Source organism: Chrysoperla carnea, chromosome X (assembly GCF_905475395.1).
Source record: "Chrysoperla carnea chromosome X, inChrCarn1.1, whole genome shotgun sequence".
Taxonomy (NCBI): Eukaryota; Metazoa; Arthropoda; class Insecta; order Neuroptera; family Chrysopidae; genus Chrysoperla; species Chrysoperla carnea.
The window spans coordinates 11,842,578-11,914,666 of NC_058342.1; the positions used below are offsets into that span (position 1 = coordinate 11,842,578).

The following is a 72,089-nucleotide window of genomic DNA, read 5'->3' on the forward strand; positions in this document are numbered from 1 at the left end:
ATTTAAAAAAAAAAAAATAATACTAAATAAATTATGGATATTTTTGTAAAAAATGGTGTTTATTTTAATTCATTACAATTATGGGGTACAATGTCGTTACAAAATCATATTGATCTGTTTCAAAATTTGGAGATGATTTACCCAGAATATTTTAATGTGAGTATTGTTTGATAAGATCTGTTTAGAAAATTGTAGCCAAATATTTTTATAGATGGAATTTTATCAACTTATGGAGGCATGTCGTTGGAGTACACCTACAAAGTTAATCGACACATTACGGTATTCTTATTTAGAAGTTGATGATTGCTTTCATATTGCTGCATTTATAGTAAGAAATTGTTTGGATGCAATCTTATTTGTAAATTATGCGAAAAAGTTCAACTACTTTAAAAGAGATTTCAATCAGTTTGAAATATTACTAAATGAATGTTGTGATGATCTTACCCATGGAAGTAACTTGAGAAAAAATTGGGGTACATACGATATCCGCCGAAAACAATGGATTGGTGATAGTGCTAGACATGATGAGAGAATGTTTTTATGGTATGAACAAATAGATCCTAAAATTCTCTGTAGAATGCTATACCAACAAATGGATGGTGGAAATATACCGAAATGGTTCGAGCCATGGATATGTGCTACAAATTGTAATGAAATAGACAGATGTGATTGTGGAAGAAATAGTGATGATCATGATTGTATATAGAAATAAAAACATGAATATAATTGTCTATGATAAGTTTTTTTTTAAAAATGTGTTTGTATTTACAATAAAAAACACCTATAATTTAATTAATCATCGTTTTGTTTTATCTATGAAATGACCTCACCACCTTATTTTCAGGTTATAAATACACCTTGTTTGTGATAATTATATTCGCACCATCAAGTAATTTTGAGTAATAAACATGAATCAAAAAACATTTGTATTACAACAATATTTTTATATTGTTTTGTGTTAGTTAAAAATTGCTTCAATAAAATTTCATGATCATATTAACCTAGTCTAATATATATTCATATTAAAAAATACATCTCCTTTTTTAAAACACAAATATGTTCACAAAAGCGGTCCACTATGACAAATTTTTGTTTGTTACAAGTATGTTCGCAAAAACGTTCCACTATAAAAGGAGACTTTTTTGTCAATATATGAATCATATAAAGAGTCGAACCCTAACCACCGGACTTTAAATTTGGAGCTAAGACCTTTTCCACTAAATAAATGTTTGGATTGTAAACTTTTTGTAATTCTTCAGCATAGAAACCACCCTTTATATCATCGTTGTGACCTCACCACCTTATTTTCAGGTTATAAATACACCTTATTTGTGACAATTATATTCACACCATCAAGTAATTTGTTTTGTGTTAGTTAAAAATTGCTTCAATAAAATTTCATGATCATATTAACCTAGTCTAATATATATTCATATTAAAAAATACATCTCCTTTTTTAAAACGCAAATATGTTCACAAAAGCGGTCCACTTTGGATTGTGAACTTTTTGTAATTCATAGCAACCGCATAGAAACCGCCCTTTATATCATCGTTGTTGTAGTCATTCAGTAAACATGTTCTTGGGTTTGTAATTGGGATGTTTCACCTCGCGATTGGTGAATATTTCCGGTGTCCATGATGAATGAAAACCATGAGCAAACGCTGTTCTAAATTTACATATCCTAGATACAGACCTGTTTAACCCAATGTTGAACAAATAGAGTCTGATCAACCAAGCGAATTAATCTCATGGGATAATTCTAATACAACAGACGGTAACTTCTTGTAATTATGTATGCAACAGATTCAGAATATGGATTCTTTTTCTTGTGAATATTTGCAAAATGCAGAAATATTGTAAATAATAACCCAATATTTTAAATGTAATGTAATGTAAGAAGGTTTTATTTTAATAAAAAAATTTAAAATTTTTTTCATGTATTTAATATATCAAAATAATAATATTAATAATAATAATAATAATAAAAAATAAAAATAAAAATATATCATAAATTATAACCTGAAAAATAAAAATAAAAAAAACATTAGAAATCATACAAAAAAGAAAAAAGCATACAAATAACTCACTTTCAAGCTCTTGTTGAAGTTTACCTTCAACTAATTGTTGAGCAATTTCTAATGCTCTAAACAGATAATTATCCGGCGCTAAAAATAATAAAAAACCTTTAATAAATTATTCTAAAAAAAAAAATAAAAAAAAAAAAAAAAAAAAAAAATGAGACTTACTGAACGTTAGTAAATAGGTCATCTCATACAACCTATAATCATGTTGATCTCCCTCGATCATCCATATTAGGGCGTCTCTTGCCTCTCCTATTTGCACTTAAAAACAAAAAATTATAATTAATAATTTATTAGTTAACAATAAAATTTTAAACATACTTTTTGACACTAAATAATATAGATACAAACATAGTGGTGTTGACATTTTTTTTTTTTACTTTTTTTATTACTTATCAAAATTATAAAACAAAAATTATCAAGTTCACTTGAATGAAAGACTAACTCAAGCTAGAAAAAATAATTCTATTTATATTAAAATAAATACAATTATGCAAAAAATCATACTCAGAAAGAATTTATTAAAAATGAATTTATTCGGGATATTATTAAGAGAATTTGATTAGTTGGCAATTCACAAATAATTCAGTTCAGGGAATCTGCGTTAGAAATTCGATATACCGAATATTTTTTTTTTTTTTTTTTTTTTTGCAAGATTGCAGTTTATAAATAAAGAAAATAATTAGCTTAAATCATAGAAACTTTTAAAAAATATTTATTCACATAAAGTATTGGGTGACACTACAGTTCAATAAATTAATCAAATCCATTCCTATAACGACCTACATTCATAGAGAAATTTTTCATTATTACAGCAAATCCATTTGGTGAACTCCAACAATGTCGACATAAATCATGAAATTTTTGAAAATTCATATCAGAGCCAACATGATCGTAGAATATGTGTTTTAGATTCATTTCGTCCGTTTTGAATAACACCAAGCAATTAACATTGTCCCTTATGTTATGCTTTGGAACACGTGCGTAGCTCTGACATAGGTAGAAACAATCAATTTTTCGATGACGACCCATACTAAAGTATTCTCTAATTATCTGTTGTGAATGACAGCTCACATCATCAAAAATGAAAAGACTTTTTTCTCGAGCTTCATTCGGACTAGGAATTTCACTAGTATCACTAAATGGAAAATAGCCAACCCCTTCCACTAATTTTAAAGTCTCTTCTAGTAATTGATATTTCGGTTGGTAAAGAGATTTACTGTACACATAAATGTTTTCAAAGCGTAAACCGTTTTCATCATAAATTAAATTCAACATAACATTGGTTTTACCGCAACCACAGGGCCACATATTATTATTCATAGTGAATCTGAAAATAGACGACCATGATATGTTTGTGTGTCTGTATTTTCTGGTTTTAAATTTTCAATACTCGGAGCGGGTTGTTGTTTATGAAAATGCATTTTTAATGTAACTAAGACTAAAATTTCAATACAACCCAGAGCACTTTACGATACAGAGCTACATGCGTATGCTAAACAATTTAAAATTCTGTATTTTCGCGGTGTTTTTATGCATGACCCCCTACCTAAAAGACCATATAAATATGAAACAGGAATTATCAACCATGATGTATCCAAAAATAGTGTTACACACTGTACGGTATATAAAAAGTATAAACTGCAAGCTTTGGTAACTTAAAGCCATCATAGGAAATAATTAAATATTTTAACTGATGTGACATTCAATATTATTTTGCAATCACAGTTTTAATATTACGATTTGTGGACATCTATGTATACAATTTTTACTAAATAAATAAACCAACAAGTCTTGTATTCATATCATTCAAAATCAAGATGTCATACTCTTAGATGGGATAGCTCTTTTATATATTTTATCAAAAAATTATCAAGATTCATATACATCATATAATGAATCAATACTTCGATGTAATGACGGAATTGTTGTCGTTCATAATGTTATATACTACAAAGGTGAAGAAAAGAAAATTTGGATTAAAAAATTAATTCAAAATTCTGTAAAGGTAGTCCACATCGAAAATTTGGTGTAAAACTGCTCTATAAGAATGACAGTGTATCAAAAGCTCCATGCATCTATCAACATTAACATTGCACTACAAATATTATTATGTATTTATTACTTTATTTTTTAATAGATCTTTATACGGAGGTGTTTGTTGTGTATTAAACAATAAATAATATTAAAAAATTAGATGATTATGTATTTTGTTTTTAATATAAAATTATAATTTTTTTTCTCTTTCTAAACAGATCTGTATCTAAACAGGTCTGTTTCAAGGCCGTGCCTGGGTATATGGCCGCCTGCGTGCCAGTCTGTATGGCCGCCAATTATTAAATAAAGTACATATTAAAAGTTAATCCTACGGGATTTTTTACTGACAAAATCGTCAATTGCTTCGTGAATATTTAAAGATTCAGCAATTTCACTTTCAATCGCGATAATTGAAAGATTGCTCATACGTTCTTGCGTCATGGAAGTACGTAGGTAATTTTTTATGATTTTCAATTTAGAAAAACTACGTTCTCCAGACGCAACTGATACAGGCATGGTCAATAATAGTTTTAAGCTTGTAGATACATTTGGAAATGAATTTTGTAAATTGTGTTTGTACAAATACTTTAGGAGTTCTTCGGGTTGTTTCCTATCTTTTATAATTATTTTCAATGAAATTAACTCTTCGTATAATTCTGCTCCGTTTATGTCGCACGATTCGCCATCCTTGAATTTATTATGAAAGTCGAAGCAACTTTTTTTTATGTCGTCCTCTCCTATTTCAACAAATTTATATAAAAATCCGAAAGACTGTTCGAAATTGGATAATGTTTCAAATCGGGTAGTAACAGATGAAATGGCTGTATCCAATATTACATAGAAAAAATTAATTTTGAAATTTTCTTTAGCAGTTAACTGAATATCCTCATCTCCTTCATAGTCAAATTGTTTTCGCTTATGGCGTCGACGTAGATTAATTTCAACAGGAAATTCCGGTTGTATTTCAAGTGATACACATAATTCATCAGCAATTTTCAAATACTTTTCGAAATTTTCATCATTTCTAATACTTTGGAAAAAAATATTATTAATAGATTCAGCACATGAAGTAAGATTCCAAGAAACGGTCTGCATCATTTTACTAATAATATTTACTTTTTCTAAGATTTCGTACCATATTACTGTGGAACAAATAAATTTGTACGATTTAATTTTCATTGCCAAACATTTAGCTTCATGTTGACCTATTGGTGTTGAACATTCTTCCGCTAGTTCTATTAGGCTGTCATAAATTTCACCTAATTCATGACGCAGTGGTCTAATCGCCTTAATCCTTGATTCCCACCGGGTTACGCTAACTTGTTTTACTGTTAACGATTTTACATGTTTTTTTAAAATTTGCCATCGAAAAGGTGATCCGGAAAAGTAATTGTATATTGCTGACACATTACTAAAAAAATCCACAGTTGAAAAAGAAACTTTCGCTGCATCATTGACGACCAAATTTAATGTATGCGCGTTGCATGGCATAAACAAAGCTCGTGGATAATTGTCCAAAATTCGTTTCTGCAATTTTAAGATTTTAAGTAATTTAATATTAAATTCCACTATTTTATTATTTATTTTAATTATTATTTAATTTTTTTTTAAATTTTTTTTAATATTATTAAATATTTTTTAATATTTATTTAAGAATTTCATATCAAAAGGCCTTTTCCCTCCAAAAACACCCGCCAAAATTTCCCGGGCCCAAAAAGTGAAAGTCTACCCAAATTTTACATTTTTTGTGTATTACCTTTTTCAGTCTTTGTCGAGTAAATAAACTTTTTATTAAATTTCACCACACGAACACACAACTAAAAGTTTTCAGGAATTAAGCAATTTATTTTTATTCGTTAAATTAAAGACTTTAATAATATCGGATCACACACAGGACACAAATAACGATTTATCCTCGCTAGTCTATAGACTAATACGACTAATAAGACGAATAAGACCGCTTACGCGACGCCGGTCAATTGAAAAAACTATTTCGGCTCGTCGCTCGTGCAATGTTCGAAAAAATTCGGATTCGCTGCATGACTAGGTATATAAATACTACAACGAGTCAACGACCTAATCAGTTTTTATACATACAGTTATATGTATATAATATATACATATAACTGTATGTATAATACAGTTTTTACTTCGTATCTTAATGAAAACAAACCGATTGTATTTTTGCCCAGTAAACAACTTGTAACGATTTGGCCGCCTCTTAATTTCGGCCGCCTGCGTGCGGTGCACGCAATGAACGCCCGTCAGGCACGGCCCTGGTCTGTTTAATAAGGTTTTGATTAACCGATATCTCTTTAAAGTTCTCCAAACATTCAACATAATCTTCAAATGTTGCTTTCGTACTAAGAACCGACCTTTTAACTCCCTTAGCCTCTTTTGTTAACCCAATATTATTAGATTCTTGTACAATATTCCCATGTTCAAATGCGGCATCATCATGTGAGTCATGGTTGAAAACGAGGTGTATTTTGCTATATAAAATTCATTAGATCTACATACATCACGGACGTATATATATGGACAAGTAATACCATTATAAAAAATGCATACCGTATGTAAGCTGACATGTTGTGACTAAATTTCATTGGCTGTCTTGAAATCCAATCATATTGTATGATTTTAATGTGGGAAGTTTTAAATATAAATTATTTACATTTGAAATTGTATGTACTATACACTAAAAAGTGAAATAAAGGAAACAAAAAAAATGATACTAAGAAACAAATTTAATTGATCTAACTTTTTATTAATTATAAAATTGGAACATTTTTATTAATTTAAATGGAAAAATAATGAATTTTGGCGAAACACAAAATTAAAAAACTAATTATTTGAAACTAAAATAAAAAATTTTATTGATGTTTGAATAAAATTAATTTATTTAATTTTTTTCTTATTTTCTCTCCTGAGATAGTTTCATTAATTTGATTTGCTAAATTATGTATTCGAATCGAAGAATATGCCTTTACTATTTCTAAAATAAGTGTTTTCTTATGTAGTGATTCAAATATATTTGAGTCATACACATGGTCATTTAAAACTGCAAATATATTGTCGTTGAGTGTTAAACTATCGACTTGCCTTAACAATAAATTTATTAAAATGGATTTTTGTGGAATTTGACGTTCTACCTTCCACACTATTTGAATTTTCTTTTCCACTACTTTGCAAACGTCCCTTAAACTTTTAGATGGTAATAAAAGTCCTCCGTTTGACTTCCTATTTATCAATTTCAATTCTCTGTCTGCATAGTCGTAATCCTCCGTAAATCTTAAGGCTTCCAGGCACACCGGGCATTTAATTTTTCTTTCGACCACTCTAATTACAAATCCGCTAATATAAGCGATGATATTTTCTGCGAATTCACTTAAATTGATTGGCAGAAAAATGTCAATTTTTTTTTCAAGTTGTTTGGCACCTCGTTCTTCAAATATTTTGTTTAAATTAACATCTGTAATATTTAAAGGTACGTGTGTATTAGAAATGGTTAGTATTTGCGTTTGATCTTGCGCAATACAATTCCCAGTGTCGTTTTTTGTCGTTTGATGCATTAATAATCTTTTATATGTATGCATAAATTGCAAACAATTTGGATTGTTATTCCAACCATTCCTGGATCTGAAAAGTAAGTAAAAAAAATGAATTTCAATTTAAAAGAATAACAAGAAGGTGCAATTTAAGGAAGAAATTATAGCAAGTATTCCATGATTGGATTCAATTTAAGTATCATCATCGCTTAAATGTATTAAATAATATTTTTTTATATATTTACCTTATACTACAAAAAAATAATTCCAAATGATCTTGGCTGAATTTATATGTCAAAACATAATTTAATGTTTTATTTTCCAGTACTTGCTCGTTAAATATGTTTAGTAAGGAAATTGCGGACACAGCGAAGCCAATAAAAGGTACTTTTCTTACAGTACTGCATAATAAATTTCCATTCATATTTTTGCAAGATAATATGTAATTAATCGATTCTGTAATGAAAGGTTTCCAGGACGCTTCGTTTTCAGGTCGCAATGGGGCTTTCATGTTTTTTCCCCAAGGATTTCTTGAATTTAAAATGTCAAATAACTTATTAAAAGTTCTTATAAATTTTACGGTCGGTTTGACATCCTTAAATTCTTCCAATTCCATATCTACGCATAAAAATTCTAAAGCGTCGGCAATACTACTACTTAGCGTTTGGGCAGCTAAATTAACCTAGAAATTAAAATCATAGAGGTTAAAATATGGAAAATATGTATTAAATAGCAAATTTTCAATTTTATGTTACCTTCATGATTGCCTTTCTCCATTCTATGTGCTTTGCTCGTAATTTATTTCCTAAGAATAACCCTTCATTTTCTTGAATCCTATGCAGTTTTAAAATAAATTCCCAATTAATTATATTATTTTCGGGATCTAAAAATTTGCCCGCATTTGCCCAATTATTTCTTACTAATTTTAGCATATGACACACGTCAAAAATTGCATAAACTTTTTGTCCATCAACTGGATGAGGGAAATGCGTTTGCAATTTAATTGGGTTGACCACTTTGCATCCTAATTCTTCCATCATTTTAAAATGAATATGAGGTCCGTCGCAAGTAATGGACAATATTTTAATTCCAGTCGAATGTAATAGACGAAGAGCTTCACGAATTATATTAGCTTTTTCTATCCCAGTTATTTTATTTGTAAAGAAATAAGCTATTGGCAATTTAAAATGGTCGTTTACTGCCACTACCATCAAAACTGTTGCCTCAGTTGCTAGTTCTAAATCATTAGAAAATTGTATCCCTGTCCCATAATCAATATAGCCCCAAATTTTTTGGCTATATTTTTCGTTAACAATTTCTTTTTTAATAGCCATTTCATCTACCATTAAAGAACATAATAATTGTCTGTTGTTCTTCTTGAAATATTCTTCAGCTTTAATCTTAAGAGCATCTAAGCTAGGTTTCGAATATCCGGGACTACAGTCTACTTTTGACAACCATTTTGATATTGTTGAAGGGGCTGGTAACGATAAATCAAAAGTTTTTCTCACAAACTCATAAGCTTTATAGCTATAAAATTGCAGCGTCATGGCAAAAGCTTTTAATTCCTTCGAATTTTTTTTTCTTGTCAATTTCCCTTTATTGTCAATCATCCTTCTCATTAATGCCAATGGTACTCCTTCAAACGTACTTTCAAGGGTAGCAATCGCATTTGACGATAGATCGCCATTTTTCCTCAATGTGTTGACAATTGTTTTTAAGGTCGTGATTTTCCTTTTTCGTCTAGTGTTGGTTTGTAACGCATTGAAGTACTTGGTTTTATAATAAGCGGTTTTTCGTGTTTTTTTATTTAGTTCTTTTAAGTAATGCGTTGGACTGAGACTAAAAATTAAAAAAAAAAATTATTAAAATATTTTTTACTTAAATATACAGAGGTTATTTTGTATTAAAAAAAAAAAAATTATGATCGATTTAACAAAAAGGTAATATAAGGTTTTATATTTGTAAAGAAAATTAAAAGTTATTAATTTTAGTATATCTAATTACAGGGGGTGTCCATCAATAAGTAGTAAAATTTAGTTTTTACTGAATTCGAATAGACCACTGATTATACAAAGTGCAAATTCTTTATTTTAGCTTTGTTTTGTCTTCTTAACGATCAAATAACATCGTCACATTAAAGAATACAAAATTATTTTATAGAGAAATTTTTGTTTGTAGATAAACCCGAACTCACGTTTGAAATGTTTTATATTATATATAACGCTAATCGGATACATACCTATAATTATGAATTTGTTTAACTTTTCTTCTTTTGGTAGATGAACTATCCGATGATGGCGATTTTAAAAATTTTTTACTCGGACTTGAACTGTCAGATGATTCTAAATTTCTTTTAAGAGCTTTTCTTAAAATTTCGTTTGGTTTGCCAAATGTAACTCTTTTTTTAGACTTCTTACTGGAAAAAAAACCATTTACTTAAAATTGTAAATAATTATTTTAATATGAAAATGTAAGAAATACTTACACCAACATTTCGCTTTCAGATTCTCTATCAGTACTCGATTCAGACATTTGTACTGGACTTGTTGTAGGTGTCTTTAAAATAATCTCAGTTGATGTTGAAGGTATGGCTACTGTGTCTGTTATTTCATCTAATTCTTTAACTGATAAATTATGCTCAGAAATTAATTATGTTTCATGTTTTTTATCCGTATTTGATTCAAGTATTTGTACTGAACTCTCTGTAGGTATCCTTGAAACTATCTCAATTGATGTTGATGGTCTGGCTACTATTTCTGTTGTTTCATTTAAATCATAATGAAGAGGTAAATTTAGCATCGGAATCACATTTGGTTTCAATTTCTTACGACTACCAAATTGTTCAAAATCATCATTTCGAAAATGTTCTGAACAAACACGTTGTTGAATAATCAGCAAATTTGGATCACGACTTATTGCATTAAGCCATTCAAATTTTAATGTTTTTGGAATACTGCAATAAAGTAAAAATGTCTACTTGGTATAAAATAATAATTTTTTACTTACGAATGAAAAGAAACGCCGAATTTTTTTTTCGATGAACTATTTCCACAGCCCGGTACAAAACACGTAGGCATTTCATTATTAATTAATAAATAATTAATAGATACTAATTTTATATTAAATATAAATTATTTTTATATTTAAAATATATAACACGTGCAACACGAACCAATAATTTATTTAAAAAATATTAAAAGCGTCAACAGCTATTTGGTTAGGATATCCGTAAACAAACAAGGTATTAGATAAACTGTACAAACCAGTACAAACTATGAACCAATCAGATAATAATAAATTCATAATACCAACTTAAAATTCTTATGTTACCACCTAATAAAATCCAAACATATCTAAATTTGACCTTGAAAGGTACATCGTGGCGACTTACATACAGTTTGTATTTTTGTATAAAACGCCTACTTATATTACTTGTCCATCTATATATACGTCCGTGACATACATGTATTCATTTTATCAATTTTATTCCGATTTTGCTCCGACTTTCGCCGATTTTACTCCGGTTTTCACCGATTTTACTCCGACTTTCGCCGATTTTACTCCGGTTTTACTCCGGTTTTTCACCGATTTTGCTCCGACTTTCGCCGATTTTACTCCGGTTTTACTCCGGTTTTCACCGATTTTGCTCCGACTTTCGCCGATTTTACTCCGGTTTTACTCCGGTTTTCACCGATTTTGCTCCGACTTTCGCCGATTTTACTCCGGTTTTACTCCGGCTTTTTAATTTTTGATAAAGTTATTATAAACTTGTTATTTAATTATATTTGTTTTCCTCAAGTAATGGATTATAGATAGTATTTCTCTTCCGATGTTTGTAGAATGTAGCCTTCTTAATTTATCAATTAATATATTAGGATCACTATTGAAATCAATATTTTTTTTTCATAAGTTTTCAATACTAGGTTGAAAAAAACTGTTTAATACTGGTTTTGACCTGTTTAATACTGGTTTTGACCTGTTTAGAAAGAGACCTGTTTAGAAAGAGACCTGTTTAGAAACAGACCTGTTTAGAAAGAGACCTGTTTAGAAACAGACCTGTTTAGAAAGAGACCTGTTTAGAAAGAGACCTGTTTAGATACAGACCTGTTTACATACAGACCTGTTTAGATACAGACCTGTTTAGATACAGACCTGTTTAGATACAGGCCTGTTTAGATACAGACCTGTTTAGATACAGACCTGTTTAGATACAGACCTGTTTAGATACAGACCTGTTTAGAAACAGACCTGTTTAGAAAGAGACCTGTTTAGAAAGAGACCTGTTTAGATACAGACCTGTTTAGATACAGACCTGTTTAGATACAGACCTGTTTAGAAAGAGACCTGTTTAGATACAGGCCTGTTTAGATACAGACCTGTTTAGATACAGACCTGTTTAGAAACAGACCTGTTTAGAACGAGACCTGTTTAGAAAGAGACCTGTTTAGATACAGACCTGTTTAGAAACAGACCTGTTTAGAAACAGACCTGTTTAGAACGAGACCTGTTTAGAAAGAGACCTGTTTAGATACAGACCTGTTTAGATACAGACCTGTTTAGATACAGACCTGTTTAGAAACAGACCTGTTTAGAAAGAGACCTGTTTAGAAAGAGACCTGTTTAGATACAGACCTGTTTAGATACAGACCTGTTTAGATACAGACCTGTTTAGAAAGAGACCTGTTTAGATACAGGCCTGTTTAGATACAGACCTGTTTAGATACAGACCTGTTTAGATACAGACCTGTTTAGAAACAGACCTGTTTAGAACGAGACCTGTTTAGAAAGAGACCTGTTTAGATACAGACCTGTTTAGAAACAGACCTGTTTAGAAACAGACCTGTTTAGAACGAGACCTGTTTAGAAAGAGACCTGTTTAGATACAGACCTGTTTAGAAACAGACCTGTTTAGAAAGAGACCTGTTTAGAAACAGACCTGTTTAGAAAGAGACCTGTTTAGAAAGAGACCTGTTTAGATACAGACCTGTTTACATACAGACCTGTTTAGATACAGACCTGTTTAGAAAGAGACCTGTTTAGAAAAACGTAGGCATCGTTAGCACTATAAAAAACTATCTATCCCTAAACGAAAATCAAAGTAAAGCTTTAGAGAATGCTGGCTTTGGTGAAAATTTTAAAAAGGATGCTGCTGGTTATTTCAATGTTCGTATTCCATTGAAAATGTATATGGGTTTTTTTGAAGATTATCCTAAAATTCTCGTAAACATGAAGCAAGAAATCGTTATTGTTCGTGCAAATGATGATATTAATTGTACAGGTCTGTATCTGTTTAGATACAGACCTGTTTAGAAACAGACCTGTTTAGAAAGAGACCTGTTTAGAAAGAGACCTGTTTAGATACAGACCTGTTTAGAAAGAGACCTGTTTAGAAACAGACCTGTTTAGAAACAGACCTGTTTAGAAAGAGACCTGTTTAGATACAGGCCTGTTTAGATACAGACCTGTTTAGATACAGACCTGTTTAGATACAGACCTGTTTAGAAACAGACCTGTTTAGAACGAGACCTGTTTAGAAAGAGACCTGTTTAGATACAGACCTGTTTAGATACAGACCTGTTTAGATACAGACCTGTTTAGATACAGACCTGTTTAGAAAGAGACCTGTTTAGAAAGAGACCTGTTTAGATACAGACCTGTTTAGATACAGACCTGTTTAGATACAGACCTGTTTAGAAAGAGACCTGTTTAGATACAGACCTGTTTAGAAACAGACCTGTTTAGAAACAGACCTGTTTAGAAACAGACCTGTTTAGAAAGAGACCTGTTTAGATACAGACCTGTATATTTATTGAAGGATAACAGCAACGAAGATATAAAGGGTGGTTTCTATGCCGAAGAATTATAAAAAGTTCACGATCCAAACATTTATTTAGTGGAAAAGGTCTTAGCTCCAACGTTAAAGTCAGGTGGTTAGTGTTCGACTCTTTACACGATTCATATATTGACAAAAAAAGTCTTATTTTATAGTGGACCGTTTTTATGAACATACTTGTAACAATAAAAAATTTGTCATAGTGGACCGTTTTTGCGAACATATTTGTGTTTTATAAAAAAAAAAAATAAAAAATATCACATTGTAAAAATATTATTTTTATTGTAAAATTTTATCTATAACATATAAAAACAGAGTTGTATTATAATAATATTTAAAAAATATATATATTTATAAATTATCGAAAATACATTATAATTATTATTCTGAAAAGTATAAAAACAGAGTTGTATTATAATAATATTTAAAAAATATATATTTATAAATTATCGAAAATACATTATAATTATTATTCCAAAAAGAAAAGTGTCCATTGTCATCATCATCATCATCATCATCATCATTATCTTTCTTCATAAGATAATTTTCAATTATTTCTTTCACTTGAACATAGTCGGATAACTCGTCTGATGTAAATACACTGTAGTAAGATTGTTCAAAAATGGATAGTCCTACAATTCCATCTTTTTGTCCAGAGTGGATATTTTTTAAAATCCAGTTCCAAATTTGTTTGTCTTCATCGTCTGACGATGGGGAAAATTTCACTTCTAAGCCCATTTGTTCTACCTTATCAATAAGGTAGTTTAAAGTTTCCGGTCGACCACATTTAATTGCCATATTAACCAATGTTTTAAAATACTTTGTTAACACATTGTTTATAGTACTTAAACTACAATTATCTTTAATCATATTAACAATACAGTTGTTATCACTATTATGATTACCAAAGTCTTGCATTTTGTATGTTTAAACTAACACTAAATTGTTTTCTACAATAATTCTACCTAACTATCAATTTTTTGACACCCCCCACCACTACTCTATCAATTGTTCATGCGCACTACTATATCAATTGTTTGTACACCTATCACAATACCGAACCACTTTGAGGATCATCACAACAACAACAGCAGGACACATTTCTGAAACAACAGCAAAAATTAGCTAAATATTAAAAACATAAAATATAAAATACTTACACTCAACAAATAATGCTATAGTGGCCCCATGGTTTTGTTTCAAATGAATTGTGAGTAATGTATCGTTTTTGGTCAAATGGTGATAAGCCCACTTTCTGCTGTTTGATGGTATGTTTTTTGTGGCGCTTGGATCGAATGCTTTGTTGATGATTATATGATTTCCGATTCTCTATCAAACATTTTTTATAATCATCAAAAGTAAGCTTTCGAATTGCTGACTTCTTGAGACCTTTTGATTTTTTCGTCTCTGTCTTGTTTTGCACCCGAACTGTATACATCTTACTTCGCAATCCAACAAATTCCAACATTACTTCACCGTTGTTTTCATCAGACATTAAACCTTTTACTTTCTTATTACGAAGCGGTATTTTATAGATGTTATCAGGTGCGAAGTCAGCAGTATCAAAGCGATCAATATCCTGCCTCATGACGTCATAGACGGAAATATTTGATATATCATAAACTAAACTGTCGGTATCTGTGTATAAAAGCTTAACATTTTCACGACCGTATCGAGGGTACATGTAATTATAATGAAAATCATACACATACGTCTTCGATACATCCAAATAGTGAAGCCTACATAGATTGGTTTGTTTAAAAATATTTCAGTCTTTTTCAACTCTACAATACTGACGTCATTATCGAGCACTGTCATACTATGAGAATTGGGCTTAGCAATCAATTTTTTTACTCCATGCTTTCCATCCCAATTTTTTCGTATGTAAACAACCCGGTGTTTTCTAATATTCTCCATGGTTTTACCGAATATTGCATTGATAATCAATTTGAACAATGATTTTTCAAAATCATTCGTTGCGTTCTTACGCATTTCGGTATTGAAATCAATGTATGATTTCAACCATGGAGATTGATCAAACTGTAACACACGATGGTATTTTGTTACTTTCACACCAAGTTGTATATATAATTTTAAAATTCTATAGTGCACGATATATCTGGTCTTGTTGTACAGAGTTGTAAGCAGGTATTTTTGTTTTGAGCCTGGTGGTTTTGCTATCTCCGGCATTGGTGGTAGATCGCTAAAGTAATCATGCAGATTTTGGGGTATTTCCAGATCCACTTCTAAAATGAAACCGACTGGTGAATCGTCTGCAATTTCCATGACGTCTGGTGTGTCAACCCACTCGAAATTTCCAGTGGGTAAAGACGTAGACATTGCTGCTCCATATTCATTCACCACATCGTAATACATCAAATAATGTTGTGTTTCATTTGGATTATACCCCTCTGTCATGTACTTATTATTAGCTTTTGCACCACCTCTGATTCCTCTCTCGATAAACAGAAACTTATCTACATCAGTGAACAATTCCAGTTTCTTATCGGTGTATTTCAACATGGCTTCCCATGTGTAGCCAGCTAGTGTATAAGAGTGAGCTGGATCAAGGCCATATTTAAGCAAACAAGTTTTACGGAAATTTTCAAAAATGTCCGCAAGTAGAAACACATCAGTTTTCATATACAGGTCAGAGTGTTCACCTAGTGTATGTAAACCAAATGTATTCCATACTTGTATAGCATGATTATAATCCTGATCCGTTATGTGCTCATCTGTTAATGCACTGTAGAACGCCTCTTTTGTGGGTAAGCTTACCTCATCAAGACGTTCCCAACTAGACATGTATTCATAAGGAAATACACCTTTTCTTGTTAACAATTGAAATTGATCATCATCACTGACCTGTAAATAAAAAAGATACGGGTCTGTATAAAGTATTTATTTATTTATATTTTTTTTTTATGACTTACCTCTCTATGTAAAATAGTTTTTTTATCATTATCTAAATAGGAAGCCAGATTATCTAATTTTTCAGAGAGAAACTTAAAGGAATCAATGAATCGTAATTGAATGTCCGAGACGTGTTTGGTAAAACTGATGTACTTTTCTTTGTTGATGGGCAACACATCAACATGACCATCGAATTCTGTTAGCAGAGGTTCTATTATAAAATGTGCATCATATCCGCTTAAATTATGCATCACAACAGGTATCACCTTTGAAGTTTGTTAATTTAAGTTACAAATTTGGTGTGCTGGACCTCTGTAATAACCTGTAAAATAAATATTTAAATTAGATAAAATTTTAACAGTAATAAATATTAATACATACCTGTGATGTGTGAATGGTCACTCACACGGATACTATTTGTTGGTGTAAAAGATTTTTTACAAATATGACACTTTTCTGCACACAGAAACTCCATTTCTTGTTCGATGGTGAGCGGTATCATTGGTTCAATGTATACGCAACCTGTTCCAGTTCTTTAACAAACCATTTTGCGCAATCAGTACCACGGTATGCCTTATAAAACGATTGGTTGGGATCATGGGTACAATGAACATAGTAACCTACACTGTAGGGTACATGTTTTTGAATATTTTGTGTATAAGACCCATGATCCATTTCCATGTCTTCATGATGTTGTGGTACCAATAACGCCTCAAAATCTGCATATACAATATATGGAATTGGTTCTTGATGAGAAAATTTCTGAAACTCAACGAACCGCTCGTCATCAGTTTCAGGCATTCGTACCCGCACCGCTTCTTTTTCACCACAATTTACTGAATGCTGTTGGAGTTTGACTTCTGTAGCAAAATAGTTGAGGCATCGGTCACATAAATAAATTTTATGCCTATTACTCTTTACACTCGATCGACTCAACTTTGCTAAATTTTTTATCCAGCAAAAGTGGTGACTGTTCCCATTCTCCACAGCCAATAGATGAATTTTCTCCCCCGCAGTGTTCGAGCTAACGCGTACCGGAAAAATTTCCAAACCACGTAGAAACGTATCTTTGTAGCCGTATACGTTAATCGATAGCTGCGGGTTCATCTTTTCAAATTTATTAATTTGATCTAGAGACATGGGAAACTTTAATCCATCATATTTCAAATAATGACTATAGTGCGGGTACTTATTCAAGCGTTGAGGATCCTTTTCAACTGGGTAAAGTGCTGACATTATCGACCATAGAAAACAATGTTGGTCTTTATTCTGGACATTGATCACAGCCAATTTATTTTTGATGACTGGTGGTAGTTCACAAAAAGTCCCAGCTGTGATCGGAGAGTACTTATTCATGTGAACTCGAATATTTATGATCATGTCAAGAGCCCAACCGCTATCGCGTTCCTCGAATTCTTCCAATTTTTAATAATAATAATGTTTCCGATATTAATTTCCGTGGATATCGTTTTGAACATTTACCATCCATCATACACGGTGAATTTTGATTAAGAGTTCCACAGGGACCATGTATCATGTTTTTGATAACTACCTCATGCAATCCAGGATCTACTTGTACATTAGGGATTTCAGCTGATATCACTGCATCAACTTCATTTGGCCTTATCTTTTCAACCAACCAAATCAAAATGTGTGCATGTGGCAATCCTCGTTTCTGCCACTCCACAGAATACATCCAGTAGCGTGTCTCACCAAACACATTATGTTTGACGATGAAATCCACTAAAGATTTCAACTTTTGTCTAAAGACTCTGGCTGTAATATCATGACGATCAATGGGTGATTGCCCAGAGAATAACTCCTGCTTGATTTCTATCCATTGCGGATTGCATGTAAATGTGATGAACAAATCTGCTGTACCATAATGACGAACATACGACATGGCATCTTGAGCATATTCGTGCATATGCCGAGGGCTTCCGATATATGTTGTTGGAAGAATAGTCATCCGACCGACATTCTGTGCATTTCCATCAGTATTAATCGCATCTCGAAGGTGAATATACTCTTCAGATCGGAGTTTGGTTTGATTCAACCTGATGAATGTTAATCTCTCCGTTTCAATTTTAACATACATGTCAACAACATATTTGTGATATAATCGCCGACATTTCAATATGTGATTATCTTCATTTTCCCGAATCATTAGGCGGTATGAATAATAGTTCATTGAACTGACTTTTTTGTTGGTTTCAGAACCTGTAAATAGATTTTGTTTTAATAACATTCAAATATAAAATTAAAATACATAAGATAATGACTGAGATATTATCGCCATAGCTAAACTAATATTTTAGTTACCTGTAATGGGATTTATCATTTTTATTGAGAAATCGTAGCCATCTTCACCTTGCCAAAATATAATGGGATATTGCAGTGCATCATATGAGCGGTGTGTTTCCTTTATACGTTGTAATTGATCATTCCGACGATGTAAAACAATATCACGGGATTCCAAGTTTTCTCCAACTACAACGATAGCAACTTCATCAATAGTTGGTGCAATAAAACGTCTTGTATGTTGACCTGCAGGTGTTTTATCTGCTCTGATTACAATTTTGTGATTATCGGATGGCATCAGATCCAGGGCAGTTTTAAACAATATAATCAATTGATTGTGTTGATGAAATAAAGTTTGTAATTGTTCTACAATAGACCTCTTTACTAAATTGTTATGTGCACAACGCAGATCAATTTCTTGTGGTGAATTGCCCATAAAATAAATTTGCAGGAATTTGTTGTCGCTATCTGACACTGGTAACAGTGAACCTGCTCTGTGATATATTTGCCCTTGTATCTGTAAATAAAAAAGAAATATTATGGTGTGGTATAAATTAATGGATTGTCAGTGATCAAACTTAAATAATATTTGATCTTAAAAAGTATATATTTAGTTTTAACAAAAGTGTCACTGAAACTGAATCACCATATAATATGATGACTAAGTGATATATTTCGTAATGATTAAGAAATTGAAGATTAGTGACACATCTTAACTTTGGTGACAGAAAATTTTGTTCGCTAAAATAATTATGAGTAACTGCTATAATACATACCTTGAAAGTTGGCATAAAATTTTCCCGAACTACATTTGTTGCCCCAAATGAAGTCATTTGAAAGCAATTGTTATATTGTTGGATATGTGTCAAAAAGTGTATAGAATCTGTTCCTATTCCTGAAACCAATGAGTACAATGGTTCTGGTGGTGGATCCAATGGTATCAATTTCACTTTACCATTTGCGCAACACAATCCATTGGCTTCGTTTTTGTATTTTAATGCCTTACAGTGTGAGCAAACCGAGTTCATAGAACCAATAACAACACATTGGTAGTTACTGTAGTCAATTGACACATCGTAACTGAAAGCAGCTCGATTCAAACTGGCGCGATTATTAGTTGAATGTCGCGCTCGCGCTTCACGCGTTTGTGATATCCGAATTCTTTCACGTTCATTTCCGTCGTCACGTTCTTGTGCAGTACGATTAGATCGGTAATTAGCTTGGTTTGTAGCATTTCTGGTTCTTCTACCTAAATTGCTTCGTCTTATAGGAGGCATATCAAATATAAATTATTTTTTCACTAATCACGAACTAAACACTAACTAACTAAACACTCTGCACAAAACACGATATACGAATTTGTTTCGTGTATCAGTTGACAAAAGCAAACTCAGTAGACATTAAACTCCTCCAACTATGTATTCTGTGCTCCAACGCACACACGCACATTGTTTTGATAGATATGATCTTTGACGTTAGGAACACACCTACATTGCTTAGACAACAGTGAGTGCTTGTAATTTAATATGAACTTTATACCATAGCAATAAAGCTCAAATTGACTACGTTTGAGTTACAAATCATTTGTATGGGAAAAAGAAAAGGGCTATTTTTAGGGTTTTTCCAGCAATAATTCTAATTTTTCTCGCCGTAAAAACCATCCTTGAACTTCAAAGAACATTTTAAAAAAAGATTTGGCCAAATTGGTCCAGGCGTTGTTGAGTTATGCGCTTACCAACACATTTTGCGATTCATTTTTATATTATAGATATAATGAAAAGTTTTATATCTACTATATAATGAAAAGTTTGTGCTCATTATCCATCATATATTGAGTTATAATTTGAATATTACAACAAATAATAAAATTTTCTCTTGTTTTTCTAAATTCTATAATTTTAAAATTAGCAGATGTATATAAATAATTAAAATCTCTTCTGTAAAATAGAAATACTTATTTAATAAAAATTGATAATGAATTTGACTTGAAAAAAATAAATTTTTTAAAATAATTTGTAATTTTGTCAGTGATTTTTTTTTAATACATCAATATACAGACTATATATTTTAATAATCAGATATAAAAAAATATCTTGATGTTTTCAGTGGTTTTCAGTTTTCAGTTTCAATATCTTGATGGTGCATGAAAGAGGTGCACGCAGCCTTTGAAATTGAGGAGCTGATAAAAATTATCAGCGGATAGGTGGTAAAGCACATAAATGGTATCACAATGGGCTCTATAGCCTAAGTGTGTGTTTCATGGACAGCCAATATAACCTAACCAAACATAACCTAATTTCAATTAATATATATATATATATATATATATATATATATATATATATATAGATATATATAAACTTATTAACTTACGGTGCGGCACGTCTACGGTATATATATATATATATATATATATATATATATATATATATATATATATATATATATATATATATATATATATACCGTAGACGTACCGCACCGTAGCACCGTAGACGAATAGTCTTTGTATGTGGCAATAGGTACAAGATTCCCATTGTGCACTATGGTGGTTGTGAGTCAATATCTCTAAGGGTGTTAAATATACAAGGGTTGAAAAACGCCACCTTTAAAAATATGTAATTATCGTTGGTTTTGAATTATCCGGATCATTAAAGAAATTTCTGGAATCATCTAGATAATTCTACTGCGCCAATGTTTTGATCGTTCACAAATGTTCTAGATAATTCTAGAACAATCTAAAAATTTATTGATCGGTCTGGAATGTTCTCAAATGTACACGTAGATTTTAATCAAATCAGAATGTTCTAAAAAATTCTAAAATGATCTAGAAATTTTTAGATTAATCTGGAATATTCCAGAAAAATTGAGAAACTTCTAAAACGGAATTCAAAGATCTGGTCGATCGAGCATATTTTAAATGTTCGAAAAAATTCTAGATTGATCTCAAATATTTAAGAATGGTCTACAAAGCTCTAAATGCTCTAACATGTATGCCAATTTTCTGATCAATGTAGAATGTTCTAGAAATGTTTCTAATGATCTAAAAGATTCAAAAATGTATGTCAACGATCTAATTCGAAAGGTTTCAAAGATTGTTCTAGAAAATTTTCAAATTATCCTCAAAGATTCCAAAGTGGAAAAAATTAGGAATAATCCAGAAAATTTTGTGAAAAGTGGTGGTGATTCAGATAATTTAGTGAAGACGAAATATGAAACTCATGCTTCAGTTATAAATAGTGTCATTGTAAATTACAGTGTGTAGTACCTTTTCAAGTGAAGAATCAAACGGTTTAACCTGTACGGGTTTTTTTTTAATGCAATGTGAAAAATTAAAATATCGTTAACGATGCCAAAACAAAGAAGTGTATTTTCGCGTTCTCGGATGGTATCGAAAAGGAACAAAATGTCTTACAACTGCACTCTTTAAAATGACCCAGCGAAGCGGGTATTCATAGCTAGTGCTTTTTATATTCGACTTTTAATGCCATTATTAAGAATATTTTGAGTGTATTCAAAATTAATGCATAAATCTAAATATTTTCAGTAGAAAAATTGGAATTCTGTTATTTATACCAATATAGATTAAAATTTACTACTTTACATTAAATACTTTTACAATTTTTTTTTCACTTACCTAGGCTGTTATCGTAATTTATCTTCTCCTTTGGAGCTGACGAACTGGTGTTCATAGCCGCTATTCCACGCAACTCTTTAGTGAAGTTTTTTCTAGAAAAAACTGTTGGCATGGTAACTTGATTATTTTCGTCATCAGTACTTCTAATGTCAGTAGTCTTGAAAGAACGTTTTAAACGTCGTTTTCCTTTTAAGTAACTATCTATTTGACAAATAAAGTGGAATATTATTATCAGTATAGTAAATAACTTGCTTCAAGTATAATAGAAAAACAAATAACTCACTTGCATAAGTAAGAATTTGAACGGAAAACCTCTCCCAGTTTTCATCCGCATCAACTAAATCCTGAGTATATTTGTCTCTTTTGTCATAATCTTCCATCGGCGGATAGTAACAGAGCAACTCACCATTTTCTTCGGTAATCCATTTGGCTGGTATCAGATCTACATCTTTTGCAGAATCTGAACTTCCCAGAAATTCAACCACTGCGTAAATTTTGGTAGCACCAACAGCATTCATTTAATAATATATTCAATGATTACTTAGTTATCGAAAGAAAATTTTTAATTATTTAAAAACTATAAAATATATGTAAATTTAGCTGACATTCATGAAATTTTAGAAGCAAATAAATAATAGATAATTTATGTTAAAAATCATACTTAATTTTAATAAATTAAAAAATAAACAAATGCACATTTAAAATATTAAAAAACTCGAGCATTAGTATGCAGTTTAATTATTTCTATTTGTTAATATTTTATTTGTTGTTAAAATTCTAACTAACGTCGGCTTTATTTACACTTATCGTATCTACACCTATTTATTTTCAACTTACTTTTTTCATCCAATTGTTCCACAAAATAACAAATAGACGAATAACTAATGTGTAGGAACTTAGCAGGGGAATTTTCGAATTTAAAAAAAAGAAAAGTTGTGCTATATTGTGCTAGAGTTGTGCTACAATGTGCCGTCGAGAAAATTCGAAAATTCAAAAAAATAGAGAAATGGCGGCCAAAAATTAAATTTTACCTCAGCAGGGAAATTTTCGAATTTAAAAAAAAGAAAAGTTGTGCTATATTGTGCTAGAGTTGTGCTGCAATGTGCCGTCGAGAAAATTGGAAAATTCGGAAAAATACAGAAATGGGAGCCAAAAATAGTTTTTTTCGTTAGCAGGAACTTAGCAGGGGAATTTTCGAATTTAAAAAAAAGAAAAACTGTGCTAGATTGTGCTAGAGTTGTGCTGCAATGTGCCGTTGAGAAAATTGAAAAATTCGAAAAAATACAGAAATGGCAGCCAAAAATAAAATTTTTGTTTGTATGTATTGTATATAAATATAAATTGATATTGTTCATGTATTATTTTTCTCTGTAGTTGTACACCTATATAACAAATGCCTGTGTGTGTCAATACGTGTACATTGTTAATACAAACATAATTTTAATTGGTTCGCACATACATATGCAATGTATATTTCTTCTATTAGGCAATTTATTATTTACCTTAAATTTATAAATGTATTAACTTTAATTTTAAGTTTAATTAGGAAAATCACATTCTATCAAAATACGATAGTTAAAAGATAGCTCTGATGATATTGTGAAAAATGCTTTAATATTGATTGATGTTTAAGCATAAAATATCTAATTTTTCCGTTTTAGACTTTCAACCCATGTCAAAATGCTTTTCCGGGTAAAATGACCTACCAGAAATCATGTTGAAAAAAAGCTCCTTTATGGTAAAGTTAGTTTCATGTAACTCTAATAGCGTCAGTTTTGTGAGGTACAGGTGAGTACAGTTGATAATATGAATTATACACTTCTTGGTATCTCGCCCTAGCGCTAGAAATTGCCGATGTTGATGGATAATAGATCTTCATAAGTATTCAAAGTTAATTAGACAAAAGTCTTACCGAAATATTTTATCCGCAATTTTTAGCATGGGATTGTAGTCGTTTGATTTATTGAGGATATCTAATTGGAGGTTAATTGGGGTGTATGCTTCGATATATATTTTAAATTGTATATACACAAATATGAATATTAACTTCATGGGAGTCATCGACTTGCGGTATGTTTTTGATTCGGGAAATATCATCATATTTAAGCCATACGTTTCCAGTCCAATAATAGCCAATGTAATGCCCAACAGAATTCACACTAATAGAGCCTTTATACTCAATAACTCCAGCTAGGTTATATTGAGCACCACCTATGGTTACAAATTTTGGAACATTACTTAGGGCTTCTTTTACATTCCTACCAATGTCAACTTCGAAAAATAAATGCGGTCCGTACTTAACATTTTGTAATTGTGATAATTCACAACAGTTTGGGGTATTATATTTACCCATCGATACTGCTTCTTCTAAGGATTTTATTCCATTGGAAAGTAATGGACTATAATTAATGCTTATAAATACGTTAGTTTGGAATGTGCGAGTACCACATTTTGAACATTTACATTCACATGTTCGACTTGGTAGAGAGTAGAACAATTCAGTTATCAAGTTTGCGATGTTGCATTCAGCTTGAAGCGTAATGATATTTTGTGTAATATGGTGGACTAATTGTGAAATATTTAGCAATATTTTTGCACGCTCTTTATAAAATTGTGCGCATAGACCTTTTTTTACCAATGTTTGTATGCATGTATGCATGCCTGCTCTACCTTCTTCTACAATTTTTTGGTAGCTTGGGCTATTGCATGCAGCCATTGCCAAAATCTGACAGACACTATCAAATGCACAAGTATTTTCGACATTGATTAATTTTGATCCATCACGTACAATTTTGCAATTATTACCGTTAAGTATTAAAGGCAAGGAAGTGTATTTCCCAATATTTGATGAATCAAACTGTGGGCATGCTTTTACATATTTAGATTTTTTTGTTGATTTATTTTTATTTCGCCAATTGTGCTGTTCCTTTAATTCCAATATTGCTTCGTTAACATGTTCGTCTTTTAATGTTGTTGATGAAACGGCTCTCGATTTCTGGCTTGGCTCTAAATCGATGTTTTTGGAATATTCATCAGGATATTTTTCTACTTCATTGACATCACTGCCAGAAATTTTTTCATCTGAGCTGCTTAATCGCAATTTGAAGGTTTTCTGGTCTTCAAATTCTTTTTCTTCACTTTCAATTTCAGTCTCTTTTATTTTGTCTCCATGTTCTACATGAATTATATTCGCAGTTTTTATATTTGATTTCGTTAATTCCTTTTTCGAAAATGCGACTGCTTCGGTTTGGCCAGCCATTGCTAATTTTATTTTCCCAGGCAGTGACATCAAATGGGTAGCCACAAATCTGTCTGCGCGTAGTGGGTGTTGTTCATTAATTAATGTTCGATGTTTTAAATAATTAAACTCTGATTCTACAGCTGCTGAAGTTGCGTTAACTGAACCACGGCCAGTAGCTTTTCGCATTATTTCGGAAAAAATTGGAAAATATGGCAACAAAGACGTCAAGTAGCTCGCAAATTTTGGATTATAAAATCCGTTGACATGTCCAAGACCGCTTTTTGCTTCACTTTTAATTTTTTCAAGGCACTTGTCATATAAATTTTTGCTCCATTGCCAAATGTTCGAGTCTTCATTTCCATATGAATTTAAAAGCTCCTGATATTTTGTCGTTTTTTGTAATTTTTGAAAGCCAAGGGAGTTTTCAGTTGGAATTTCAATATCTTTCTCTAGTAAAACATCTTCCTGAGCTGGATAATCCGTTATTTCTTCAACTGGAGTTCCCTTAATTGATGATGTTAAACGAATCCTCGCATTGTCGGATAAGCTGAAACTATCCCCATTACGACTTAAAACAAGCAAAAAAATGTCCTCAGCAACTTTTTCAAACGCATCTAAAGTTTCTTGTTGACGCAATAGAGCAACTGATCTGATCAACATCGATTTTGCACCATATGGAGTTCCACTATAACATTTCCACCTTGATATCATGTTAATAAAATGACAAATATCAAGACGAAGTATACATATAGGTGCATTCTTGATTGTGCCGGTTAAAAATTCAAAACATGATGATAAATATTCTTTTAAACTTGCTTTTTGTGCAAAAACTCTAGCAACACTGCCAAGTAGGGCTTTGTCAAAGTCAGTTACTACTTCTTCAGGCAAAGGAAATGAAGATATCTGCTTGGCTCCTATTCTCAAAAACTCCAAGAGCCATTTAGAAATTGCGTCAGTATGGTGTTCAGCAGAGAGCATTTGGAAAACAGGTACAGTTCTATTATTAGCTTGACATACGGCTTGATAAAGATAAATATGGGGACTATAATCATTAGGTCTTTTAATAGGACGTACTACCGAACCAGTTCCGTCGATATATAATGTGTTATGAAATTTTTTATAGACTGCAAGTTGTTCTCTGGACCAGTAATGCACAAAAAATTCTATAAAGCCGACAGAATGAATTGCTGTCCCGTACTTGGTACCAAATTTCATATTTTCAAAGCTTTCGAAAATGTTATTGGTTTTTATCAATCCAAGCATTTTATCTCTTATTTGCATTTTAGCTTTTCCAAGAACTTGAGAACTGGGTAGGTGCGCTGGTTCATCATCCCCAATACAATCTATCAAACGATCGCCTTCTTTTCGCCTCCAAGTACTAGGTATAAAATTTCCATCAACCATTTCCCTCGCAACTTTTTGTCTACGCTCTCCTTTCAACTGTCTTTTGGTAGAATGTTTTACCGATCGATCAAACTCATAAATAAAGCATTCCATCTTAATTGAATCCTTCTGTTGAGGTAAATTAACGACTTGGCCGACAAAATGAGCTTTACAATCTGGGCAATCCCCAATGACTTTTAGAAACACTCCTGAGTCAGATATTTCATTATATTTAAAATTTATTGCACAAGGTATCTTAACTTCAGCATATATAGCATCATACAATGCATGTGTCCATGCATGCCGCTTTAATCGTCGCAATTCATATTTTCCTTTTCTTTGAAAATTATAAATAATAGATTCAGGGACAATATCGGACCAGAACTCAGTCAAATCAACTTCGAATTCAATGACTGCATCCAACGTGGAGTTCATAGAGTCATTACTAGAGTCGATTTTTTCGGCATTATCAACGATATTTCGGGATTCCAATATCTCCGTCAAAATATCATATCTATTCTCTAAAAGAATTGTATAAATATACTTAGGTTTTTTACGGAAAGAGTCTTCCATAGCTTCAGAAAGTTTTATGTAAACTTCACTTTTTGGAGGTAAAATTTTCCCCTTATCAGAAACTACTTCAAATTTTGATGATTTCAATAATTCTATTAATTGCATTATAAAAAGAGGACGTGGTTTTTCCATGATTATAAATTAAAGATTTAAAAAAAAATACCATACACGTATAAACAAAAAAAAATATTAAAAAAAAAAACAAAAACAAAGCAAAACAAAACAAAAACAAAGCAAAACAAAACAAAAAAACTGAATTCTAAATGAAAATGAAAACTCTCTTTAAAATAATCACAAAAAACTACCAAAACAAATAACAAAAAACCAAAAAAGAAAAACAGGATACTTAATTAAAACGAAAATTGTCTTTAATAAAATCGAATATATCTAAAACATCAACAGAAGAAAATTTTGATTTGTTAATAAAAACAAAGAAGTACAAGTATTGATACGCAAACAGTAAATGAAATTATGTGAACATCAAAAATATATATCAGTTAATATTTTAATAGTAAGCGATGTCTTCATAAGGTACTTTTTTGAATTAGTTGAGACAAAACAAATGTACATTTCAAGGACAGGCACTATTAAGAACCAATAGTCATATATAATATTAAATGTGTTGTATTTGTTATACACAATACATTCATACATGTGATAAACACATACATACAAACAAAAATTTTATTTTTGGCTGCCATTTCTGTATTTTTTCGAATTTTTCAATTTTCTCAACGGCACATTGCAGCACAACTCTAGCACAATCTAGCACAGTTTTTCTTTTTTTTAAATTCGAAAATTCCCCTGCTAAGTTCCTGCTAACGAAAAAAACTATTTTTGGCTCCCATTTCTGTATTTTTCCGAATTTTCCAATTTTCTCGACGGCACATTGCAGCACAACTCTAGCACAATATAGCACAACTTTTCTTTTTTTTAAATTCGAAAATTTCCCTGCTGAGGTAAAATTTAATTTTTGGCCGCCATTTCTCTATTTTTTTGAATTTTCGAATTTTCTCGACGGCACATTGTAGCACAACTCTAGCACAATATAGCACAACTTTTCTTTTTTTTAAATTCGAAAATTCCCCTGCTAAGTTCCTACACATGAATAACTATCAGTTATTTCTTTGTGAATTGTTAATAAAATTAAAATATATTATTATGTATTTAACTATAACCAAATTTCAGAACTCTAAAGTCACAATAATTAACGACTGGTAATCGACACACAACACGTGATACTGAGACAGTAAGAATATTCATAAACCACAAGATATATCACAATCAGGTTATTGTTTTCTTTATCGCGCCTTAAAAACAAAGGACACTAAACACTCTCACTGTTTCATTTATTAGCCGTTGACTGTGTGTTTGTAGACAATAGACATGTATATTTTACATTTGTGTAATGTGTATATACTCCACTATACAAACGCAACTGCTTACACACATGTGCACACATTTTTTCACTTTTTAGTTTTTATTATTTAATTTAGACATGAAGTAAAGATATCGCAATAATTTTGTTATTATTTTTCAGTAAAATGCACTTATTTTTAATTAGATCTGCAGGAAATATCTCTTGTGGATTAGAAAAAGTTTTGCCGGTAAAAACACCGATGTCAGTTGAGGCAGTTGGATACTCAAATAGCGTACAATCATTCATCATTTGACGGCCGAGAATATATATATTTTCAATTTGAGGATTTTTCTGTTTTTTTTTTAACAATAATTTATCAATTTGAATTATTGTGTTATTTTTTAATAATATAATATTATCTGGCTGCGTGGAACTTAAATGGACATTGTTAATAATTGCACTCGCAATGAGCACATATTTTATTTCTTCATGCATAAAAGGTACCGAAACTTCATCGATAAGACATTTTTTAATAATGTTGTTTTTTTTTATTTTTAGTTTTTCTTCGTATTCCAACTCAGATAATCTATTTAAAATTTGCGTTAAAGGTCTGTAAGGTGATTTGACGAGTTTTTTAATTTTTCCAATATAGTTCTCACCCCAAAATGTCGATATTTCGCTCAGAGATAAATTTAAATTCAAAGCATCGTCGGAAAGATGAATTAAATTGTGATAATTTAGGGTTTGTGATTTCTCACCGTACAGCGACGGTAACAAGAAAAAAAATTTTCTTAGTAATTGTTTAGCATAGTCATTATATTTTATCATCAAATCTTTACTATGTAAAATCCTACAGGCCACAAAAATAAGTAAAAAATGTTCATAGCATTGTTTTGATAAAATATCTTTTAGCACAACTGGCCCACAATACAACAACACAAATCGATATTGTGTAGCTTTCCAGTTAGCTAAATGAGTAATATCGAATTTTTTACGTTGAAATTCGAATGGTATGAATGAAGTAAGTGATAAAAAATTTAATCGAAGTCGTTTTATTTCGAATTTTTTTAAACGCGCTTGGCTTTTGCGCAATATCCATGATCCTAATAAATTTTTCATTATACCCAGAAAGAGTAAATGCATTGAATCTAAAACTAAATGATTCACTGGATCGAAGCCTGGCAATTTTGTAAGTATAGACTTCAAGTCGTCTTTATGATGTTCAGGTTGTAGTTTTTTTTTGAAAGATTTTTTGGTGCGAAGCGGACAGTCCATTTCGGGATAAACTCTTCTTTTTTTTCGTTTTTCGCCAACAGAAATTCCTTTTGTCGTACATCGTTCGCATGCATAAAAAGTACCTGCAGCTTTGCAGCATTTAATATAAGTTCTTGCTTTTGAATCTGCGATGATCGCAATCAATCTTAAATCATATTTTTTCCCTTCAATACTGATACCTGATTTAATTAGATTCTTAGATTCTTGGACAAAATCTGTAAGATATTCATTAGCATTAGCCGGCTTAGTGTCCCCACAATAAATTCCAGCAATGAACGGATGGGAAATATATTTATCATTACATACTTTTACAGTGATCGGCCACACTTGAATTTGCGAATTTTTGTAGATCTGCATGCCATCTATATGAACCATTATTTCAATAGTGTCTTCAATAAATATATTAGGAGAAATAATTTTCTTTAGTCCATTTTCAATACCTAAATATTTATACTCGCAATCAGAACCTTTAAGACTTGAAATTGATTGGTTCACATGATGTTGTTTTGTCTGTAGTAATGCCTGGGCTGTTTTGGGTAAGGTTGGATGGCCTTCTTCTCTTAATAAAATTAGTAATTCTGAAATTACATTTAATTGTAAACTATTTAAGTTTTTTAATGCCCACTGTCTAAGTTTATCTTTCAAATTTTTATTTTGGTTTTCATTTTCTTCGATAATACTGTCGCTGTCTGTATCACTATCTGTATCACTGTCTTCATCACTGAATTCACTATTATTATTATCATTATTAATATCATTTTCCTCATCACGACGACACTCAGTTTGACATATTGCACTAATATGACTATCATTATCAGACAAATTTTCAACCAAAAATTTATCGTTTTGTTGTTGGTCACTATTTACAAGCCTTACACTATTTACACTACTATTTGCAAGTTTTTTTAATAGTCGAAATTTTTTTACTCTTTTATACGCTTGAGACATTCTTAATTAAATTACTGTAAACGTTACATATGAATAAATATTGGACTACAAATGGTTTAAAACGCAAATAAAAAATAATTAACAATTTAATTTTAATTTTTTTCGGCCACACCGAAACTCTAGTTTTAACGAACTTTTAGTTGTTTGTTGATTTTAATTTTTAACAGTGAGAAAAGACAGTACATCGTAACTCTGATTTTTTAACGAACTTTTAGTTGTTTGTTGATTTTTAATTTTTAACAATGAGAAAACCAGTACATCGAAAACTGTGGTTTTAACGAACTTTTATATTGTTGTTTGTAGCAGTAATTTAAAAGAATTAAATATTTATTGTTCAGATACTTCAATTATGGTTTTTTATTTGATTTAACACGTGTTAACTGTCTGTATAAGTGAAACTGAGACAGATGCCGAAGTTTCGCTTTCGGTAGAAAATCCAGTTTCGATAGGACACTATCAAATACTATCTAGAATATAAAACGACTTCTAGTAGTTAACCAAGTTTGGCCCGTTATAAATTGCCAACGCTTGACCGAGTGTTAATTGCCAGCCATCGGCCGATCAACCGGCCAGCGATCAACCGAGTATGGCCCATTAACAAACCCCAACAATTGGCCAAGTATTAACAGCCGAACATCGGCCGATAAACGGGATTTTTTCCATTCACGGCGACTTTGTATGGGTCCATCAGTCAGATCACAACCGATACAGTTTTTTGATAAACATGTTTAAATGTGAATATTGTGATCTCATATTTTCTCGGAAATTTAATAAAAATAGACACATCCAGCGTTGTCACACCTCTGATTTCAACAATGCTATTCAAAATATACATAATGATAAAGATTGTTCTATTGCTGAATCTAGTAAAAGAAAACGAACATTGAGCAATTCTTCAAAGAGTTCGTAATCTATCGTTGCTAAAACTTCAAAGTTAAAACCAAATGATGACGAATCATATGATGATATTTCATTTAATGAATCGGAGAGTAGCAATCAAAAGTTACATCTGAAAATGAGTAGTGATAGAAGCAAATTGGATAATTCACAAACTAAACAATACAAGGAATATGAATCAGGTATGAATAGTAAGAGTGTCCTAGAGGTTGATGCAAATATTTCTTATTATAATATTGATCCCAATGTATTAATTGATACATTAAGAAGTCTATATTCTACTGATGTTGGAAAAGAAATACTGTCTATAATTCATCACTTGCAAAAAACAAATATAATTAAATAACAAGTTGATATTAACTTTTAACATAAAATTAGTAATTTCTTATTAAAAATATTTTAGTAATTTCTTATTAAAAATCATTTAGTAATACGTTCTATGAATAATTTTTCTATTAAAAATAAAAGTCTATCAAGATAAAACATTTTTATTATTTTAAAATTATTGGAATTACAAGATATTTTCAAAAAAAAAAAAAAAAATACATCCATCATATTTCCCAATCCCAGGTATTAGTGTAGAAGATGTTTGTGAATCAATATGAATTCTGATTCAAATAATGAATTTACCTTAAATGATGACTTAAAAATGTCAAGTTCATAATTTGATAAGATTCTGGAATAAGTGCAAACATACAAATAGTCAAATCAAACCGATACTGCACGAAATTACTCCGATATTACTTAAAATTGCTCCGATACTGCACCAAATTACTCCGATATTACTTAAAATTGCTCCGATACTGCACCAAATTACTCCGATATTACTTAAAATTTTTCCGATACTGCACCAAATTACTCCGATATTACTTAAAATTGCTCCGATACTGCACCAAATTGCTCCGATATTATCCAAATTGCTCCGGTATTACTACAAATTGCTCCGATATTACCCCCAAATTACTCCGATATTATCCAAATTGCTCTGATATTATCCAAACTGCTCCGATATTATCCAAATTGCTCCGATATTATCCAAATTGCTCCGATATTACTCCAAATTACTCTGATAATACATCAGGGTAAATGTGCTATCTAAAATACATATCAAATTACATCTTCAGATGTTGGAAATGATAATATATCATTAGTCATATACATAGTGATAGGCTTTAATGTTTCGATAACATCTTTCAACAATTTATATTTCGGTTGATCAATAGTTTTAGAATAAATGTATATATTTTCAAAGCTTACACCATGTTTTTCAAAAATAAGTGATAACAAGATATTTGTTTTGCCTCCACCGCTAGGTCCTGCAATCAAAACTCTCAATTGATTTGGAAATAATTTTCCATGTCGCCTTCTTCCAGATTAGTTTTGCTCATCAAAATTCTCAACTTTTAATTTTGATGTTTGCTGCACGGTCTTCATGGTATAAATGTATAAAAGCGCCTCACAACAATCATTTTATATTATTCTCCATTGGTATGCGAGAGTGTATAGATGTTGCGTTATGAGGGAGGAGGTTTGCTTAATAAATTAATTAACAAATTACCATTTGAAGCTCATATTCCTGGTTATCAATATTGTGGGCCTGGTACCAAATTGCAAAAAAAAATAGAGAGAGGTGTTAGCGGCATTAACAAATTTGATAAATTTTGCAAATTTCATGATATTGCCTATGATACGTATACAGATATAAACAAGAGACACGAAGCGGATAAAATTTTAGCAGAACAAGCTTGGAGTAGAGTTAAAAGTAAAGACGCCAACTGGAGGGAAAAAGCTGCTGCCTGGGCTGTTACTAATATTATGAAGGGTAAAGTAAAAACTGGATCCGGTTTAAAAACAAAGAAAAAAACCAATGTTGAAACAAAAAAAGGAGGAAAGTTACTAATTGGTAAAAAGAAAATTGAAAAATCAAAGAAAAAGAGTAAAAGAATTATACCAACTAGAAAAATTGGAGGTGCTCTTCCATTAGCTCTAATCCCTGCAATTGCAGGTGCAGTGACAGCAGTATTAGGTGGTGTTAAAACTGTAAATGATATAAGAAATTCTAAAAAAGCATTAGAAGAAACTATACGTCACAATAAAAAATTGGAAGAATCAGCTGTTAAAGGGCGGGGTTTTTATTTAAGACCATATCAAAAGAAGAAACCTTAAGATTTCTACAGAAATTACCGATTCGAGCATTAACTGATTTAGAATTAGATAGTTTTGGTAAAAAATATATTAAACACTTTAGGAGTGTATACATGCGAAATACCCTACCAAAAAAACCTTTACAAAGAGAATGTGCCATAGTAAATCTTGCTAGTTCATCATCAAGAGGATCTCACTGCATTTGCTTCTTCAAGAAAAACTCTAAAATATATTATTTTGATAGTTATGGAGATGTACCCCCACCACTTGAAATAATAACCTATCTAGGAAAAAATATTCTATATAACTATAACAGTTTTCAAAAAAGCGGAACAATTTGTGGACACCTTTGTCTAGCATTTTTACTATTTATTACAAATACTTAATATGGCCTACACATTATCCTTTAAAGGTAATCAATCTGAATTAAAGCAAAATTTTTTCCCTCCAATTCAGTTAGATGGTAATTATTCTTGCGGATTGGTGAGCTTCATTGCATTCAACACAATCCCAAACATTAGCGATTTCAACAGCCATTTTAAATATGGTAGCACATCATATTATGTGCCTACAGGTACTTACGAAATGGATGCACTTATTAAACTACTTGAAGGAGAATTTCCCTCAATCAAGTTTACCGTAAACTTAAATACATACCAAATTGACATTAAAGGAAAATACACCATTCATTTTGAAGTAGAAAATACAATTGCAAAAGTATTTGGTTTTTCGAAAACAGTATTAAAACCAGATATTAAGCACACATCTGATTTACCAATTGAAATAAGTGTTGTAAACAGAATTCGAATATTATGTAATATTGTGGAAAATGCCTTTTTTCAAGATCAAAAACTTCCAATAATACACGAATCTCCAATAGTGGTAGAAAGTGGTTATCGCATTGTGGACATTCCTAGTGAAATAATATATTTACCTGTAAACACTAGGGAAATAACTCAGTTGATAGTCAACCTTGTAGATTAAGAGAATCGTCCTATAAATTTGAGAGGGGAAGAAATTCTTGTAAAATTACATCTAAGAAAAGATTATTAACTTTAATAATTCTAATAAATATCTAACTTCACCAAAAAAAAATGTATCATTAAGAAAAAGTGGTTAAACGTGAAACACGGCTGTTGAAAGAAAGCATAGATTATTTAAAATCAATTGGATTTTGGAAAAGTTTTAAAACAATGAATAACAACATTTTTAACTTATCAGAGAAGGTGCATTTTGATAATGAAATAACATCAAAAGAGTTGATAAGTTATGCACCCTACAGCGGTAGTAGTTTATCACATGGAAGTAGTATACGAATTGGGATTCAAAATAAGGATGCAATATTATTATTATGCGAATCAGATCTTCTAATAGAAGGAACTATTAAAAAAGCAGATGGTACAAACATTACTTCAGCACTCATAAACAATGGAATTGCCCACCTATTTGAAGTTATATCTTATAAAATGAATGAACAAGTAATTTGTACAGTATACAACCCTGGTGTTGCTTCAACATTAACTGGCTTAGCCTTGCTTGCATCGGATCAGGTTAGGGGTTTATCAAATGCTTCATGGATTTATGATGGTCAATTGGATGGAACAAAGTTAAATTCAACAAAAGATGGTCAATTTCTGTTTACTATACCTCTGTCTCTACTACTCTCATTTTTTGCTACATATAAGAAAATTATAACCAACACCAAGCATGAGCTTGTTCTCGTGCGGTCACGTAATGATGCAAATAGTGTGAAAAGTGATTTGGAAATAAATATTGATATTACAAAAATAGTGTGGAGAGTACCCACAATTCATCTTAATGATGTTGCAAGATTACACTTGTTGGATTTAATAAAGCGCAATGTAACAGTTGATGTGGTCTTCCGAAGCTATGATTTAGTTACATACCCCACTCTACCAACAACACATAAGCATTCGTGGATGGTGAAATCAACAAATAATCTTAATGCTCCACGTTATGTTATTTTTGCTATGCAGACTGATAGGATAGATGATTTTACGAAAAATAATCAAATATTCGATTTTAACGATCTAACTTCTATTCGCCTATTTCTTAATGAGCGTCAGTTTCCCGCTCAAGATGTTTTTTTCCAAAATTCAGGAGGATTTGCAACACCTTACGATATGTATCTCAGATTTAAATCATCTTACAATAACCAAGAAAAATCTTATGAGAAACCGTTATTTGATATCAAAGATTTTATGAGATATACGCCTATTGTATGCATTGATTGTTCACGACAAAATGAAATTATTACAACAAACTCTGTGGATATTCGCATTGATTTTGAATGCAAGAAACCAATACCTGCTAAAACAACTGCTTATGTGTTATTAATTTCTGATTCACTTTTCGAATTTAAAATGCAGACAGGAGATATTAAGAGAATAATATTAATAGTTTGTTATATAGTTACAAACTATCATTTTTACAATGAGCATGCATAAGTTTGGTTATCGCAAGCTAGATGGAAAATCTGATAAAAAATTTTTGGGGTTAAGCACTCGAATGAATGATATAAAAATGGAAATTGATAGACATAAAGCAAATATCAAAGAACTAGATAAGAATGTGAAGGAGCAATTTGAAGAAGAAAGAAAAAACATCAAAGATCTAAAATATCAATTAAATAATGAGCGAGATAGTATCCTTTCAACTTTAAGTAAATTGATTGGGAATGTGAAGGGAAGCATTTTTAAAACAATAAGTGAAATAAATGGAAATATGCAGAAAGATTTACTTAGAGAGAAAAGTATCCTCTTGAAATCCATGAAAGAATTGAAAGATCTTGTATCTCATTCAAAAGATGTCGAATCGTTAAATACTAATATAAGCAATTTACAAACAAGAGAGATTGATGTCCTAAAGAGTCGTGTAACTATTTTACAAAAAAAGTGTATAAATTTAGTAAATAAACAATTAAAAATCTTCAAGAACTACAAAAAATAGCTGCTAAAGATTTCTCAGAAAAAAACAGAAAACTGCATGAAGAAGTGTCTGGTATAGCTTTACTAAACAAGTTGAAAGTTATTCCATAATAAAAAAACTTTTAGTTTATAATAATTTTATTTGTTAACATTTTTTACATAAATACTTGTATACATTTTATTAATTAATAAAAATTTTTTTTAACAATTTTTTTTAACAATTTTTTTTTTAATAAAACCTTATTCATCCTCAATCCCACTATCACTGCTATATTCCAGATTTATGAGTGGTATAGTTGTAAACAATTTGCGTTTTCTATTGATGGTGTGTTCTTTCTTATTGTTTGAAAACAGTTTCTCAACACGGTATTTCTCATAAAATAACAATGGGCGTCTTTCTATGGGTTCTAAGAGTAACATATCATCATCATTATCTTCTGGATATGAAAAGTGATATAGTGATAACAATTTTTCCAAATCTCGTTCTTCTATTGTTTTTAATGTGGGGTTATATTTTTTAATCAAATTGCAATAATATTTAAACGTTCCATTGGTTCGTAATGTTGAAATAAATATGGATGATGGTATAAAACATAGGCATACATTGTATCGAAATTACGGAGTTTTTCCAATATTATAACAAATTCTCTCTCATATTCTTGAAATTTTCTAGCGCTTTCATCAATTCCTTTAAAAAAAATGTATTTTAAAAATATGAAGGTAATATTACATTTACACAAATCTTACATTTTTAAGGAAGTAATAGCACTCATTTTAAGTAGCCTCACAACTTTAATTTCAAAGCATGAGATGGTGCTAATAATAAGTAATATGTCTCGCTTATATAGTAGATATTTATCCATATATGATTGACTTCATTTACATATACTTCAATAGATGGTGGGAGTGATTTCATGTTCACTATATATTTACATCTTTTTAATTCAAAAATTATTAATTAGTAACCATCGCGAAACTGTAAAACGTTAACAATGGCTCAGAAGCAGGTTGATCAATATTATCTAAATATGAAAAAAGATGTATTATTAAAATCTTTAATTCAGTTGAATAAATGTGAAACAAAATTTATTATTATTGGAATTTCACCTTTTGATTTATCAAATATAATGCAAATTAAAACACATCGTGGTCAATTTATAAATTTTACTAAATCGCAATGGATACAACTCTTAAATAATCAACAAATTATTTTGAATTATAGAAATAATATAAATAACTTTCTGGTGGATATTGTAATTGGTGATGTTACTATTTCTGCTCATGATTGTTATAACAAGAAAGTAATTAAGTTTTCATCGAGTAATTCTACTATCTTTCTGGGTGATGAAACAGTTAAAAAAATGTTTAAGGTAGAAAAAATTATTGACATTCAATTTTCAATATTGGAATCATTAAATATTCCTGGTTATATGCAAATGGTGAGAAACAAATTCCTGGCGGAGGAAAACTCACAAGCACAATTTGGGAATTGGCGTCCAAATATTTCATCAGTGATTGAACAAGAAAAAAATCTACTATTGAAGAAATTTTTATTGGAATTGTTAATGGAATATCCTGAGATTATAGAAAAAAACCTTGCAAACAACTTGTACACCTTTAAATTATTATTTAGAATATTAAATATATTTTGTATTATTTATATTTAATAAATAAAGATAATCTGAAATAAAAAGGATAGTTTTTTTTAAATAAAAAACCTATTTATTCAAAGCTTTTTTTTTTTTATTATAAAAATATAGTACATAAAACAACACTTTATGATTTAAACATTAGAAAAATTTTTTTTAGTAAGATGTGAGATAAGAGCATAAGACATGTAGTCTAAGCTTTTTAAGATTTCTTCTTCCATTTGCAAAATCCCTTTGGTTTCTTCATGTATGATTTTACTATTAAACAAAAGAAAATAAAAATTAAAAAAATTATAAAAGTAGAGAAAAAATTTACTTACGTTAAATTAACCTGACTCTTCATCAATATTTCCATAAGTGATGTATAATTTTCATACTTTCCAATGCTAAAAAATTTTTTTATTATTTAAATCATATATATATAATTTACTCTGGATTTATGAAAAAAATCTTACTCTAAATCCAAAGGTTGGTTATAATTTATGTTGCTGTAAAAAAAAAAAATGAAATTTAGCAAAGGTTGATTATTATACAAAAAAATATTTTTATTTAACAACATAAGTACCTATCCATTTTATAGAAGATCATGTAGATATTTAACAATAGAAATAAAATTAAAATAACAAATGCAGACATTTTTTGTGTGTTGTTTTCCATTGTGTTACAACTTTAATAGTGGAAATTAAAATGAGGAGGAGATTTGAAAAACTTTTAGCTTATACTATTTTTTACTTAGTAAAAATATTATTAAAAACTCACATTATTTTTAACTCTATTCTTCATCATCTCCACTACCCCCCAATTTCCTCATCTTCTAAATCATCGTTTCCACCACCCCCAATTTCCTCATTTTCCAATTCATCATCTCCACTATCGTCAATTTCCTCATCTTCCGATTCATCATCTCCACTATCATCAATTTCCGCATCTTCTAAATCATCGGTTTCGTTGTCTTCACCATCCTAAAAGTATTACATCACTTAAAAAATATATAATAACTATAAAAAATTTGATTTTTTTTTTACCTGTGTTAGATAAAAATATATAATAACTATAAAAAATTTGATTTTTTTTTACCTGTATTAAATAAAAATTATTTGGGATTTCATTTGTTGATATTATCATATCAAACATATTCTCCTCATCTAAAATAATTTTAGTATATTTTAGATGAAGCCTACGACGATATTTTCTGAGGCTTAATAAGTAAAATAGTGGTTCAACATATTCTTTTTCAATAATATCCGGCTTTGTTGGATCACCACCATTTTCAATAAATAAACAACCTGATAAATTTTGTGTATTATATTTTGATGCGGTTTCATAAAAAAATATGGTGTGTATATTTCTATATTTACGAAATATACGAAAACTTTTTTTTAAAAGATAATCTATCTTTTTATTTAGCACGATTTTTTCTTCAAAAGTTTGGATGGGTTGCATCTTGATGCTAACGTTTCAAAATATAAAACTTAACTAATTCTTTAAAACAAAATCTTTTTTTTTTTTCGTTTTCGATGAGAGTGCATTATTTGTTTAAAAAAATTTTTGTTTGTTTATATAATACAAAAATAATATGTGAAAACAAAAAGTGGTACTTAAGAAGGTTGATTATTTATAATTTATTAATGTCTTAAAAACATTCAAAAAGTATATAGGGATGATAATTTTAATTTGTTTATCACTCTAATATACAACATGAATTTGTTAATAATTGATTTACAAGGTTTCAAAAATACAAAAAATAATTTTATATTAAAAGAGTTGGCTCTTCTAAAAAATGGTGATGAAATTTTACACTTTATAGTGAAACCACCATATAGAAATGAGTTTCTGGGGCGAAAAGCACAAAGATCGAATCAGTGGTTGACCAACTATTACCATTGCCTTGATTGGGAGGATGGTTTTGCAGAATTAGAAGATGTGAAATTTATTGTTAATTCCATTTTAAAAAAAGAAGAAACCATTATTGTGAAAAGTAATGAAAAAGTTGAGTGGTGTGCAGTTATTTAATGTTGTGGTATCCAATATTGAGGATATGTGGCATTTTGATGAGGAGCTATATAAAGAAAGTGAAAAAAAGTGTTTCAATAGATGTTTAATGCATAAGGGTAAATGTGCAATTACAAATGTTTATAGAATCCATGACTTTTATCGCGAATAGATAAATTATATGTATATGGAAGTATAAAAAAATAATCATACAAAGAAAAAATTAGAAGAGTCTATTTTAGTTGATTATTAATATATATGTAGTAATCTGTATAGGGAAGTATTAAAAAAATAAATTCTTTCTTAATAATCATATTCTATAATAATAAATAATGATACAATGTAAAAAAATAATAAACTTAATATTTATCATTAATAAAAAAATCATGTGTGGTTGGTCATTAGTAATGAAAAAAATTATTGTATACCATGTGTTAATATTTTTACCATGTGTATTATTTAATGTAAATTTAATGCACTGTATATAACTAATGTATTTAACGTTAGCCATGTATTTCTATCTATGACAAATAAATTATTATAATTATTATTATTTTGATTAAAATATATATTTTTGTTAACCTGCAAATGTTTGAATATTGGGAGGGATTTTTTTTTGGTGATATAAAATCGCGTTAATTGCTGTTAAATACATCTGTTTGAAACATGTTGGCTAGCTTACGTAAGTTAACAATTGAAAGCCTCAACAATGAAATACAAGAAGATGAATATAATATGCATTTAGAGTTCTAAATTGCCGCGTTTCGATATGGTAATCTTGAGCTAATAGAATACATTTTAGCAAAATATCCAAAATTTATTCTATCAAGTTTTTTATCTATGGCTGTCAAACGAAATCATCACCATATAATTGATTGTTTAATTAAATATAAAATAATACACATCCACCAACTCAAACAACATTTTCAAGAAATTAAGGAATCATTCAACGGATCAACTGAATTTGATGGAGTAATTGAAGTATTTTTAAAGAAAAATAGCTTAGACAAATATTTGTATGATGGATTAATTACATGCATAAGCCATGGTAGAGTTAAAGCATTGGAATGTCTTATTAATACATGTAAAGCAAGAAATATAAACCTGAAATTTTATCCATTTTCAAAAAATCTAGATATATGGAGATGGTTGTTGAAGAAAATTAAGTCTCCTGTGAATGCCAATGGCGAATTTATACAAATAGATCAAACTGGAGAAGATGTTTGCGAGAGTGAGAATTGGTCAGCAAGCAATAATATTAGTGATTATCTAACAAATAAAGGAATTATTATTGAATAAGTTAAAAATTATACAATAAAATAAATTTTTTATACTTTGAAAAAATAAACATAAATATTTACATAATAAGTATTTTTTTTAAAAAACACCTCTCATTTACCATCTGTGACAAAATTTAAAATACCGATTTACTATATGTCAACGTACTATGGCTGTTTAACATATCAAGTTTCCATAAATACTTCAAGTTTATCAATCTATTGAAAATAGAATAGAATAAATTAAAGATTTTTTTTACAATGTCCTTCACTATTTTCAGGTGCAAAGTTAATTAATCTTATCAAAATAATTATATTCATATTATAATTGAAAAACCAGTTTTGAATAGTTTTCACATATTGAACAATTTTGCTATTCTTTATACAAGCCGCTGTGGTCGAGTGGTTAAGTATTCAGACTCACACCCAGGAAACCAGCGTTCAAATCCCACTGCTATCTCTTGTTTTTTTTAAAAAAAGTATATTTCTATACTAGCATCTTCACTTCATACTTCATTTGGACAGCGACTGCCGAGTGAGAAGGTTCTCATTGTTGATTTAATTGTTGAAACAATACGTCATCATCAGTTCAATGAGCTCAAAATTGCATTCCTAAAAGTGCATCCCAAAAAAAAATGCATTCCCAGAAAGTGCATCCAATGCAGTTCAATGACCTCTCTCAGACAATGCACTCAAGGTCGTTTTAGGTCATATAAGAAAACTACGTCACAGTCCAAAGTCCAAAATGTTTTTGAATCCGCATTTTATTACTACTCATATCTTGGCATATATTTCATGCGGTTTTTTTGTCATGTGTTGAGGTTTGTATACAAAGCGCGGTAACTACGGTTACGTTTTGACCACTTTTCTCACGATTTATTCCACATTTAATTAAATGATCAACTGATAAAATACGTTTCGCATCATAAATATACTAGTCTAAAAAGGTAATAATAAGTAATATTCTTCATGAAAAGTCGATTTTTTTAATTGATTTTCACGTCCTGGATATAAAAATAATTAATAAATATTAAAATTAGTTTCCCTTTTTTAGAAAAAAAAAAAAAATGTACACAAATTATAGTTTCTTATGACGACGTGGTTTTTTTTCTGCCCTCTTATATTCTGCTTCTGTATTATCTCGAAAAACAGTCCAGCAATAATCCGACCACATGGAAACGTTCCAATGGCGCAGATATCATTTTTCCATGTTTGCGATATTCTGATGGAACCGCTCATCATGTTCAACGCTAAAAACCCCACAATTATCCGCAACGAAGTCCAAATGAGAATGTAAAAATTGAATTTTTCAAGGACAAGTTGCAACCCAGTTTTTGGACTGATGATAACATATTTTTTTCTTTAAGTTTCAACATAGTTGTCACTCCTCTGATTTCTTAAGAAGTTTTTTTGCAACAAGGGGAAAACTATCCTGTCTCTTCTAGAACCGAGTCAAAGTTATCATCTTTAAGTAAATTTCTTATTTGAGGATCGACGAATATACCTTCCTTGACCTTAGCGTCACTTAATCTTGTAAATTTCTGACGAAGGTATTGAAAAGCAGCTCCATTTTTGTTCATTGCTTTTTCGAAATTTTTTATCAGTCCTACTTTAATGTGCAATGGTGGAAGTCACACTTTTTGTTGGTTGACTAAAGGGTCATTTTTAACACCTACACAACTATGGTCCGGATTTGCCACATTTTAAATTTGTGCTCTGCCCTCCAATTAATGGAATTACTTATGTTACATCTGTAACTTTTTTTAGATTCAGTTAGATGTAATAAATTAACAAATTTATATCAAATATAATTAAAGGGAATATTTTAATAACTTTAGATAAAAAAAAGTTGGACCATAGTTGCCTGGCATGAAAATGTGTGTTGTGGAGTTCTGGATCATAGTTGGATGCTTAAAATTAAAAATCTGTAATTAAATAGTTGTGTTTAAATAGTTATTTCCTTGGATGTTATGGGCAGGTGGTGGGGTCGTCATCAGGTGGAGATTAGGATTTGGATTGAAAGTTGGGCGCAGAGTGCCGTCGGGCATAATTGTAAGGACTTGATCTACCTGTGCCTGGTTGAGAGATGGTGATGTTCTTTGCGCTTGGTTGATTGACGACCTGGGTGTGTGTTGTAGGTGTTCTCTGCATCGTGAAAATTTCTGTCTACCAATTTATTATGTTGACTTCAATTTATGTTTTGATCTCCTATTACGGAATGCTTGGTTCCACTTGCAAATGACGAAGTTGGTTCAGTCTGTAAATAATAAATTCCAAAGCAGAAATTTTTTTTTTTTTTTTGTTGTTGAAGGATCTTATAAAGAAAAAATTCTTTGGAATGTTTTCAGACTCGCTATAAATAATAAATTAATTTGTTTGAAATTTTATGTGTTTTATTTTGTGTGAAATTCCTTGTTAAATCTATTTTTATTCTTAAGATTAATCCAAATGCTTCGCTTTTTGAATTAATCTTGTTATGAAAATTTTATGTTAAGCTTGGCGCAATTATAATTTGAATTTTGGTTCTAAACCTTCTAGTATCTATTTTAAAATAGTTTATCGCTCTGCTACCATTTATGTTGTGTTTCGTCAGATGTCGCTATAAGTATAGTTTAAACTACCATAAGTAATGTGATAATCCCCTTTTGGAATAGATCGGAACCAGTTTGTCAATATGTGGTTTGTTACTTGACTAAGTAAAATATCTTACAACAACGCCATTATGATCTTTAATTGATTTTAATCAACTAATTTATTGGCCGTGCATAGAGATGTCGTTATTTTCGTGGATATCTCACTACTTTGATAGATGTTTTATCTTAAGGATAAATTAATTATAAAATAATTGGTGTTTATTGTGGAAATTTCGATCCTATTTATCCTTGGCCCATTTATAAGTGATCACAACATTAAACAAACTTAACACTTACAAGAATAGAATTTCGAATTTTATAAAACACAATTTTCTCTCTTCGAAGATGGTACCGCTATTTAGACCAATTTCATTTGGTAAATAAAATGCCGAATATGGCGTACGAAGAACTAATAGCAGCTAATAATTTTCATTACAAAACTCCAACGATTTATAGCGAGGTAAGAAGTCCTTAATTTAATTTTGAAACTAGTAGAATTATTATAGAATTACCTTTGATCTCCAATGTTGGGGATATTTATCTATTAATTTTCATTACAAAACTCCAACGATTTATAGCGAGGTAAGAAGTCCTTAATTTAATTTTGAAACTAGTAGAATTATTATAGAATTACCTTTGATCTCCAATGTTGGGGATATTTATCTATTCAGATAACCGCCAATTGAACTTTGCAATTCCAAATTATCCTATCGTAAATCAACCATAAAACGGCTCATCCACGTGTTCCAAAATTACAATTAATATAACAATTTTGCTTGTAAAACTTTATTTCTTTATTGATCCTTTATACAACTTTATTGAAATTACATTTGTATCGTATTAAACTTGAAGACACAATTAATCGAGACCAATTTGACCATAAAATCAAATATAATTTACTGGTTTGTAGACATGTTAAATTTAACAATTAATTTATTTTAGGATGAAATATATGATGTCGATTGGATGTTGAATCGACGAAATACGATAACCAAAGAGGATTTTTTGATTGATTTATCCACCCAAGTCGCCTTCGTTATGTTTTTCGACATGCGCAAGTAAGATTTTAAATCTTGTTTTGTAATAAATATTATGTAACATAACAGAATCTATATATATTAAGTTGGCAATTTTGTAATACAAAACTGAGTATTAATCATTAAAATTTAAGTTTAAGTAATAATGATATCAATATTTTTTTGAGAAAAGAACATATGGATAAGTTTTACATAAAAAATTAACAATATTGAGATCAATCAACAATGAATAATTGTTTGAAGAAAGTTTGGGTTGGTAGGGATATTTATTTCTTTGGTTGTCCCCATTTATACTCCAATTCCGGCACTCGAAACAATGCGCGCTTTGTGCCAAGTTTTGATGGTGGTTTGATTGCTGAAATAATCTTATCCATGGGATAGAATATACAGTCCGGTTTCTCAGGCCACTTCCGAGATAATCCACAGCGTGTCATGCAACTGACAAACGCCCCATCACCGCCGACAGTGTTGACTTGCCCCGGCCATTGCTCACCTTCATATTCTACTATAAGTATTCGTCTAGCTTGGGAATAAACTGTGTTGCACTCGGTATTTCTGCTGCGATGTCTGCAGATTCATCTGGGACGAATTCGTCCGAGATATCCATGGTCTGAAGCATACTGAATTTCACTTTCGTCATCGGTTTCACTATAATAATCTTTGACTTTTTAACAAGATTTTCGTTTAGGTTTTGTGTAGCAACTGGCTTATTATTGTTAGAAGGACCAGGTTTTTTCGGTGTGCTAGCCTATACAATGTCTTCTGCAGAAATGCTTTTACCCGCCGGTACATTGAGCTTCTTTTTTCGTCCTTTACTGCCCGATTCCACCCACCACTCCCACTCTTTTATTTTCAAGAAATTGTATAAAAGATTCTGAAACCAGTGCCGGATCTTGTTGTGGAGCGTCCGGAGGTAAGCGCTGTAGTACTGGTGTTTCATCAGTCGGAAAACCCAGCTTTGAGGTTACTTGGTGAGGTGTCCATGATATTTCCCCACAGCCTATTTAGCAACGTAGGAAACATGTTTTTAGGAATAGTGGGTAGTCGTTGCCCTTCAGGAGTTTCCTTCCATTGGTCTATAATTTGACGCCAGCGCAGTTTAAGAAGCCTAAAATAAGCCTAAAATATTGTTGTAGTAACAAAAACTCTCACTATTGTTGTGTATGTAGTAATACGAACTAAATATTTTTATCAAATACTGTTTTGTTACAGATACTAAATGATAATATGTTAATAATTACATTTTATAGTTAACGTAACCAAAAAATTGGGTTCACAGTATTCATTATTTTATTCCAGTAACAAAAATTTATAGTTACTTGAACTATTAAAATTTAATGATTTACTATTTTTGTCAGTATATGTAACTAAATGAATTAAGTACAAATAATTAAATTATTTGTAGCTCGGATTAATTTTTTTTTGTTTTAGTTACCTTAATTATTAAGTTGCTATTATTAAATGAAAGGATATTTACAGTAATAACAATATATTTATTAATTTCTTTTTATTTTACTGAAAAAACATTGATTTTCACAATCTTACATGCTTACAGTTACTACGATATAATATTATTTGAAACAAACGGATTTTTGATTCAAAATTTAAGAGCGCCATTGTAGTTTGACCAAGCCGGGGTATAACATAGGTCTGTAAATGTTCATTTTTTCTTAAAGTTTCGTATACTTCGATAATAAGCTTAAAATCATTGATTTTTACTGGCTTTACATTATTCATTAATAAAATATTCTTTATACAGCCAAAAATTGGCAGGTCATTAATTTCAACAACTATAAATGTATCAATTTTATATATAACATTGCCAAGCACGATACGTGCTACCAAAGAAAACTCTGTTAAAATTCTTTCATTAATTAGTTTTAAAGATCGTTTAAAAATTTTTGTGTGTTTCAAATTTTTATAATCTAAAGTTTCTTTAAAAGCTAAACCGTTCTCAAATGAATAATTTAGGTGTTGCTGGTGTCTCGAAGCTAATGTATAACATAAATTTTGACGATTACTTGTTGTTCTCGCAGATTGTTTAAAAATCCGATGTTTCCCTTCGAATCGCATTGTCCAAAAATTTCGAAGAGGCCCCACTAATCTCATAATACGAGGGTAGTGCAAACAAAAATGACCTTTAGGTATATGATCACCAAACAACTTTAAATGCAAACTATGATGCTCCTCAATTAAGGTAGTTAAAAGATAACTAAAATTATCAGTTATCACTGACTTTAAACAAATAACTAAAATTTGTCGCAATAATTTATAAAGTTGCCAGTATTCATTATCATCATCAGAAATCATGTCACCGAAAATTAAACCTGCGTGAAGAGTAAATATCATCATTTCAGCTGCGCTCATACGCAATTTTTTATCTTGTAAATTTTTATGTGTTATTATTGAAGGTTTATTGCAATTTCTAGGATAGTTATTTGTATTTTGTAATTTAAAGTTTTTAATGTAAAAATTTTTTTTTCAACAAAATGATGTAAAATATTTATCAGATCTGCCTTACAAAGACCTTCTAAAAGGTCATGCATAATATCTACACAATAGTTTTCACAAACATGAAATCTATCAACATAATTAAAAACTGAATTTTCAGTAATACCTGTGGATTTGGGATTTTGTTTTGAAATATCATTTGCGTAGTTCAATCTATTTCTTAATAATGTTACATCTTCTTCCACTGATTTTTGGCAAATATTTTTCATCATTTTATAAAATCTACAATATGATTTTGCCGAGAAACTTCTCCTGAATCCTAAAATATTATTCAGACCTAAATTGTCTCCGACGATCATTGCTAATTGAAATTTGATGACTATTTTTTTACCATCATGATCAACTATTACACCATTATTTGAAAGGTAATTTAATTCTTCGATCAAATGTTTAAAGATGCATGTATTGCCTAAGTAAGTAGCATCACTAGAATAATGCAATTGTACCAGAAAAATATTATCTAATTTTGAAAATTTTGGAGGTAAACATGCTATATTTGCGTATATGCCTGACAATTTATGAATAGTTGCTTGAGAACCGAGAGAATTTCCGGTCTCAAAGTCATCCTGATAAATAAAAAGTGGAAGAACAATGCCGTCAATGCCATTTATTTGTTTTTTCCAATAAGGTGACTGGATAATATTTGAAATCGAGCTATTACTGAAATTATCAATGTATTTGATTATAATATCAAATACATTCGGAATCTCCATGAATGCTTTTAAAGTTTCACGCAAAGGAATAAATTGACAAGTAGTTTTTATATTTTCTAAAATTCCTAATCTATTATTGACCTCGCGATATCCTAATAATTTTTCTTCAGCTTTTATCAAACCTTTATGTAATACAAGCTGATTCATACGCTTGTATTCTGTGCTGAATGGTTCAAATATTAATCTCAAATCCTGGAATTCTTTTTCTATTTCACTTTTACCTATATCATCTTTAACATAATTTAAACAAATGTCTTTTAAAAACTTTCCATAACTACCTTGAAGAAACTTCTGTGTATAATCTAGAAATCGTTGTATGTGAACTCGTGTTAGCGATGTGTCCGCGTACAAGGCAGATATTATGTTTAACAGTTCATTATGCAAATCATCTTTATTAGTAAAAATTTCAGGAATTTTCCCTATGTCCGAATCGATTCCATTTTGCAAATCTATAGAAACAATATTACCTACAAATTGCATTGTGCATGTAGCCGTGGCTACTGACAAATTTTTCTGAACTACATGTTTATTTTCGATAGATAACACATGGTTTAATTTTCGGATATGATTATTTAATGTTTTTGCAGTACTAAATTTTCTACCACACGTATTATCAGGACAAGAATATGCAAAGCCAGTTCTAATACCATGAGTATACTTCATGTGCTTATCTAAATGCTTAACTTCTACAATGCTACTACATTTAGCGCAAACAATTTTCACAGTGATTTTTGTAATTTCAAGAACTCTATACAAAATAAAACTCCATAAACTAAATAATGAGAATCATTGAATAAAAAAAATATAATATATTAGTTTAAAAAACTAGAGTTAAGTTAAAGTAAAGTTATTTTAATCAGATGATTCTTCGCCTTCAGAAGCTGCTACATTCACTGATTCTAAGTCGGATAATAATGAGCTGATAGCAGGTGGATTTTTAGATTCTTATTTAGGCCATAAATTTCTCGCTCTATGAAAATCCAAACTAATTTACTTTCTATAGGATATTTCAAATTGAACGCAAAAAAGATTTAAAACATGAATCAACCGCAGCGAGAATATTGTGAAATTTGTACTTCACCGTCTCTATAATCACATAGCATGCGTCAATTTTCTTAGGATTTCCCCCGGCTACAATAAATGGCTGAGATGAATTTCGATGATTCCTCAATTGTTTTATTCGATCCTCCAAACTCTTTTGTAGATCGTTCATATGCTAAATATAGAAAATTAGTATAAATAAAACCACTACAATTATATATTATACTTGTATTCATTAAATAAAGTTAAGAAGTGAGAGGTTCTTTGTCTTAATTATTTCAGCTAGATTTATTCGTGTTTCTCGGAAAATCTAGATAATTCAAAAAAATTGATTGAAAGAAATTATTTTTTTTATTCAAAACAATTATTAAAGCAAATGATAATATAAATCATCAAACATTTAAAAAAATCGAAGCTCAAAAGTGGAAAACCTTATCAATTAAAATAATAATCAAAATTAATTTAAATATTTAAAATAAATTGATGTTAGCTTCTGTACTTATAAATTATAAAATAGTTCATATTAATATTGCAATATTTACATCAATAAACAAAATGAAACTATCTGCTTCCTTCCTTATAAGTTGGTGTCCATTTCTTAGATGTTTCAGATTTAGCCTGTGTAGGTCGAAACAAATACGGCAAAGTGATGAGACCTTTGACATCAATTGGTGTATCACTATCTAAAGTTAGGAGAAAAAATTATCATGATACATCAAGTCGTTAAACAAAAAGATTTGAATTCAGAGGCACCATAAATAAAGCGCAATTTTTACCAAGATTTTTTAAAATATTCTTGCAAGCTGATTTTTTCTGTTCTGGGAAATATGAATCAATTTATAGCTGAGTTCAGGCCAAATCTTCATAAAGAAATTTTCATCTTTAAAATTATTTAATTTGATAAAATCCAAATTGATCTATAACAAATTAAAAATAAGAGCTAATCTTTTAACATGATAGTGATGAATTATAGAAATTTTTATAATTTACCAATGATGATCCAATAGGGTTTGTGAGCATGGGATATAATTCAAAGTAACAGCTTATGCTTTCTACTTTTTTCATTACAATCATCCGGAACGAATGGGTCTTGATCCACAAATCCTTTATTTCTCCATGATTTTCTATACATACATTTTTCAATTTTTAATATCTGATCTGTCAAGTGTAGTGGTTGATACCTCTTCATTAGATTTATTATCTGATATATCAATAGAAAGTAACTTCCTTCTCAAATTTGTAAATTTATCATACAATTTTCCGGAAGCTACAGTTTCATCGTTTTTATATGGTATGTAGTAGGTATCACTTTTTTCCTTAGGAAACACAGTCACAATTTGATCCGTCCAATAGATGAATGTATCCCTTTTTATTCTACAGATACAAATTAATTTAAATTATATTAATTCAAATCATGTATGCAGTTGTTATTATCATCGAAAAAACTTTTTTAATGCAATACAATTTATAATTCTTTTTTTTTTTTTTTTGTTTAATCCAGAAAAATGCATATTAAGAAGTCATAGTTTTAACCTCATTTTTTCTAAAAATACTTGCGTCGAAATAAATGGTTGATTTTATACGTTAATGATAACATTTTAACAGTTAGATTAACAATTATTATTATTTCGATGATAAATAACTAACATGAAATATTAGAGCTATGATCTTTCTTGCATAAAAATTCAAAAATAAATGTATAGAACTTACTTCAATGTATTTAGCATCTGATGTTCTATTATTATCCTGACCAAATCACACCTATCCGACGCATCCAAACAGTTGACTTTTTTTAATAAGTATCGTCCAACCAAACTAGCTTTCAATAATTTTCGTAAGTCCTATAAAAAGATACAATAATCAACAAACATATATAAAATATTGTAAAAATTCAATTAATATACCTGATGTCCACCAGATTCATTCGATATATTGTTTTTGTCTTTATCTGACTCATTTGGAAGTTTATTGGCCTCTTTTCTCGATTTATTTGAATCTATATTAACGTCTTTGTTTAACTCTTCATTTGTGTCATTTTCTAATGAACTACTTGTTGATGGTATGAGTATTAGGTTATCTTGTTTTATCTAAATATTAGTTTTCAGTATTTGAAAAAAAAAACACTCAATGAAACTTCAATCAATTAATTTTTCAAACGCAAAAAAAATCAATTAATCTCGGAAAATTTGAAATAATAATTAAAAACGATTTTCAACAAACTTACAGCATTTTTCAAATATTTTTTACGTTTGCGTAAAAATGTATACCTCTACCCGATGAATTGAATTATTTGACTGATTCCTTCTTCAGGAATTGATAGAAATAATTCGCGATCAATTTTTTGTCCTACATATATGAATTAGATGCATTAGTTTATATTTAAGTTAAGACAAAGAAATTAAAATAAATATGCAACTTTTTTACGCGTGATTCAAGACTGTTTCACAATTAACAATTCTTTATCACTCTTTATGCATTACGTGTTCAAGATAATTCACTCTAGTATACACTTATGTATCTTTTCGAAAATACTAAAATAATAAATATAAATAAAAAAATACTACTTACGATCAAATTCCTCAATCAGTTGTTCTAGGCCCCATTCCTTCAAACGATCCGCAACAAAGGTATCTTCCATTCATTATTCCAATAAGTGAACACCACAATGATGATAAATCACACTGTTTGATGAAAATAATCACTTAAAAATCACACCGTATTGCCACTTGAACTCCTTCAAGATAACTGAATAAATGACACATTAAATTGTACAACAACCCTTGTAGGAAAGAATAATAGGCCCAAGCTTGGCCAAGACTTGGCGCAAAACTTATTAACTCTGGGGAAAACTAAAAACTCAAGCTTGGCCCAAGTCTGTCTAAGCATAGAAATAATAACACCCAGCCAAGCTTGATTGTTAGTATTGGACCAAGACTGCAATAAAATATTGGCTCGATGTCGGAAGTTAAGCTTGGTCCAATGCTGATGGTCAGTGATTTCCCAAAGCTAGATTTAAAAATTGGCTCATGAATTGAAGAATAGTATGGCCCAATATTGACTGCCAGTGATGTACCAAGACTGGATTCAAGCATTGGTCCACTATTAACTGCCAATGATGTCCCAGGATTTAAGCATTAGCCCACGACTAGAAGAATAGCCTAGCACAGTATTGACTACAAGTAGTGCTCCAAGACTGAATTCAAGCATTGCCCCAAGACTTGAAAAATAGCCTGGTCCAATATTAATAACCAGGAATGTCCTAAGACTTAATTTAAGCATTGGTCCATAAATCAAACAATAGCTTGGATCAATATTAATTATTAATAATGTGCCAAGACAGGAACTAAAAAGTGGCCCACATTCTAAAGCTAGGTCCATTACTAGTAGTTAAAAACAAATACCAAAGATGGAATTATATATTTCATTTTTTTTTTTTGCATTATTAATCAAACAATTTTAAGGAATGAAGACATATCCATAATATATATATATATATATATATATATATATATATATATATATATATATATATATATATATATATATATATATATATATATATATTTGTAATAATTTTGTAGTACTGTGCTTTATTTATTATTCAATATAATTTATTATTTTTATTTATTATTCAATATAATTTAACATAATAAATAAAGCACAGTACTACAAAATTATTACAATTACAACATAAGACAGGCTACAATAGATAGATTTTTGAAAAAATCTACCTAAAAATATATAATAACTAGCTAAAAAACCCGGCTTCGCCCGGGAGTTGATATGAGATGACGTGGTAGAGTCGAAATAAAAAAATAAACTATGACGTAAAAAGTAAAAAAAAAGTTTATTGAAAACGTTTTCTCATTATTTACAATACTTGTTTATAAACAACACTTTTCATTTTATTGTCCGGAGTATATATACATAAATTTTTTGGATTTCCTACTCTTGAGCAAGCTACATATAGCTGACCGTGAGAGAAGCAGGATTCTTTGAGGTTAATGCCACAATATTTTAAAGTTTGTCCTTGCGCTTTGTTAATTGTAAAACTAAAGGCTAATTTTATTGGAAACTGCAGTCTTTTAAATTGAAATGGCAATTCCGAAGAGATCAGAGGTATTCTAGGTATAAATACTGTCTGTCCTTTGGTCTTTCCAGAAATAAGTTCAGCTTCAATGATATTATTCGATAGCTGTTTTACGATCATTCTAGTTCCATTACATAATTTTGGGGAGTTGAGATTTCTGAGTAGTATGATTGGAGTTCCAATTTTCAGACGAAGGCAGTGTAATGGCATTCCTGGTACTGGTAAAGAGTTTAGAAATTCAGTGGGGAAGTAGACACTTTCTTCAATGGATACCATCGTGTCGATCGATTTATATATTTTCTCTTCACCAGGTATTTCCTTTAGAATATTAAAATTGATATCGTCAACAATATTATTTTTAGTGGCCAAAATTGCTCTTTGAAATAACCACTCTGCATTAGTATAGTTCTGAATAATATTTGGGTAAATTTTGTCGATTAGTTCGTCTTCAGTAGTGGCTATATTACAGAAATCACTATTAAGTTCAATGAGGCCGGTCGTTTGGTCAGTAGGATATGTACCTTCGCCGATTTGTAAAAGTATTTTAGCAAATTGTGCTGTTGTTTCATCTCTTGATAATTCAACTCTCATGTTTTTTGTTAATTACAGTATTTGTACTTGTGGCCAGAGATGTGATTTTTTCAAGCATGCATTGATCTCGTCTGCTGATGTTGACTTGGGAATAACTGGAAGTGTTTGTCGAAAATCTCCTGAGAGTATGAGTAGAGCTCCTCCCATTATTTCAGAGTTTTTTCGCAATTCTTGTAATGTTCTGTCCATGGCTTCTATAAATTTTTTATGGGCCATGGTGCATTCATCCCAGATGATAATTTTAGCTTGTTTTAAAATTTGACCACGTCCAGATTTTCCTGAAATTTTACATACCGGGAATTGTTGTTCGGCTATATTCAATGGTAGTTGTAAGGCAGAATGGGCAGTTCGTCCTCCTTCCATAAGTGTGGCTGCAATGCCAGATGATGCTAGTGCCAGTGCGATGAGTTTTTTAGCACGTATTTCCGCCAGTATTAGATTTATGAGAAACGTTTTACCAGTGCCTCCTGGTGCGTCCAAGTAAATAATTCCACCAATATTGTTATTTATCCGGCTCATTATAACGTCGTAAACTTTTTTTTTGATTGTCATTGAGAAGTGGTTTGTTGTGAGCAATGTATTCAAGTAGTTCATTGATGTTGTAACTTTTTTCCTTCATAATTTCGTAGTTTAGCACACTAAAAGCATTTCTTTGTGGTGCTGGCATTCCAAGTTTTACTAAGGCCTGATTATTTATTGCTAAACATTTATCTTCTAAGCGAATGAGTGTTTCATTGAAGATCTCGTCATTGAATTCTATAGTCAGTTCAGGATTAGCTTGTCGGACTTGGTACAATATATCATCACTCATACTCCTTTTGAAAGAGTCCCATAGCTGTTTTGGGTTTGATGGGTTACATGTTGTTAATATTATAGCGAATAACTCTCGAATTTGTCCAGCTGAAGCTGTGAGTGTGGCTTCTTGTAGTGTTAATTCCCAGTGGTTGTCGTTTTCCAATAATCCTAAGCGTTGACATGCTTCTCTGTAAGTCTGGCATAGGTAGCCATTAACGATCCTGAGATCTGTAAAACTTGTTGGTCCCCGTATTTCGTGTAACAACATCCGGAGATAAAAACATTCGGCATTGTTTGGATGTACAGTGAATACTCGACCTATTGCGTTAGTTTTTATGATTTCTGGATGACCCTCCTCTGGCATTCGTTGTTTCCGACGTTGAAAAATTTTCCTTGTTTTGTCCCACGTATAATAAATAGGGACGTCGACATACAATAACTTTCTGGCGAATGGATCTGTTTGACACAGTTGGAAGAAAGCTGTTAATGTTGTGTTCTGAGGTGGTTCGCTTGCAATTTTTCTAGCCGAGTCTTTTGTGAAGTAAACTCTCTGTCCATTCTCCAAATGTACTGCTAGATGTTGCACAGCTGGTTCGCGTTCATGTATGGGAAAACTAAAAATCCTCCACGCTGCTTCGTTACTGTTGATGTATCTTCCCATTTGGTACATGAGGATCTCATCATTTCTGTTATTTTGTTCGCTATTTTGGACTATTTGAAATACTGCCATATCACTACCTTTGTTTACGTACTTACATATATATTAAATAGATTTTACTGAATTGCAGTATTCAACGTTTATATGTGCTTGGAACATTTTGGAAAGTAGTGGATTATACGGTACTACCCATTGATTATCTATTTCCAGTTCGTCTCTGCCTTGTATTCGTATTTTTGCTGTGAAGCCACCGTTTTTCGGTGATCGTCTTCTATATTTGGGATAGCCGTCATCTTCAGTTTTGGTATCGTCCAAGTACGGTTTTGGATATTTTTTCGTACATTTTCCATCACTCATGCATGGCGCATTGAAATTTAATGATCCACATGGTCCGTGAATCATGTTTTTCACTACTATGTTGTAAAGCTCCGAATCTTTTTGTGGATCAGGAAATTCAGCTCGGATGATTTTGTCGATATCCGTGGGATAAATTTTATCGTGTAGCCATATGAGATTGTGTGAGTGAGGTAATCCTCGTTTTTGCCACTCAATTGTATACATCCAGGAAATAACAGTTCCAAAGATGTGATATTTTGTGATGACTTCAATAAATCGTATTTGTTTTTGTCGAAAAACTCGGGCTATTATATCGTGTCGATCTATGGAGGTTTGTCCGTATTTTAGTTGTTCTTTGATCTCTGGCCATGATGAATTGCATGTTAATGTTATAAAGAGATCAGGTCGTCCATATTTTCTTACGTAGGTCATGGAATCTTGTGTATATTCGTGCATATGTCTTGGACTTCCTATGTAAGATGAGGGTAAAATTACCATTGTTCCAATATCGTCAATATTGCCGTCATTCATGATCGCGTCTCGAAGGTGGATGTATTCTTCTGTGCGTAGTTTTTTCTGATTCAATCTTATGTAAAGCATCCGTTCTGCTTCTATTTTTGCGTACATATCTACCAGAAATTGTTGGAATAAACGGCGAGTGTTGAGTATGTGATTATATGTTTCATTGTCTCTGATCATTAAGCGGTAAGCATAGAACTCCTTAGAAGTGACTTTTTTGTTTGTTTCTATGCCTGTTTCAGGATGAATTTGTTTTATATTGAAATGGTATCCGTCCTCTCCGTGCAGAAATATTAACGGATATTGAAGAGCATCATATGAACGGTGTGTCTCTGCAATGCGTTGTAGTCCTTTTCTTCTTCGATGTACAATTATGTCACGGCTTGTATTTTCATTATCCACAACTACAATGGCGACTTCATCTACCTGAGGTGCATTAAATCTGCGTTCGTGTTCTCCACGTGGTCTTTTATCGGCTCGAATTACAATTTTATAGTCATCAGAAATCATGCGGTCTAATGTTGTTTTGAATATATAAATCAGTTGATTATATTTGTGTAAGATCCTCTGTACATCTTGGATTATTTCACGTCTCAGTCTATTAAAATTTGTGCATCGTTGATCAATTTATTGTTCTTCATTTCCGATGAAATATACTTGTAGAAATTTATGGTCTTCGTTAGACATTGGCAGTAACGATCCTATTTTGTGATAAATTTGCCCTTGAACTGAAAATACATATTCAAATTCATTTCTATTAGTGTTAGTCGAAGTAGCACCGAAAGAAGTCATTTGAAAGCAGGAGTTATATGATCTTATATTTTGAAGAAAGTGTTTTGATTCTAGTGTTTCCTCGAGCATGTAATGCAGAAATTCCTGCGGAGGTGCTTCAATTGGTGGTAATCGAATTTTTCCATTCATGCAACAGAGACCTGGTGTTTCTTTACTGAATTTTTTTGCGTGGCAAAACTGGCAAACGTTATTCATTTTTCCAATAACAACGTATTTATGATTGTAATATTTTTTCGTCGGTTCGTAGTGGAATGCTTCCTTTGTTAGATTACCTTTTAAAATTCTCGACTCTTCAGTACTTTTATTTGCTGTTCTTTCTTCGCTTCTTCTGCTTCTCAGGTTACTCATTCTGGTCCGTTGATTCTGTAAACGTGCTTCGTGCTCTTCTTCCGTTTCATTTCTTCGAGATTCTTTTTGTTTCCGCCGTTTCGCTGCAGAACTGGCCAAATCTCCTCCTCTCTTACGTCTGGGCATTGTATTCTATAAAATATAAATTAAATAAACATTTTATAGATAATTATTTTGTAACGGAAACGTGGGGTACGTTGAGACAAAAAAAAATATATTTAACCTTCAAGCGGTCGAGCGATATTTTGTTTACGGCCAAAAGTATATAGAAGGCATCAATTCGACGCCGCGCGACTTTTTGAAGGTTAAGAAAATTACAATTTAAAGAAAAAAAACCATTAGAATTAATTAAACACTATTAAAAATACTCACATTTGAAATTTCACGATAAAAACCCACAAATAACTTTTTTCTATTTCGTTTCAAAATCGAGAGTTAATTAAACACACTATTAAAAATACTCACACGTGATACTTCTAAATAAAGGCTCACAGATAACTTCTCTTGTTTTCGTTTTGAAATCACTCGTTTCGCTGTTCAAATTAAACTAACTCTGGTGAGCGACACCGGGCTCTTATATATTCAGAGAGCTAGGCTCTAGAATATTCGAGAAAATTTGAAAATATTTTCTCTCTCACACCTTCTAGAGTATTCTGGTCATTATCGTTCGCCATAATAAAAGGTTCTATAGCGGTAGCATTTGTAGTAAAAGAGCGAAATTTAAAAACCTAAATTTTTTAATGTTTTGAGAACTAATTTGGATAACTAAAATTATGTCGCTTTAATTCCAAAATATAAGTTAGCTAATGACGTATAAATACACAAAATTTAATAACTTTATTATAGCAACAAATTAAATTTAAGACTTTATTGAAATTGGAATTTTAAATTTCGCGCCACTACTACACATGCTACAATTGCTCGCAACGCTTTTGGAAATGCAACCCAAACAATCGTTGTCCTGAATGAAGTTCAAATATTCGATAACAGATGGCGCCAATATACTTAATTTCCAAGTTGTAGGGTTGGAAAGTTCCTTATATCTTTAGAAACACGCCCTTTAGATTAAAACGGGAACTTTCTAGCTTCTGTAGCGGTAGCGTATGTAGTAAAGGCGCGAAATTTAAAAATCTAAATTTTTAAATATTTTGAGAACTAATTTGGATAACTAAAATTATCTCGCTTTAACTCCAAAATATACTTTAAATAATGACGTATAAATACACAAAATTTAACAACTTTATTATAGTAACAAATGAAATTTAAGATTTTATTGAAATTGGAATTTTAAATTTCGCGCCACTACTACACATGCTGCAATGGCTCACAACTATGGAGACTATACACTATGACTATTGGAGTGTATAGTCTCCATAGTTGTCTTGAACGAAGTTCAAATATTCGATAACAGATGGCGCCACTGCACTTAATTTCCAAGTTGAAGGGTCGGAAAGTCCCTTATATCTTTAAAAACATGCCCTTTAGATTAAAACGGGAACTTTCTTGTTCGAGGAGGGATAAAGGGCTATCACACCACATAAGTCCCTTTATCGTGTCGGGACTCCTTTTTAAGTTTTATCGGCACGCACATTTTATCGACTTAGTTTTATTATATATATAGATAATAATAATAAAAATAAACAAATTATGACAAATAATTGTTTTATTGATTTTAACTTAGTATTACGATACAATCACTTTGTTCAAAATTTTCGTACTAGAAGTTTGAACTCTGAGAAATATTAAAAGAAAATAACAACTTTATAAGAGTTATTTATTAACATAAAATAATAACTTTTTTTTATTCTTAAGAAATACTTGAAAAAAATGAAATTTCTTTATTCTTTTCATTTTTTTTGAGTAATAAAATTTCTAACTCTCTAGAAATATTAGAAAATAAAACTCTTTTACACTTCTTTTCATTTTCTTTTTAATGCAATTATTCAATTTTCAAATACATAGAATTTTTGAAAACGACTTTATCTATTTTTTATCATAAATTAAATAAAATTTTTAATTATTGTAATAATTATTACTTAAAGTTAATATAATATTAATAATACTTCAACATATTTAAAAGAAAAACATTATTCTCCGAAAACGTATATTTAGGAATCTCAATCATAATAATAATAAATTTATTCAAAAAAAGTACATAGTACATAGAATAAGTCACAATTATTGAGTCATCATGCATCAAATAGGAAATTCCTCTAAACTATAATAATTTTTTTGCAACAGCATTTTTTTAATTTTACGTTTAAAATGATTTAATGGTAAACATTTGTAATCATCAGGTATTTTATTGTAAATTTTTATACAATTATTGATCGTATTATTTAGTATAAATTTTTTACGTGTTTGAGTGATTGTCATTTTATCTTTATTTCTTGTCAAATAATAGTGTTCATGTTGATATTCCTCAAAGAGTGTTGGATTCTTTTTTACAAAAATTGCACATTCAAGAATGCAAACGTCCACCACTGTTAAAATTTGTAATTCTTTAAACAGTGGCTTACAATGGTCTAGATAACCTGCATTTGACATAATTCGTATACATTTCTTTTGGAGCTTTAAAACACTGCCGATCATCGGTGAGTGTCCCCAAAAAAGAATACCGTATTTCACAATAGAATGAATGTTCGCAAAATAAACTTGTTTCAGTTTTTCAATGGAAAGCATATTCTGTAGCTTTCTAAGAGAATAAGTCTGTTTAGCTATTTTTTTATTTAAATGTTCGATGTGTTTATTCCCATTTAATTTATTGTCTAATATTAGCCCTAAGAATTTAGTTCCATCAGTTATCGTAATATTTTGATTGATATTTGGCAAAGAAATAGAGTTTATTTGAGAACTCCTAAAACAAATAGCACTAGTTTTTGCAAAATTGAGTTGTAGGCTGTTGTTTTCAAACCATGTTTGTAGAGTTATGACAGATTTCCTTATATCTTGTTCTAGACTATTTAGATTTTTGCCGCGATAAAAAATAGAAGTATCGTCGGCGTACAATATCATATTTTCATTTGACCTATACGCTAAATCATTTATATAAAGTAAGAACAGGAGAGGCCCAAGAATTGAGCCCTGGGGAACGCCTCGTGAGGTGGCGTGCCAATCTGATAAGCTGTCAATAATGGTATCTTCTACACAAGTTGTTACTTTTACACATTGTAATCTATTTGTCATGTAAGATTCTAATAACTGTAAGGGAATTCCTCGTATTCCGCAATAATATAGTTTATGCATTAATAGCTCTGTTTCAATGCTATCAAAAGCTTTTGTTAAATCGAGAAAAATAGCTATGGCTATCTCGTTATTATTTAGCGCATCTAACACATTTGTAAATGCTTTAAATATGGCCTGATCGATTGACCTACCTCTTATAAAGCCATGTTGCTCTGAAGCAAAGACGTTTTGACTGGAAAAGAATAACATTAACCTTTCGTATATTATATGTTCATAGATTTTTGAGAATATTGGCAGTAGGGAGACTGGCCGGTAATTAGACGGAATTGATTTGTCGCCTTTTTTATAAATTGGTCGAACAACAGCCTTTTTTAAACTACAAGGAAAATTTCCTTGGCTTAACGATAAGTTGATCAAATGTGTCAATACTGGAGTTATGTAATGAGTAGAGCTCTTTATGACAATCGATGGTATACCATCCCACCCAAATGAGGTTTTATTTTTTAATTTCATACATGTGCGAAATATCTCCATTTCATCACAGGGGTATAAAAAGAGTGTGGAGCTTGTAGTAGATATTTTTATATCTTCGTAATTTGGTTTACTTAAATTTAAGTTTACCGCCGTATTTAAAAAGAAGTTATTGAAGCAATTTGCTAAATCAACAACATTAGTAATTTTTTGACCATTATAATCTAATTCATCAATTTTAGAACTGTTAGTATTAGTGCGGTTCAGAGATTTATTAATAATATTCCAAGTGACTTTTGTTTTATTGTCAGCAGTATTTATGATATTATTATAAAATTCTTGTTTTGTTTTTTTGATTAATGTTTTCATTGTATTGCATAAATTTTTATACACATTTTTTAAATTTGCAGAGTTGCAATTATTTAAGTTACAATTTTTGATTTCATTCCAGACTTGTCTTTTCTCAAGTGACAGCTGTTTTATTTCGTGAGAAATCCATTCTTTATTATCAACGTTGTTGTTATTTTGTCTAATCTTAATTACCGGAAAAGCTATATCAAAAAAGTATTTGAATTGTTCAAGGAAGAGTTCAAATGCTTCGTTTGCATCGTAATTCTCCATAATATAATCCCACGATACATTATGTAACAGACATAAAAAGCTATTAATGTTTTCCTTTGAAAAAACTCTTTTGTTAACTATTTTAAAATTTCTTTTCAAATTTCGACTCATTTGGAATCCTAGTATTTGACAAGTATGATCCGATATTGTGTTTGAGAAAACATTTACTTTTACGGGATTTATGTTTGTAAAAAAATTATCAATACAAGTTGCCGATGTGTTTGTTATACGCGTCGGTTGCTTCACTACTATTTGTAAATTATACGATAGAAGAATTTGCTGCAGGCAGCGAACAGATCTATTACATTGTAAAATATCTATGTTAAAATCTCCATAAATTATTAATTGTTTCTTATCATTTTTTTTATTGAAGATTGACCTATAAATACACATAACTATAAGATCACTTTTAACTAGTTCAATTGCTGAACACTCAAAATCACATTCTTTTGATAAGTTTTGAATGTCAATTAACTCTTTAACTTCAATGTTTACTTTAGTCAGTATGCAACATCCCCCGCGGTACTTTGAGGATCGTGAAAATTTTGATGAAACTGTATATTCTGATATATTCAGAATTGTAATTTCATCTTCATTAAACCAGTGTTCAGTAAGACATATGATTTGAACATTTGAAAATAATTTCTGATTGTACATTTCTTCCAGATATATTTCAAGTAGATTGTCCTTCCCTCTTAAGCCTTGGATATTTAAATGAAGAATTTCAAAAAGGTATTCTCCTTTATTATGCAATTCTAGGTCTGATTTAGATTCCTCCAAGGGGTCGTCGAAAAAAGTATCGTTTAATCACTGCCCCTTTTGGCCAAAAGCTACCATCATAAAGTTGTTCTTGTAAGCTTATATTTGCCTTTATTTTGAAACATGCATTAATGCCTTTAGTTTCCAATTGAGTTACCTCAAAAGTAAAATCAGGCAATTTACGGTGAAGAAAATTTTTCACTTGCTCTTCAGTTGTACTGCTCTCCATTCGACCCAAAAAGATCCAAATGTTTCTTTCTGCTGCCGAAAGATTGTTTTCTTCCTCTGACTTCCCAATAACGATATTCTTCGTTTTTCTTCTTTTTCTTCTTACTTCAGTATAGCCGTCTTCGTCCGCTTGGCTACCGCCAACACCAACACTCTGTTCCATCAATTCAATTTCAGGAACAGGCATTACTCTGGCAAACGATAAATCATTCATAAGCGTTTGTGCATATGTGTATTGCTTAGTTTTTCGAGGATCGTTTGTTTTTTGTTTTTTTAAAATAATATTATCAGCGCCATCAAAATGAACATTTTTAGAACTAAGTCTTTCAAAATTTTGGTTTGTTGCTTGACTTTGTTTATTGTTTGTATTCAACTCCACCTGTTGACTTGTATTTGAAGTTGTTGCTATCGTGGTGCCAAGTTGGAATTTTTTTATTTCAGCTAGGAGATTGAGGTTAGTTTTTCGTAGCTCGTCAATTTCCGATTTTAAAGGCTCTATTGCATCTCTCACTATTTCACGCATAACATCACGTAAAGCACTTAACACATTTTCACTTAACGTAACTTTTTCATCATTTTCGACTTTTTTTGTTTCACCAAAAATCATCTTTTTTTGCAGCACTTCTAGTGGCATAACTTTTAGGATCAGCCATCCTACTTTTTTTCTACTTTATTTATTCATAAGATAAAATATTTTTTTTTTTTAGTGATGAAACAATATAAATTAATAAACAAAAATGAAATACTTCGGACTAGTCTTTGTTTATAGAGATCCTCTCTAATTTTTGATATAGGTGCTGATTAACTTTTTGTTAGTAATTTCAATTTAACAACTTAGCAATACAATTACGTGCTCTTTGGTGGTGTGACATTTGCTGTAGCCATACCTTCATTGTTTGTAGTTATTTCCTTCTTTCCTCCATCGCGATCTGCTGCTCCAGCTGAATAGCGACTTATTTGTGTAATTTTTTCTTTACTATCTACTTTTGCATCAAGAAATCTAATGGAAGAAAAAAATACATTTTTACTGATTGTCATAAATATTGATTTTTGTCGAACTTACCGTTCAGACATTTAAAACTTTCAGTATCTTGGAAACTCTTTTTCCCTTGTCCTTTAGTTTTTCTTCCAGTACCACTGTATAATAATTGCACTTCTTTTCTGATTAATTTTTTGATTATCATTTGTATGTCATGTATGTAGTTATTTGAACCGATAGTTAGCATGTGAAATATTTCCTTCTGTAAAAAAATAATTTGTTAAGCTAACTAATACAAATCTATATATATATATATATATATATATATATATATATATATATATATATATATATATATATATATATATATAATTTAAATTAAATTAAATTAATAGAATATACCAATGCATTTTGCTTTGTCTTCTTAGTAGCTAAGCTAACCTCAAGTTCCAAGAACTCCTCTCCACTTTCACGAGGTAATTTAAAATCTAATATTTTCCACGGACTATCCTCTGTTGATTTCTTGGCGCTTTCTTCACTTATAGCCTGCTTTAATTCATTGAATTTTTGGTTCATATCATATATAATGCTTCTCTTTACTTTATTGAGCTCGGTTTTCAAAACTTCCTTGATCTGTTCCAGCAATACATTTGAGTCATCTTCTGCTTGATTTTGTGATGAATCAGTCTTTTTATCATTCATAATTTCTTCCAAATCTTTTTCAATATTTAAAATGTCATCATTGTTGTCATTGAGATGAGGAAGTTGTTTGTTACCAAGCAAGATGCCAGTTGGAGAAGATGTTAAAGATCTTATTTGGGAGAGAGTATTTTTAATAATTGTATGGCTTCCTACACGATCTTTATTTTGTTGCTCAGCTTCTGAGCTTTCAATATTGGCTGTTGTGTACGACCTTTCGAGTCTTCGTTCTCCTTGCTGAAAAGTAACTAAATATGGAATCAGTGAATTTAAATTATTAGAGATGAATATAAATAATTAAGAAAAAATTTGAATTAATAATAGAAATAATCACCGGACGTTGAAAGTATTTTTATTGGGTAAGTTGGCCAATTGTCTCGAGAAGATTTTTGTTTTCTCACCCAATCTCGTACTTTTGATTGATCTTTCTGAGGAGGGTATCGACACACTAATGATATGTCATTCATAAAAGTCCACGACCGCAAAACTAAATCTACTGATTTTAATTCTGTTGTTGTTCCCAAAAACTGAACAATACAAAATTGATCCTCATATTCTTCAGCTGATGATGAAGTAGACATTTTTTATTGTTTCAATTGACCCAAACTAAAATAAAATTAAAAACAATTAGTTTATTGCATCAGAAAAAAAAATTCAAAATAAAACTTTAAATTGATATTTAAGTAAGAATCAACAAATAATATTTTCACATTTTATAACAATTAATATTTTTCAATAAATTGAAAATAGTTTTGGTCATTAAATATAATAATAATGAAAACTAGATTAGTTGTACTTTGAATTAGAATTAAAATAGCTTGATGATATTTTTTATTGATAAATATTCAATGCTATAAAAAGTAATAATTTATACACGAAAATTAAACAGACCACCATATATACTTGTTGAAACATATTGACATTCTCTGGTTGAATTAAGTTGACAACCACTGGGTTGTTAGGAAAATAAATATGTTTTAAGAAAATCTTAAAACGTTGGTAACATATATGTTTTATAAATGAAGCTGAGTAATATTGGCGGTATAATGTAACGTAATGTTCTGTTAGTGAAAATGATTTTTCAATGCAATGTAAATCTTTCAATTATAATTAAATAATAATTAACACACATTTTATTTGTATTTCATTGTTTAAATATCAACTCTGCATCAATACTTACGTTTTCAATTCAATAATGGAATCCGCTTAAATAAAACACAATCAAAAAAATATTAATGTTACACTTCATAAAACAATGTTATTATTTAAATTTAATTAATTAAAAAATTATATTTTAATATTTACAAATAATACGATATAAAAACTTCACGAACAAAAGTAGCGTTTTCCAGATCAAGTGTCAATTATAAACTAAAACACAACATGTTAGAACACGCTCAACTGACCGTTATTTTTGTTAACTTCACAAGTAAACATAAACACTACAAAAATTGAAATAAATATGTTATATTTAGGGATGCAACATCGTTCTGAAAAACATCGATATTTGAAAACATCGATGTTTGTATGAAAAACATCGATGTACAAAACATCGATGTTTGTATGAAAAACATCGATGTACAAAACTATCGTTGATAAAAGCGATATATCGATGTTTTTTTTTATAGGATGCTTTATTATTCCTAACATTATTTACCACAATTTAAAAAAAATTTTTTTTTACATTAAAACACAATTTATTTCATAAAATTATTTATTTTGAATTTAACAATCTTGCTACAGAGTTAAGAAAAAGAAGCTTTGATAATCTAGATCCTAACAGCCTATTTCTTTGTTGAGTAATGGTTTCCCCAGCTTCTGAGAACAATCGCTCACTTGGGACGGACGTAGCAACGATGGGAAGGTATCTCATCGCTCCTTTGTTAAGTTTTGGAAATAAAGATTTCATATCTTCCCAAATTCCAATGGCATCTCTCTTTATTGGTGTTACAGGAGATGAAAGATACATTTGCACCTCGGTTTCGCTGGTGGAGCCTAATAGTGGCATAGCTCTAGCAGATGACTTATTTTTCATGTTTGTATGGGTCAACTGCTTATGGTATTTCCAAATGTCAAGTTGAGAATCATCTTTATCAGATTCATCAGAGGTGTCACTCCTTGTTACAGTTCCAGGCGAGCTATTATATTCCCGTATATATTTATTTAAGTAATTTAATACTTTGCTTTTTGCCATCGCATCTTTAAAATGCATGAATTTAAATCTGGGATCAAGAGTAGTTGAGATAGCTAGGATTGAGGAATGCTCTATGGTATCAAATCTTCTAATTAGTTGTTTCTTTAGTTCCTCTTTAAATTGAAGTATTATTTCATTTTTAGGTTTTATGTTCTCCAGTACTTCACGGACACAGCTTACTAGCGGAATCACTTTGCTTACCGTTACGTAACTATCTCCGGAAAATTCTTTTGTCAATTTTTCAAACGGGCATAGTAATTCTATCCTTTCTTTGATGCAATCCAGTTCACTGCTCGAGACCATTGGTGGAGCTTCAGGTCGAGTCAAAAGTATTGCTCCTACAATGGCCACCAATTCCATGAATCTTTGTAGCATATAAAAACAAGAGTTCCATCTTGTGCGAACATCGAGTATCATTTTTTTTAATTGACCTTCTTTTAGTCCCATCTCTAATTGTCGCTTCCGTAATTCGTCACTTGCATTGACGCTTTTTTTTTATATATTTTACTATATTCCTAACTTTTGTTATTAACTCAGTACAATTGTTTGCATCATCAATTGATTTTGTTACGACTAAATTAATCGTATGAGCAAAACAGGGAATAATTTTTTTTTCTCCAAACATTTCTCGATTGGCCTTCATTACAGTGCTGTCATTATCTGTAATAACAGCTGACACTTTTTCAATGGAAACATTCCACACGGCGAAAATTTCGGTGAGTTTCTGAATTATGTAATCCGATGTATGGCTTTCAGTCAACTCAAAAACACCTAAAGTTCCACAGAGAAGTTGTGATTTATCCAAAAAGTGGATAGTGATCCCTATAAATGATTTGTTTTGCATTGTTTCGGTCCAAATATCGTATGTGATGCAATAGCTTTCTGCATTTTTTATATAGTTCTTGAAAAGATGACTCATAGCGTCATATTTTTTATCTATTCTCGCTTTAATTGTCTCTCGGCATGGCACTTTGTACAATGGGCACACTTCGGCCATAAGTTGTATAAAACCTTTACCTTCAACTGTGGAAAATGGTTTATTATACACAATTATGAAATTTGTAATGGCCTCAGTTATTTTTTTTGATTTTGCACCATCTTTTGTACTTATACTCTTGATATTATTTATAAAATCATCCACGTTTGGCTGAGCATTTTTTTTTGAATAAATATCTGACGATGTACTACCATCTGACTTTAGAGGCGAGGCCGAGGGTAATACAAAATCTTGAACAATGTTTGTACTGGTCGATGGTTGGTTAACGTCGATGTTTGATTGTAATGAACGAAGATTATGAGTATTGGAAGTGGAACTTGCAGTTGTGCATATGTAACTAGACATGTCACTGACTTTTTTTTTTTGCAGGGTATATCAATGTTGTCCAATTGCTGGGAATGGACTTTTTCTAAATGACCTCGAAGATTTGTTGTATTCCCTGAAGTTTTAAGGCTCTTGTTGCATATCTTGCAAATAGCCTCTTTGTCACCACTTTTCTTAAAATAGTTCCAAATTTTACTTTTTAGTTTGTTTGGAGGCATTGTTATCTACAAAGAAACAAAAACTGTTTATTTTGAATAGTAATTAAAAACTAGATTTCATTTGTTAGAAATATATTAGATGCAAAACTTAATGCGTAAGCATATCGAGTATAAATCCAATATAGTAGTAATATGAGCCATCCAATATTATTCACTAATAAATTACAATTCACTCAAAACAAATGCAAAACCTACTTAAGGTTAACGAATACCGCTCTATTTGATAAAAGTATGTTCAATGTTTTTAAGTGTTAATAAAAATAAGAATTATATGATTGTAAATTAAATTACAAAAAAATGAAACTCATCATTAAATTAGGCAAATAAACAAAAACAATATCAGCCGTAATTTCACAACAAGCTTCTTTACTCAACGAGCTTTGCACTTACGCGCCCAAAAAAACTAACAAAAAAATATATCAACATAACCTAAATACTTTATGAATTAATACAACGAGTACATTACTTACCCAATCAAGAAATCCAAAATATGTATTAGCGTTTCTAATATATGTCCTTTTTTTTTTGGTGTTGACAACAAAAGTGTACATTTGATTCAATAGATTCGATTTTTTGACTACCTAATTAATATCTGTATTTTTTACCATTAGCAATAAACAAATGCAGACTGAAGTGAAGAACGATGCCATTGTTTGTGAATATAGCGAACGATGTATCGACGATATATCGCTCATAAAAACATCGATGTTAACATCGATGTTTATGATAGATACCTCGATGTTTTTCAAACATCGATGTATCGTTTGCATCCCTAGTTATATTCAGTTCACTTCACTCATGCAGTAAAGAAGTAATATACTGTTTATTACTAATTTGTAATAACATACATTTGCATTTTATCTCTTTGGCCGATATAACTTTTTCATAGCTTGAGTAATTTTTAACCGCTGTAATACCTACATCAATCGATGAAGTTGGGGTCTTAAACACTTCACTTGCAATTTTTCACTTCCTGAAAAATATATATCTTCAAGATTTAATGTTTTTTTATTATTGTTTTTACAAAGTTTCAATATTTTTTTTATTTCAAATAATTTTCTGTTTTTTAGTTGCACTACATTATCAGGTTTAGAATGTGTTAATTTAAAATCATTCACGTATAGAGAACTTATAATTTTATAAACATTATTTTTGTATTTATATAGGTCTGAAATTTCATCAAATACACAATTTTTAATATTCCGTTTTTTTATCATTTTCACGTGCTTTCCACTATCAAGTTCATGTAGTCGATTTACGATTTGTGTAAGTGGTTTACGAGGAGATTTTACGAAATGTTTAAACGAGCCAATGTAGTTTTCACCCCAAAAAGCAGATAAACTACTTAAAGAAGTACCGAAATTTTCTACATCGTCGGCAAGATGAAGTAAATTGTGCATATTTAACACTTGAGATTCCTTACCATAAAGCAATGGCAATAAAACAAAAAAATGTTTAAGTAAATCTCTTGCATAGTCAATATATTTTTTATTAATCCACTCTCGATTATGTAAAATACGACAAGCAACACATAAAAGGAGAAAATGCGTGTAATAATCAGGAGGTAAAATATTTTTTAAAACAATTGGTCCACAATAACAAAGAAAGAATCGAAACTGCGTCGCTTTCCAGTTTTTGACATTATTCACATCAAATATTTTTCTTTGAAACTCAAAAGGAATATTACTTTTCAAAGACAACATCCTTAAACGAAGAATTTTAATTTGAGATAATTTCAAGCGGGCAATATTTGATCTATTCACGATCCAGCGAATTAATAACGATTTCATTACACCTAAAAATAAAAGATGCATAGAATCTAGAGTTACAGACATCACTGGATCGAAATTTGGCAAATTATTCAATAGACACGTAATTCCTTCTTTATGATGTTCAGGTTGGGCTTTATTGTTAAATGATTGTGTTGTTCGTATATTGCAATCAATCTCTGGGTAAATTCGCTTTTTTTTTTATGATGTCCAATAGATTGACCTTTCGTGTCACATCTTTCGCAAGCATAAAAAGACCCAGGTGGTTTAATGCATTTTAGGAAAACTCTTGCAATTAGGCCCATGACTTCAAAATTATATGTTTTTAGGTTGATCATAACTTTGTTGTTTGTTAAATCTGTTACTTCATCAACAAAATCTTTTAAAAATTCATTCACGTTGGCAGGCTTTGAGTCACCACAATAAATCGCAACCGTGAAAGGTTTAGATACATAATCCTCATCATATACTTGAGCAGCTATTGGCCATGCTTGGATTTTGGAGTTATTATACAATTGCACGCCATCTATATGAATGAATATTTTGATTTTGTTTTTTTCATAATTCATTGGGATTACTTTTTTTAGCCCATTTTGAATACCTAAATATGCATAATAACCGTCGGTCTGTTGTAAAGATGTCATAAGCAGAACATCTCGAGAATGAGTCGTTCCTAACAAAGTTTGGGCGGTTTTCGGTAATGTCTCAAATCCTTCATCACGTAGTAATAATAGTAATTCTGTTACTACATTTAATCGTAATGTATTTAAATTTTTTAAAACCCATTGACGAATTTTTTCGTTAATTCCGATATTGTTAGCCGTGTTTTCTTCACACAAAACTTCCGAATCACTTAAACTGTCATTATTTTTATTAATACTATTACTATTAATATCATCACCATAATTATTAGGATTACTGAAATTATTATTATTATTATGAAAAATACAAGTTGCAATAGGTACAGATATGTCATCGATTGTATTATTGGTTATTGACTGCCCAGGATCACATTCATTACTGTTGTTTATAGTTCCATGATCCGCATTGATATTTTTATTCACAATTTTATGTACTGTTGTACAATTTGCATTTTTTTTTTTTATTTGATGCTCGATATTTTTTTAATCTATGATAACTACTCGACATAATGAAATATTATGAGTTACGAAAGAAATCACCAAAAATTTTAAAATATAATAATTACAAATCACAATCACTGTACTTTGATTGAATATCTGGCGGCGTTTATAGGTTAGAGTTAACATGACAAACTAAGGTTCGTTAATGAAATTTCCATTGAATCTTGGCCCAAGAATGGCAAAGTAAGGCTGGTCAATTGAATATTGGCTATATCTTGACGCAAGACTGGAAAACCAAGGCTTGTCAATTGAATCTCTATTGAATATTGGCCCAAGATGGGCAAAATAAGGCTCGTCGATCTAATGTTGGCTGAATCTTGACCCAAGACTTATGAACCAAGGCTCGTCAATTGTATATTTAGTGAATCGTGGTCCAAGACTAGTAATTCAAGGCTC

General features: G+C 30.5%; 2 protein-coding genes across 2 annotated transcripts; both read right to left on the reverse strand.

The window, feature by feature from the left end:
- Window positions 1–20,329: 20,329 nt before the first annotated feature.
- Window positions 20,330–23,231, reverse strand: LOC123302916. The gene is made up of 4 exons (XM_044886011.1): window positions 23,192–23,231; window positions 22,638–22,872; window positions 22,355–22,555; window positions 20,330–20,385 (listed from the first exon to the last, which is right to left on the reverse strand). Exons 1-4 carry the CDS (start codon window positions 23,198–23,200, stop codon window positions 20,330–20,332), a joined length of 501 nt encoding a protein of 166 aa, XP_044741946.1. The 5' UTR covers window positions 23,201–23,231.
- A 16,333-nt stretch (window positions 23,232–39,564) lies between these two features.
- On the reverse strand, window positions 39,565–55,021 carry LOC123302917 (protein PFC0760c-like). The gene is made up of 5 exons (XM_044886012.1): window positions 54,953–55,021; window positions 51,882–52,064; window positions 51,688–51,818; window positions 51,159–51,351; window positions 39,565–39,735 (listed from the first exon to the last, which is right to left on the reverse strand). Exons 1-5 carry the CDS (start codon window positions 55,019–55,021, stop codon window positions 39,565–39,567), a joined length of 747 nt encoding a protein of 248 aa, XP_044741947.1.
- Between the last annotated feature and the right edge of the window lie 17,068 nt (window positions 55,022–72,089).

Bases quoted from the DNA above. Each gene is read 5' to 3' on its own strand.
- LOC123302917 (XM_044886012.1), bottom strand. From the start codon at position 55,021: ATGGAAGGAGGACGAACTGCCCATTCTGCCTTACAACTACCATTGAAT. The intron at 52,065-54,952 runs GTATGTAAAATT...ACTAATATTTAG, and splicing joins TAGCCGAACAACAATTCCCG to ATAAAACAAGATAACCTAAT. The intron at 51,352-51,687 runs GTAAGTTCTATA...TTGTATCTGTAG, and splicing joins CAGATGCTAAATACATTGAA to AATAAAAAGGGATACATTCA.
- LOC123302916 (XM_044886011.1), bottom strand. The intron at 22,556-22,637 runs GTGAGTTATTTG...TTTGTCAAATAG, and splicing joins TCAAATTCTTACTTATGCAA to ATAGTTACTTAAAAGGAAAA. The intron at 20,386-22,354 runs GTAAGTGAAAAA...TGTTCTTTGAAG, and splicing joins AAATTACGATAACAGCCTAG to TTCAAGGATGGTTTTTACGG.